General features: G+C 43.0%; 1 protein-coding gene across 1 annotated transcript; it reads left to right on the plus strand.

Moving 5' to 3' along the window:
- Positions 1-16,213: 16,213 nt before the first annotated feature.
- Positions 16,214-58,121, plus strand: Pkd2 (polycystin 2, transient receptor potential cation channel). The gene is made up of 15 exons (XM_021162290.2): positions 16,214-16,873; positions 23,804-23,917; positions 30,654-30,787; positions 32,333-32,583; positions 33,672-33,896; positions 36,536-36,764; positions 40,281-40,448; positions 42,846-43,027; positions 44,257-44,377; positions 48,451-48,549; positions 51,951-52,072; positions 52,269-52,386; positions 52,679-52,842; positions 56,008-56,155; positions 57,148-58,121. The coding sequence occupies exons 1-15, from the start codon at positions 16,285-16,287 to the stop codon at positions 57,382-57,384; spliced, it is 2,901 nt and encodes a 966-aa protein (XP_021017949.1). The 5' UTR covers positions 16,214-16,284; the 3' UTR covers positions 57,385-58,121.
- The last annotated feature ends 3,780 nt before the right edge of the window (positions 58,122-61,901 follow it).

Genomic DNA, 61,901 nt, shown 5'->3' on the forward strand with positions numbered 1-61,901 from the left:
GGCAAGAACTGACAGACAGAGACACGAGAGAGTGTGCTGGATATGAATGTATTCTGTCCAAACGAACACCAGACTTTTAATACAGAAGAAAAACAAGAAATTTAGGCGAACACATCCGCCAAGTTACACTGACACAAAACAAAAAGAATGCATACCCCAAAAGATGATGGGAGCCAGGCCGCATTTACCACTTAATTAAAAAGATCATCTAAACACTGGAGCCAGGTGAATGCTCTGATGCAATGCTAGTCTATTCTTAAACCCACCACCAGGGGTTCTTTAGTAAATACCTGATTATGCTATTTCTCTGGGCCTAGTGAAGAAACCTGAACCAGGGAAATTCCCTTCCACTAACTCTTTCAAGCAACAGCCCACCTATTTCCTAGGCCATAGTGTATATCTGTGTTTGGGTGTGACTCAGCTATTGTCCCAAGTAATTACTATGTAGACTAGCCCTGAGCTTTTCTAGCTCTGTTCGAGTAAATAGTAATGCCTAATTAGTTTCACTGTCTCTACTAGAGGTAAATTTGAATGTTACTGAATAGAAAACATTCTTACTGAATTCCAAGCTCAGAGTTGGCTTCAAGGATTTTCTAGGAACCATTGGAACACTGGTGGAGGCTTAGCTATGTGAAAATCAATCCTTAAAGGCACTTATAATAAAACAATACTGAAAGAGAGCACACGGATCCAAACACCAGACTAACACGGGGACAGGTTTTGAGTATATGGGCTATGAGAATGCCAAGTTTCCAGGAGGCTGTTTCCATGAAACCCTTTGCATCATGACTGTTTTCAGGCTTTAGGCCTACCAAGTAGACTGCACTGGAGTAGTCGTAGCAGCCTGTGAACTAAAATAACAACCAGCGTGGCACAGTATCACTAAGGGTGAACTAGTGGTGAGCATATGTTGACAGTAACAAATAGCTCTCTACTTAGACCGAAGGCCTACTCACACAGAAGTAAATCCTGCTCGATACTAGAAACTTAACCAGTTAAACAGGACTAGTGAAGTCATGGATCTTGAGGGGTAACCTACACCTGCTACTTTACTAAACCAACACAATCCCTAAGAACATTCTAACTATGTGTTCTTAAACCCACAGATAATTACAAATCTAACTTTCTATCAAAGAAACATCTTCCTGGGTATAGATGAAGACCACTATAGAAAACCACAACTTACAAAAATGCAAAACAATGACTGTGTCTGTGTGGTACCCAGTCTCAGCTGATACATCTATAATGCAATTCTTGCACCTAAGGCTCAGGGATCATGGAGGAAGAGAGGAGAGAAAGATTGCAATAACTGGAGCACCAGGAAATCTGCTGTAAGAAGGTGTCTCCTAGAAACGTCAGGGAAGCTGTACCCATGAACTCTCATCAGCATGGCTGCCTAAACAAGCCCTGAACACTGGCAACACCCTCAGACAGACTCGCTAACATGGGAGGGGGAATCTCATGGCCCCTAAATGATAACCAAAGAACTGCATGTAACTAAGGAACACAGAAGGCAGGAGAGATCACCGTCCCCAGAGAAGAGCCCTGGGGTCAGTTATCCAATATTAGATTAGCCTCGAAACCATACATACAATTAACATTATAGCGACTGAGGAGGCTGTATTTATATGTTTAGGAATACAGAGAGAGAGATAACACTCATTTATAACAACAAGCCATGAGTTGGAGAAGGAGGAAGGGAGGGAGGGAGAGAGAGAGAGGCAGGGACAGAGAAAGAGACAGAGAGGTAGCATAGGGAAGGTTTAGGGGAAGGAAGGAAGGAAGGAAGGAAGGAAGGAAGGAAGGAAGGAAGGAAGGAAGGAAGGAAGGAAGGGAGGGAGGAAGGAAAGAAGGAAAAGAAAGAAGGGAAGAATGATAAAATGATATGATTGAACAGAGAGGTGGCATTTCTTTGTATGGGACTTATAAACCCCAAAATATGTTGATTTCCTCTGAGCAATATAAAATAGAATATTATTTCAATAAAAAACAAAACTAGGGACCTGGGTTCGGTTCCCAGAACCGAGACCACCGAGGCAGCTCACAACGTTTCATGACTCAACCTCTCTTGGCTTCTGAAAGCACTGAGCATACATGGTACACATAAACACATGCAAGCACACATACATAGACACACACAAAAAAATAAATCCTATAAATAAATAAAACTAAATGTTTCCCCTAGGACTATGAAGGCTAATTTTTGTTGATGTGGAAAATAACACATAAAAATATAATGAAAAATTCTAGAAGGAAGCAACAGAAGTAAGGAATAATTTGCCTTCCTTATCTCCTCCTCTAATGCACACAGACACACACACACATACATACACACTCTCTAAAAGCATTGTAGTACTGGTACCTAAACATCCATGAAACAAAATATTAAGGTCAGACATAGCCCAGACTCATGTGGAGATTACTGTATGGTAGAGATGGTGTGGAATACCACTTAGGGTATAAAACTACAACCCCTTATCACTGTGACATCCGTGGTTAACTGAAGCGACTCATGGCTTCTTGGTGTATTCACTTCTCTTGCCATCACAGCCAACCCCTAACAATCACAAGTTAATTGTGTCATCCCCACATACCATAGAATGCAAGCAGCCTGTTTCCTATCAGCACATGCTGAAATTCAAGGGCCTCATCAACTTAACCCCACAATCAGAACTTTGAATTCTGGTACAATTAAAGACCATTCTGTTTCCCCATTATACAGGGTTTATGCAGGGGGTAGAAATCACACAACCCATTTGTACAGGGAGACTGTTATACCAAAAATTAATTACCAGAAAGAAGGTGTTAATAGAATACAGAACTTAGTCTTAATGATAACCATAGGAATGGGAATACCCATATAAGGGACAATTTGCAAAGAAGTATCTCTTCCCTAAAAGTCCTCATTAGAAAGGTTGTAGCTGCAGTCCAGCAGATGAGCAGAAAAGTTTACTCGGGTTTTTTTCAGGGCTGGTTGGCAGCTGGTGGGCTGAAGCTAACAGTCTGCTGACAAAAGGGCTTCAGCACACTGAGGCTGGCGGGGCTTCTGGGGGCGGGTGCTCCAGTGCGCACTGCTGGATGCTGTGTCTAAGAGGCAACCAGCCTTGCTTTAAGAACAAGGACACCGGGGACAGACAGAGCTAGTTAGTTCTGCAGTGTCCCTCCAGTGCCCTCTACTGACAAAGTGTCATTGTGCCAGTTGGCAGAGCAAGTGTATTGCAGGATCCAGCTCCAGGATCACCGACCAAAGGGTGATGGATTTGGAAAAGGAATGCTAAGCTGATAGTTGGACAGAGTCACTGGGAAAAGGCTAATTTGTGTGTGTGTGTGTGTGTGTGTGTGTGTGTGTGTGTGAGAGAGAGAGAGAGAGAGCATTTTATTTTTAGAAGTTTTTTTTTTTTGATATTTTCTTTATTTACATTTCAAGTGTTTTCCCCTTTCCAGGTCTCCCCTTCAGAAACTCCCTATCCCNCCCCCCCCCCCCCCCCNCTATGAGATTGCTCCCCCACCCACCCACTCCTGTCTCTTTGCCCTCCTGTTCCCCTACATGGGGCATCAAACACTCTTAGGCCCAAGGGCCTCTCCTTCCACTGACATCCAACAAGGCCATCCTCTGCCACATATGTGGCCAGTGGCATGGGTCCCTCCCTGTGTACTCTGGTTGGTGGTCCAGTCCCCGGGAGTTCTGGGGGGGGGGGTCTGGCGTGTTGATAATGTTGCTCCCTCCATGGTACTGCAAACCCCTCATCTCCTTCAGTCCCTTCTCCAATTCCTCCACTGGGGAACCCACCCCCAACCCCCCACTCCCCTCCAACCCCCACTCAATTGTCGTACCTTTGAAAACCAGGGGCTTTCCATGGGCATGTTTTGTTGTGTGAAGCCCAGAGGGGAAGGGCTTCTTTCAAATATATTCATTTTCATACAGTTTTTATGGTTTTTTTGGGGGGGTTGGTTTTTGGGTTTTGCTTTTGTTTGTTTCTGTTCTGTTTTGCTTTTTCTGTTCTGTTTTTGTTTGTTTGTTTGTCTGTCTGTCTACCCTTTTGCCACAATACTAAAACACACTGAGAATAAAAGAAGATAAACACTTCCTAACAGGTAAACTCAACTAACAAAATGTGAAGAAAGAACGACACAGTTAGAAAGCCACTTCAGAGCTGGAGAGGTGGCTCAGTGGTTAAGAGCACTGGCTGCTCTTCCAAAGGTCCTTAGTTCAAATCCCAGCAGCCACATGGTGGCTCACAACCATCTGCAATGGGATCTCATGCCTCTTCTATGTGTCAAAGACAGCTACAGTGTACTGACATACATAAAATAAAATATTTTGAAAAAAAAAAAAAAGAAAGAAAGAAAGCCATTTCCTAAATCACAACAGAAAAATGGACTCCGGGAATGACCACTGCTGAGTGTTAGGCTCACTGCGTGAGAGGTGGTTCGTGTCAACATCGCACAACAGTGCTGAGAGAAAGAGGTTGCTCCTAACTGAAAATTATGATGGTCTTCATTTTCACCTAGCGTTCAAATTAAATTCACTAGCACATCCTTCCTACTGTGATAAAATACAGTGTTCAAAGCTTTATCTTACCCAGATATGCAAGATCCTAGGTTTACTCTTCGGATCTACCCTCCACACAAACACACATTCATGTAGAGATAGGACCTTATGCCTGCCACACAAACACACATGCACATAGACATAGGGCATTACACCCTCCACACATACACACATTCATGTAGAGATTAGACCTTATGCCCTCCACACAGACACATTCAAGTAGAGATAAGACCTTACAGGTAAATTGATTTTAAATGCTGAGATGGCAGAATCTCACCTGTCGCAATGAAAGATGAATAAGCTAGGTGCCACAAAAACAAAGAATGTGGAGCAGAACTAAAGGCACACACCTAAGGGTAAGATCCTAATGGAGTTATGTGAGACCCCGACTTAAAGTGTTTCTCCCTGAAAGGTAAAGCCCCTAAACGGTCCCCCAAGCTTGTTTTCCCTGATCTCTAAAAATACAGCCAGAAAGAAGCTCTTTGTTCTCTATAGCCAGCAAAAGCCTTTTTGTTTCTATACCTTACAACCAGAGATGCGATAATTGTAAAAAAGACCTAGCCAGGCGCTTGCCTGGCTCCCTGTGCCAAGGACACGGAGATAAACTCCACAAAGAAGAGCTACAACCCACTCCCCACTCCTCATGCCTTGTAATTTTACCAAGGACACCCGCCAGAGAAGAGCTGTACCCAAACTCCTCCCAACTCCGTCCAACTCTCTTCCCAACTCCTCCCAATTCCTCACTTTTTCCTTTAAAAGTCCCCTACTGTAACTGCTCGGGGTCAAACTCCCCTGCTCTGCGAGGTGAAAAGAGTTTGTCCTCAGCTAGCTGATAATAAAGCCTCTTGCAGTTTTGCATCAGGTATGGTTTTCTCTTGAGTTATTGGGGTGCCGGCCAGCTCATCCCGGGACTTGAGCAGAGGTCTCCCCAGTTTCGGGGGTCTTACAGTTACAGTACCAAAACCACCTATGTTGAGGTCTACTTTGGGATTATTATCCGGATACTGTTAAGTAAATCTCCCCAAGCTTTGCATGGAAATGATACATCTACACTCTGAAAGGTGAGGATAAACAGGAACGGAGGCCTTATTCCAAATCCAAACTCAGACACTTCCCTTTCACCCTGCATCACTTTCAGACTCAGACAGAGGTGGAGATAGAGTAATGATGTCACACAGAGTGCGGCCAGCTGTAGCCGTGCAAAGATAAAGTAGTGATGTCATAAGGAATGCAGCCAGATGCAGAAGCGCACTGTCTCCCTCCATTAAGGGTCAAACAGTGATCTGAGTCCCTACTCCAAGAAGCTAGAAGCAAACCCACTGCAGGGAGAAGAAACACCAAAGATAAGAGTGTGGCCGATGAAAATGGAAATAGGTGATCAACAGGACACAATAAACAGTGAATAAACAGTGTTCTTTCTTCTGGACAAATACCTGGGGCTATAGCTCAGTGATAGACTGCTTGTCATATATACACAGGCCTCTTGGTAACAACCCCAGCTATACCAAGTATATTACTTAAAAATGCTCTAGAAAGACAAGCACGGGCAAAAACTGAGACGACACATTGTTGCCGTCAGGAAACAAACAGGAGTGATCACACCCGCCCTTCTGCTTCTTAAAGGGAACAAGGAAAAGTCCCTGTGGTGAAATGAAGCGTCCACCAAGATATATGCGTTGGGTTCAATATCCAATATCTCAAGGTGCAAAGTCACTGCACATATAATTCGTTTAATTAAAACGAGGCCACAGGGAAGTAGAGTATGGCTGTAACCTTATAAGAAAACCTTATATGCGAGGATGGAGCCATCACATAGTGATATCCCAGAAGCCAGAGAGGAGGAGAAGATTCCCCTCTGCTGATTTCCATGGAAACATACCCCCCCACTGACACTATGCAATTTTGTGAGACCCCGATTTAGAGCGTTTTTCCCTGAAAGGTAAAGCCCCTAAAACATTCCCCCAAGCTTGTTTTCCCTGATTTCTAAAAATACAGCCAGAAAGAAGCTCTTTGTTCTCTATAGCCAGCAAAAAGCCTTTTTGTTTCTATACCTTACAACCAGAGATGCAATAATTGTAAAAAGACCTAGCCAGGCGCTTGCTTGGCTCCCTGTGCCAAGGACACAGAGATAGATGCTGGAGAGGAGCTACAGCTCACCCCCCCCTGCCGACCCCCAAAGGAGCTGTGGCCAACTCTCCTCCCAATTCCTCACTTTTCCTTAAAAAGCCCCCTACTATTACCGCTGGGGGTCGAACTCCCCTGCCCTGCAGGGCAGAAGGAGTTTGTCCTCAGCTAGCTGATAATAAAACCTCTTGCAGTTTGCATCAGGTGTGGTTTTCTCTCATTGGGGTGCCTGCCAGCTCATCCTGGGACTTGAGTGGAGGCCCAGCTTCGGGGGTCTTACAGTTTCAGACTCCTGGCATCCAGAAGACAAGACAAAATATTTCTATAGTTTTACATCATTGTGTTTGTGGGACTTTGTTACACCGCCTGAAAGACAAATATAAGCCGGGCAGTGGTGGTCCACGCCTTTAATCCAGTACTTGGGAGGTGGGTGGATCTACAAGTTTGAGGCCAGCCTGGTCTACAAAGTGACTTCTAGGACCCCCAGGTGCTTCACAAAAAAAAAAAAAAAAAAAAAAAAAAAAACTTGTCTTAAAGAAAACAAAAAACAAGCAAACAACAAAAAAAAATTCAATATGAACAACTTTGTGCTCCTGTGTTAATAGAGAAGAAACCAAACAGCTTCCCAAAGGCTTTTGACTCTGAGTTTTGACAACAAAACTCGGTTGTGTTGTCAGCGGGGGCAGCCTGATAATCACTGAACCTGTAACTCAAAATTCCAGAAAAAGAAACTCCTGATCCAGACAACTGTACTGGAAAATGGTACCAAACATTCAAAGAACTAGCACACATTTTCCTCCTTTGCTTACAGAAAGCGGAAGAGGAGGAAATTCTGATCAGCTGATTGTATAAGACAAGTTTTACTCTCACATCAAATCCAGACAAAGACATAGACAACACACGTGGGCACACACACACAGCTGTGTACATTCACGGCACACTCACACACATGCACAAAATGATACTGAAAACCCATAACTCTTATAAACCTGGGCACAAAGATCTTAGGCAGAATGGTAGAAAACAAAATGCAACAATGTATGAAAATGTACACTTTAACTCTACACCTTAACCAGGTAGGATCCAATATAGGTGTACTGGCTGGTTTTGTGTGTCAACTTGACACAGCTGGAGTTATCACAGAGAAAGGGGCTTCAGTTGAGGAAATGCCTCCATGAGATCCAGCTGTAAGGCATTTTCTCAATTAGTGATCAAGGGTGGGAGGGTCCATTGTGGGTAGTGCCATTCCTGGGCTGGAGTCTTGGGTTCTATAAGAAGCAAGCTGAGCAAGCCAAGGGAAGCAAGCCAGTAAAGAGCATCCCTCCATGGCCTCTGCATCAGCTCCTGCTTCCTGGCCTGCTTGAGTTCCATTCCTGACTTCCTTGGTGATAAACAGCAGTATGGAATTGTAAGTTGAATAAACCCTTTTCTCCCCAACTTGCTTCTTCGTCATAATGTTTGTGCAGGAATAGAAACCCTGACTAAGACAACAGGTATGCACGGCTTGTTCAGTGTTTGAAAACTAAACAATGTGTTCCATTATAAAAATAAACTAAAGAAGAAAAATCACATGATGGCATCAGTGACATAAAGAATTTAATACAATCCACAGTTTAAAAAAAATCTAGGAAAAAAAAAAAGAGCACATAGGGAACTTGGAAAAGCATCTGGTGTATAAACTGCAGGACCTGTGTTGCATCTCTATTACCCACTTTTAAAAAGCCTGGCATGGATGGACTTATTTGTAACCCTAGCTCAAGCCAAATGAAGGTTCTCAAAATTCACTGGGAAACTAGTCAATTGATCAGTAGGTTCAGTGAAAGACAAGTTGGGAAGCAACTGTGGAAGGTGCCCTGTACCAACCTATAAACTATATCATATATATATACATACATACATGCATATACCATATAAAACACAAACTATATCATACATACATACACACATATATACACACTTGCATACACCACACACACACACACACACACACACACCCCTTAGAGACCCCCAGGCCAGCCACTGTCTGCCTTATTCAGCTTACTCAGGCCAAATGTGCTCATAGTCTTACATGCATGTGATTAGTGTGATTCTTACCAGTCTGCAAGATCCACTTCTATTCAAATCTACTTATTCGTTCTAATTTCCTTTGCAAGTGTCAGAGACCCTAACCTAAATAAGACGGTCAAAAAGAAAAGTTATAGCTCCAATACGTACTGACTCTGGGGCTCAAGTGTCATGTCATCAAAATACGTCTCCTCAGGGCTCGCTCTGTGCTGTCTTAACATGCGTGCTTCTATGACCCTCCTAAGACAGAGTGGATCGGAGATCCCCAGAGTTAGACTCTAGGATCTGTGTTTTAGAACAAAACAATGTCATAGCAGTGTGTCATAAAGATTAAATGTTGGTTACAGGCTTTACTTGTGTGACAACTTAATAACAAATTTGCTGCCAGCAGAGATGGTCCTTCTGACTCATTCATAGCCACGATCTTACAAAATGGACATGAAGCAAGTGCCGTGTGAAGTCTGGGAGGAACTGGGGATGCTGAGACCCTGGTTTCATGTTGGGGTCAAGAGGTATTTGAGAAATGATCTGATCCACTATGGGAAAGTCTGGGTTGGAGGAAGTATATAGTTCAAAGTCTTGTAGCAACCATGTCCAAATAGTGATAATGAATAAATTAAAGTTAATTAAGATGCAAGTTTATATGGTAGTCCAAATAATTCTGTTTTCAGTCGCTCCTTGAGTGAAGGTGCAGAGGATAAATGTGTATGCACTTGACCAAATGAGAATATAGCACAGGAAAATATCTGTTTCAAGGCTGGAGATGATGCTTTTTTGAAAGAGTGCTGAAACTAAGGGCATGGTGGCACACACCTGTAATCTCACCTTTTAGGAGGTGGGGACAGGTGGATCAGAAGGTCAAGGTCATCCTCTGCTACACACTGAGTTTGAGGTCAGTGTGGATTACATGAAACAAGACATGTGTGTGTGTGTGTGTGTGTGTGTGTGTGCGTGCGTGTGCTTGTGTGTGTGTGTGCTTGCTCGCGCTGATAATGCCGCAACCCAATCATTAATTTGATTTTGGTTTGCTTCTGGCCCTCACATTCTGCGTGAAGCAGTTTTTGCATATGTGTTCTTGGTTCCACTCTTCCTGTTTGAGTCAAGTTTGGCTGCCAGCTTGTCTGGACTCAGAACTCTACAACACAAACTAGCAGACAAGAGAAGGTTTTCCCTTTTAACACTTGGTGAAAAACTAACCCACATTCTGGCTTGAGTAACATTGATCACACTTGGCCATGGCTCTCCTTCTCTATTACAACCACAGGGGCTGAGGGGGCCAAATACTCTGATTGGCCATGTTTGACTGCCTGACTCACTTCTTGGGAGCTAAAGGGTGCCAGCCACCTCTGAATCACACTCAGACTCAGACTCAGAACAGGGGAGAACCACTGCTGCCCAGAATGTCTGACTACCACTGTCACTCAAAAGGAGACAGGCTGCTGAGCCACAGACGCCAGTGAAGAAACCAGCACCACCCATACCCTGGGAGTGCATCTCACTCAGGAAGGTGACTGACAGAAGGTACAAAGAACACAGACCTTTACATGGTGGGCCAGTAAGTAAACAGAGACCAGGGTTGTAGATGAGGAAGATGGCAGGAGACGTTGACAAATGAGAGTCTGAGTCTAGAAAGATCTTAAGTTTCTGTGAACCGTAAAAAGAGGGAGTGAGAGAGATTTGAAGACACTTCCGGGTCGTCTGTTTATACAATTTGCTTCCCTTGAAAACAGAAATTATGCCTCATTTTTGTTTCCCTGGAATCCACCATGACACCTGATGTCTGTGAACGTTCACGAAAGGCTCGGTGAATTTGGTAATATTTCCTCATTAGCATTCCATCTGAATTCTACCGGGGATCTGAAAATGAATATTTAGCTTCATTACTCTGAACAGGAAACTAGGACAGAGGGGCTCGGACTCTATCACCACAGTGCCAGCTAAGGCTGATGCCAACAGAACAGACACAGGCAGGTCAATCTAAATGCAAGCCAGCTATGGAATGCCACATTGCTGAGCCTCACTTTATTAGCAATAAAATGAGACTAAAGGGAAGCTTTAAAACCGGCTAACATTGCTTCTTACAGTGGCACAAACGTCAGATTTTCTGCTAATTATTTCAGATGTTGAGTGGTGAAAGGCTATTTTACAATGTTGTTAAATAAATACATACTTAGGGGAAATGAGGGAAAGTAGTTTGTTTGGTGAGTTGCTAAGTAACACCACACATGCCAGGAACTCTTTGGAGTTCCTATTGAAGGTGGAGACGTCCGAACCAACAGGAACTCAGTTTGTGTCTGTCTCACTCGTTTTCACTGGAAAATTAATAAATAAACATTCAAATTAACAGTGGAGCATTGAACATATGCTGGATGTATTTGTGCCAAATCTAAGTAGACTCTCCTCAAGGTTGCTGTTCACAAGTTTCTCTGATGTCTACTGAGTACCCAGACTATGTGTGTGATTTGGGCAGTGTGTCCCCAGAAAAGCCCACAACAGAGATGAAATGAAACCAAACAACATCCATGGTATACACAACATGCCTCACAGTATCCGATTCCTGAAATATGCGATACAAAGAACTGTGGTAGCCAGGCGAAGAAAACCACGATGTGTTATATCTTACTTTATGTAAGGAAAACTCTGTGAGAAGTAGTGTGTTTTCAATGACGATTTAAAGGAAGTAACCCTGTTCGCCGGGAGACCATCTGACGGCCCGGGCCTTGCTTAGTTAGATGCTCTGCAAAGGATAAACACAGTAAAGCAAAAGTAAAAACAGAGCGGGCGGCATTAGCAAACCAGAAAGAACGAAGAGTTGGACAGCTGGGCTCATGACTAAAGTTAAGCCAGATTCAGCATAAAGGAACCCGGTGCTTTTTGAATTACAGGGCATTAAGATTGCAGATTTTCTTAAAATCGCTTTTCTTTCTTTTTTTAAAAAATTTATTCATGTTATATATATGTGTGTGTGTGTGTGTGTGTGTGTGTGTGTGTATGAATGCTTTATTTACATTCATATCTGCACAGCAGAAGATGGTTATAGACATTATAGACAGCTGCGAGCCGCCATGTGGTTGCTGGGAATTGAACTCAGGAGCCCTGGAAGAGGAGTAAGTGTTCTTAACCATTGAGCCATCTCTCCAGCCCCCAAATTACTTTTCTTTTCTTTTTTTTTCAAAATTACTTTTCTTGCAAGTGAAAACGAGGCAAATACACATCCAACTCCAAGATATTTGTTTAGATACATTTGTAACCAACTTAAATTACTTACTTGTTTACATACATTTTAACCATCTGAATTACTTTTGGGGGCGGTGAGGGTGATATCTTAGGAAGAATGTTTCATATTTGTTTTAAGTAATTAACACTGTAAAAAAAAAGTACTACTATCGCTACTAACTTTGTGATTTGTTTATCAGCATCAACTTCTGAGCTTTCTATGATGTGGTCTTACTGCTTTTCTTAACCACTTCAACCTAGGGATTCCCTCTTTGCTGGAACCTTCCATATTAGCTAGATGCTGCATGATAACTCATGCTATTATTTATATTCAGGGGGACCATCTCTCCAACAAGAACACAACTCCATAAAGAATCTGCCTAAATTGAATTGATTTTTTCTCCAACCCATCCAAACAAGAATCACATTTTTTTTAAAGATTTTTTTTTAAGATTTATTTATTTATTATATGTGAGTACACTGTAGCTGTCTTAAGACACACCAGAAGAGGGCGTCAGATCTCATTACGGATGGTTGTGAGCCACCATGTGGTTGCTCGGATTTGAACTCCGGACCTTTGGAAGAACAGTCGGATGCTCTTACCCACTGAGCCATCTCACCAGCCCCAAGAATCACATTTTATTGTGTAAGTAAAAACACAGAATTGGACATTCAAGGTAAATATAAAGTAATTGAGTGAATTCGATTGCTCTGTTTCTTCCTAGGCTGAGTCACTTTTTTCCCCCACTGATGCAGCACTGTTTAAAGCAAAGACTTCACACATACTAGGAAGACAGGCCAAGGACAAATAAAAAAGGAACATATTCTTCAGTGACCAGTTGTTTTCTAGTTGGAAAAAATAACCCAAAAGGCAAGCAAACAATTCTCACCCCCATTCCAAAGATCCAGGAAAGGTCGAGCTCTATGACAAAAGATTCTTGAGCTTCAGTAGTTGCTTAACATACAAGGACTAGATTTTGCCCATTTCAGAGATCGTGTCTTGCTCCTAGATATGTGTCACATGCACACTGGATTCTCAAGAAGTATTTTCTCTACAATTTTGAGTTTGCTATGGCCCCCCTGTTCTCAACAAACACATCGTCAAGCTAAGGCAGAGATGAACAAGGAATAGTTATGATGGATCAAAAAATAATTGATATCTTTCATTAATTCAATTAATCATATTAATATGATTAACATAATTAATATGATTGAAACATAAGCATGAATGTAGCATTAATAGCACATGGCACTTACCATGTGATGTTTTCCAAATTCATACACCAAAGTCCCTGTCTGTCACAGGATAATAAAAGGAGGTGGGCTCTTTAGAGGGAGATTAGTCATAGCGATGGATGTCTTATACAGCCAAAGGGGGGTTGTGCGGGTTAATTTTCCAGTGCTGTGACACAATGCCCGAGGTAAGTCAAAAGGGTGAAAAGGTTATTTTGGATCACCGTCACAGAATGTTCAGTCTGTGGTTTACTTGCTCTATGCATTCAGACTTGTGAGTGTGAACATCACTGGAGCTTACACAGGTGGTGGAACAAGGCTACCCATGGTGAACACAAGGTGGGTGGGAGGGAAGAGGAGCAAAGGAGATGGGAGGAATGACCTGGATCCCAATATTCTCTTCCCGAAGAGGTATGTCTCTAATGATCTACCTCTACTTGGCTCCCACCTCACAAAGGGTTCACTGCTTTAGAACAGGATCACCGGCTGGGACTGATCCTTCAACACACAACCATCTCCCACCCAAATCCCAATGCAGCTTTTTGTTCCTTCACCACATGAAGATAAATCTAAGCGGTGTCACATGGCTCAGAAAAGACTTGTAACACACACACCAACTCTGCTGGCACCGTGCCCTTGAAACGTCTGCTTCCAGAGCTGTGAGAAACCGACGTTTATAAGCCACCTGGCCATGGCATTTTTGTTGCAGCAGCCTGAAGGGTTGGTCTTAGACATCTGTATCAATTCAACGTATCTTCAAAGCCTATGAGTCAAGCGTTCATCATTTTCGTTTCCACAGGCAAAAAATGAAGTAACTTGCCCTAGGTCATGCAGTTGTCTGCTTCTATGGTTCTGATAATGAATTATGTAAACACAGCCTGGAGCACCACTGACAATTCTTCTAGGTCTGGAATTCTGGATGATGTCATCACTGCAATTATATAACCCAGGCTACAAGATGCATTTTATGAAAACTCTTTTATCTGAAACATAACTGTTGCTTCTCAAACTTTGGGTGCCCAGAAGACTACAAGGAGACTCGGAATTCCAGAGCAAAATTCCTAGAATTTCTGAGTCCGTAAGAGTGATGTCGAGGACCCAGCGAGTCAATGCATAAAACCTATTTTCTGACCCTGAGTCCGTGCTCCCTCTTCATACCCCCCTCCTCTGGAATATGCCTGCTAAGCAATTTTTCTGTTAGTGCAGCACAGGTGGCTCAGCTCAGAATACTGCTTCTCTAGACACCTCTTACTAGACAGACATCTCACCCTTTCTAGTGGGAAACTTCATCCTCTTTCTTTTCTTGAGGTCTGGGTCTTTTCTTGAGGCCAGGATCCTTACTACTCTGCTTAACTTGCTCAATTATTAATTTTACACACAGGAAACGTATAAGAGATTAATGAATAATGATAAGGAGAGTGATAGATGAGTGATAGGGAGATCATTCTAGAAAAGCATTGTAGTGCCCACAAAGACTAAATGAGTCATGTACCCCTCAGATTCATATGTTGAATTCCCAAGCCCTGGTATCTCAGCATATGACTGTATGTGGTCAGAAGTCTTTCTAAAAGTAATTAAATTTAAATCATACTATTAAGGTTGTCTATAACCACCACGATGACAATGATGGCGATGACGACAATGACAGTGACCACGAGGATGAGGAGGAAGAGGAGGATGAAACATCTAAGGGAGGACAATGGGGAGACACAGACAAAATGTGCCATATGCAAGCCAAGACAGGCCTCAGAAAAGGTCAACCAACTTTTTTTTTTGAGAAAATATATTTGCATTATTGAACACAGTGTGTGGTAAGTTATTATTATAACACGCCTGGCAAACTAATATAGGATCGGATCATGCACATTTGCCAAACTGCAGAAATAAAATATTACCACTTAAGCTAGAATTCCATAGATTCTTTAATGTACCAACATGGCTGACCCCTTATTGGAAACAGTGGGGACATGGAGAATATGGGTGGGTGGGTAGGAAGGAAATGGGGGAGGGATATCATCCATAGGCTCCCAATCCAGTCCTATCCCCAAGGCTAAACAGAGAGGCCAGTTTAGTACTAGAATGGCAGAAGAGATATAGAAGTGACAGAAATCGTTTGCTCTGGTGTGGAATGACAATGTTTGCAGTTAGAGTAAAAAGCATTAGAGAACCCCTTGAGGACAGAAGTGACAAGAAGACCCCCGCGGGATTTGGCGAGGAGGTGGATGAGGACATCCTATGAGAAGGGTCAGAAGTGAGGGCAGAGATGCACAGATCTTGGCCAGGAATTTAACTTTTAAAAGAGATGGGGAAACCATGGAAAATCGAATTTGTAGTAGGCTTTGCCTGACCCAACTGCAGTCTTAAGTTGGCTGTGCCAGCTGGGGCGTAGTGAGGATGGAGATCTAGACCTAACGCCTGAGGCAGGATTCTGTTATTCAAGGGCTGGCCAGGAGCGGAAATGAGGTAATGGTGGAGGCATCAGAAAGTCCCAAAATCCAACCCTTGGATGCCTCTAGATGTCTGGAGAGTGGAGACAGGATATCATCCAGTAAACACAGAATCAAGGAGCTGAGGGTCACCAAATGCAAGCCTTGGTGGGGCCGCCTTGGTGATTTCATTCTGGTTTTTAAATGAAGGGTGGATTTCTTTCCCTTCCCTGAGAATTCAGTTCAAGCTGGATTTCACTAGTTCTTTCTATCCCACCAAAGGGTCTCCATCTTTACCCTCCTCCTTGCACCTTTGCAAACCCAGGGGGAGTATGGACAGAGTCTAAGCACTATCTTAAGGTCATGCAGGCATGGACACACCCAGGAGCCCCTTTCCCGATGAGCTGGCTGACCAAGCATTCCCTCCTTTCGCAAGCTACCCCGTAGGAATGTGGGCACCGTTGGGGACCCTGGCTCTACTTGGATCCCTGGCCGCTGGGGCCTTTTCGACGCGCCTAAGTCCAGTCCAGGCGAGGCCAGGGCCCGGGAGGCGGGCCGAGGGGGCGGGCGGAGGCGGGGAGCAGCAGGCCGACCCCGGGAAGAAAAGAACATGGCTCCTGCGGCAGAGGGCGGCGGCGCTCCCGGGCGCGCTGGGCGCCAGTGAGCGCCATGGTTAACTCCAGACGCGTGCAGCCGCAGCCGCCCGGGGACGCGGGGCGCTCGCCCGCGCCGCGAGCGTCCGGACCCGGGCGCCTGGTGGCGGGTGGCGCCGGCCTAGCCGTCCCCGGCGGCCTCGGGGAGCAGCGGGGCCTGGAGATCGAGATGGAGCGCATCCGGCAGGCGGCCGCTCGGGATCCCCCGGCCGGAGCCTCGGCCTCGCCGTCTCCTCCGCTTTCGTCCTGCTCCAGGCAAGCGTGGAGCCGCGACAACCCGGGCTTTGAGGCAGAAGAGGATGACGACGACGAGGAGGTGGAAGGAGAAGAAGGAGGGATGGTGGTAGAGATGGATGTGGAGTGGCGCCCGGGCAGTCGGAGGTCGGCCTCCTCCTCCGCCGTGAGCTCGGTGGGCGCCCGCGGCCGAGGGCTCGGGAGCTACCGCGGCGCGGCTCACCTGAGCGGGAGGCGGCGCCGGCTAGAGGACCAGGGCGCGCAGTGTCCCAGCCCCGTGGGCGGCGGGGACCCGCTGCATCGCCACCTCCCGCTGGAAGGCCAGCCGCCCCGAGTGGCCTGGGCAGAGAGGCTGGTGCGAGGGCTGCGAGGTAAGATCCGGACTCTTGGCGTCCCGTGCACGCTTGACAACTACCTGGGCGCGGGCTCGAACCCCTGTCCTACAAGGGTGGCTGTCTGCTGCGGCTCCACCTCGCATCCTCTGCGTTCCCGCCTCCTTCCAGAGCGCCTTCCCTAACTCCTCTAATTCGGCCCGATTTCCGGTACCCATCACCGAATTTTACTGAGTCCTTGTTGGTGCAAATTCGTTGGACGCCTCCCTCCCTCCCTCCCTTCCTCTCTCCTTTAGATGCTAGCACATTTTGGAAAACAAAAGCAAGCCGTTAATACCTGGGCTTGTGGAGGATGAAAAGTGAATATTCTAGTACAACTGATAATAGTTGGAACTTTATGCTTGCTAAATGTCACAAATGAGGAACAAGTTTATTCCAGAGCCCAAGCTTTTCCTTTGGTGGCGATGTGCCATGTCCCTTCAGCCATTCTAGTAGGGACCTACAATGTTATCCAAGTTTTGAGACAAATGCCTTTAAACAGGTCATTGTCTGAAGGTTTGGTTGAGAGAGGGGTTGTTGACAGAAATGTGTAGAAACACATTTTTGATCATTTCCAATTCTAGACATTTCTTAAACAGTTGCAAACAAAATTATTAAACCTCGCCCGTTCCCCATGTGTGTGTGTGTGTGTGTGTGTGTGTGTGTGTGTGTGTGTGTGTGTGTGTTTAAAGACTGGAAGCAAGGTCCTTTGCCATTCCAACAAGATGATTGCTTTTCCAGATGGTTAATGTGTCGGCGTTCCGAGCACGCAACTCTCCACACCGCAAGAAAGGACACGGATTTTCCAATAGCTAGTTAATCTCGTGTTCTCAAAGGTTTGCAGCCGGAGGAATCCAAGTAGAAGAGTTTCACTAACTCTCCCCCACCTAGTTATCTTAACCTCTAACTTTAAGAGTTCCAGCCCAGGATTTGTTGCTATTTTCCCCTGCAACAGAGACTATCCAGGCAGTGTGGGTTAGGCAGGTCAGGCCTCCATCCAAATCCTGGTCCTACTACTGTTTGACCTTGAGGTTATTATTTAACGGCTCTGATCTTTTAATTTTTAGTTTTTTGTTTTAGTTTTGTTTTGTTTAGAAAAGAAATAACTAGTACATAGCCCTCGATGTGTTGAACGAATTAAATGAGAGACATCTAAAACGGGCAGCAAATCTTTGCTGTGCTATGCTTTGAGAGTATCACAAATGATGAAAGAATATTTTGACGCTGCTTTTACACGTGCAGACTAGTTAATGTGACTCAGGACATTGTGGAAAACCAAAACATCCTTTTGAGGTGACTGTAATCAATAGACTAGGAAAGCACTAAGTTTTTTTTTTTTTTGATGTCTAGAGCAGCATAAAACAGATTGTTATTTTAAACTACGTAGGAGGTGCTTTTAAAAGTATTCACTGAAGTGACTGAAGTGACATACAGGTTTCTTATAAGCTAATAGATATGGAAAGTTACATGATCAGCTGGAACATTTGGTTATATAGTTAACTTTGAACTCAATACTGGGAGACAATGAGATAAAATGTATACTTTTATATTGGGAACTATATGTATGTATATGTGTGTGTTTATTTCTTTTAAAGAAGAATTGTGTAAACTCACAATAAGACAGACTTTACCAGTGGGTGCTCTGTAGAGGTTCTGGGAGAGTAGGGTGCAGGAGAGGCATGGAAGCTATAATTCCCTTCTCAAGGTCTTGACCTCTGCATCTCTGCATATATAACCTAAGTAATATCTAATAAACTCTTGTGTGTAATAATAATAATATGATGGCATACATGTCACAGATGTATTTCACAAGGAAGCAGACTTGGGGAGTTATTAATTATAAAAAAAATTTAACCATTTAATTTCTGTTACAAAAATGTAGTTGGCATTCTTGTGGCTTATTAAATAAGTATTAAATGTTTAGCACACGCTATGAAGATAGTATACTGCTAGGAGCTCTAAAGCAAAATAAGCTACGGTGGCGTATCACTATTTTACAAAGGACAGAGGCCAGAAATGTAAAATCACTAATAATAAATGACATATGAATTTTTTTTCCTGGCTTGTGGGATAGATCCTGTGATCAAGGATCTATCACCAAGGATCAGAACAGAAAGTGACTTTTGCGATATCCACAGGTAGCGGGGACTGTCACTCATTCAGGCTCTTGGAACCTCAGCTTCTCAATTATAAAATGAAAGCATTGGATTAGTCTCTGATGCCCTTTTCGCCCCCCCGCCCCCCAGCAGGCAGACAGCAAAGGATGTTCCCCGTTCTATAAACTTTCCCTTTCAGCAGTGAGTAGTCAGGGTTGAGGAACTGCTTCTGGGATACACAGTATCTAACTGGGGAATTAAAATGTATCTCTACTTATTAAGAAGCAGTTGAAGGCTTCTCCACTGCAGCAGAGCATTCTAAAAGACCTGGACTCAGCAACTTGGTGTCTAGGATACTTTTCAGAGGTAAATATGGAGGCAGGCAGGTATGGTGTGTAGCCACCAGTGAATTGGTACTGAAAGCCTGGGCCAGAGGAATCAAAGGGCTACTGAATGATTTGATGACAGTGCCCCAGACATCATCTTGGAAGTTACACTCACCACTTGGACTCCTGCTGCATTGGCAAATTGTTAATACACATAACAAATATGATATAAATACACATAACAAACGATACAATGTATCCATAGGTCCACAGTTAGCAATCTCTGTCACATACTGCTAGGGCTCAAATGAATAAGAGGCCTACTCTTTATTTTTCCCCAAATGATCAGAGCTTGGCACTGCATGTACGGTTTGATAAGTGGCCATCATTATTTTCTCTCATATATAACTTGCATTTCTCCTGCTTTTCCTTTTGATGTCTACAGAGGAGTGTATTCAGTTATTACAAAGGTTATCGAGGATGATAAAAGTCTGAACTTGGCCATTCCAAACAGTACCACACCAGAGTGCTACTCCCGACCCTCCATTCTTACTTGCAGCTCATAAGCATCCGTGTGCAGGGACTGATTAATTGGGCCTATTTTGAATCTTTGGACCCATTCTTACTCCATCACCAGTATAGTGTTATCCTAAATGTGAGGTTTTTCAAGAGGGAATAGAGAAACTTTTGCCCCTTAAGGGGTATGTAGAAGTATCTGAATGTATGAATGTGTTTTTATAATCCCAGGAGGGAGTAGGGTTACACCTGCCAAATACCAGCTAGAAGGGAAGAATTGTACTAATTTCCTAAAGTGCCTGGGGCAGCCTCGTCCTCCATTACAGCAGGTCATCCCAGCCAGTGTGTCAGCAATATAGAGTTTGAGAAACCTTGCCCTAATCTCTTAGGTGACAAGGAATTGCTCACTGTGCTCAGCACTCTGGAAGCCTTTTTATGGTCATAGTTTGTTTTATTCTTAGGGTGCCCACTATATTAGAAGCTATCCTCTCTCTCTCTCTCTCTCTCTCTCTCTCTCTCTCTCTCTCTCTCTCTCTCTCTCTCTTTCCTTCTTTCTTTCTTTCTCTGGCCTTTTCTCACCTCACATTTGGCTACTGGAACTTTCATTTGGGCTAGAGAGATAGCAAGGTCCTAAGTTTGGTCCTCACAACCCATATTTAAAGAGCTGACTGTGTGGTGACCTGTGCTTGCAGCCCCAACACCAGGGAGGCCAAGACAGAGCTCAATGTCTACCTCACTTGGCAAGTTCCAGGCCAGTGAGAGGGACTCTGAAAACCAAGGTGTACAGTAACTGTGGAAGCTCCCGAGGTTGTTGTTCTCTTGCTTCTGTGTGTGTCTGTGCAGAATGTCCCTGTAGCTTTCTTTAATCCACGCTTCCTTCCCTAACCTCTTTCTTTTTCTTTTGGCACTTCCCTGCCTTTGCTCTCTAGACCATGTGAGTTGTGATAAATTTGCTCTAGTAACACAACTCATACAGCCAATAAACCTGTTTGGCATCACCTCTATGACAAGTCCTGGGAATGGCCAGATGGGTAATACAATGTCCCGCATTTCAGGCTGCTCACCTTCTAACAGGTGAAATAGCTGTACAAAAGTAATTACAGTGAGGGTCTTAGGTGTGGGAGGAACTCAGGGAAGAGGTAAGCTATCTTTTCCTGAGGAGGTCAGTGAGCTCCGTTTCAAAGAGGGAGGGGATTCTGGCAAAGAGCAAGGAGTGGTGACAGGCTAAGCAGACTCTGAGTGCTGCATTGGGGAGCTGGCACACTTTCCTGCAGGTATTTGGAGTATAGAGACTCCAGACTAGGCTGGTACAATTGCATGCCAGACTGAGGAATGTAGAGGATTCAGAGAGTTGGGGTCAGGAGGGAGCTGACAGAGAAAGGGTGACCACAATTGCAACTCAGCATATAGGCTGTGATGCTGTGGGCCCAGATCAAAGACAGAAATCATTAGTGTTACAGAACCAGGCTTGGTGTGGTGGTATCTGACTGTATTCCCAGCACTCAGGAGGCAGAGGCAGGAGAATCATTCAAAGTTCAAGGTCAGACTGAGCTACACAGTAAGATCCTGTCTCAAAACATGAAACACAATAATTACAGAATCAACTCCATGGGAAGAAGGATAAGCGCGGGGCCAGCTTTGAGACAGACATCAAACTGTTTGCTCAAATAGGAAGAACTTTCTAGAGAAAGAAAAAGAAAAGCCTTCACCTGGGGCATGTGAATCAGAGCACATGCAATGGTGCACCTTAAATCACTCCTGCCTGTCAACTCATGAACACTGAAAGTAGTCTACAACAGGATCATGATGCAGAGGGGCCAGTCCCTGTCTCCTAAGATAGACCTCTACATACACCCAGTGGGGGAGGATTAAAGATTGTGAATATTTAATTTTTAGGAGGTAGGTAGGGTAATTTAGAAAAAGTAAATCATAAGAGTTTATAGAACTACGAAGAAGAGGGTGTTTCTCATTTCCTCTTAGGGACTTGAATTAAATTGCCATAATTTATTACAAATTTGGCTTGGAAAAAAAATCTGACATCGTTTTTGTCTGTTTCTATTTAAAGGTCTGAGAATACCTTTTGTATGAAATTATGTCTATTCCTTAGTGCACTGCTGTCTGTAAACCACTGGAAAGAATAAAATCACTGACCACGGAGCAGGAAAGATGCTAAAGAGATTAGCAGTCTCCACATGTACACTGTAGGCTGGCCTCCAGAAGAGCATTATCCTATTTTCCCAAAGATAATGTGGGCTTGTTCCTGAGGCTGCTACTGAGCCTGATCCGCGGCTGCTGCTCCTCCGTTATCCCACGTCGTAATTTTCCATGTCATCTAAATTTATTAAAATTCCTTAGTATGACAGTTCCAATGAGTAAACATCCCGAATGCTGCATTTCTGCCACGTGAGTAATTCCCTGACAAGTACCACACCTTGGCAGTGGCCAGCTGACCGAAAACTGTGTTCAGCTTTCAGAGTGGTGAAACCCGTGATGTGTAACACCTTGGTGTCCTTGAATTTAGATGCTGACTTAAAAAAACAAAACAAAACAAAACACCAAGGAAAATGTGATATCTAAATTTAATAGAGTGGAGCTCTTATATTGTTATAAGGCCCCAAAAGCATATCAACATTACCGAAGAGCTCATTTCCTCGATGGGAAAGACCTTATGCTGTTCCATTTCTCTCCCTGTGGCTTGTTCATGGCTCAAGTGTGGTCTGCATTAGGTTAGCAAAGGGGGTAAATGAACGCCAGAGGTAACATGTGGGAGCCAGATTCCTGTCTGTTAATAGCGAACCTACTCGAACTGGAAGGACTGAGAGGCGGGTGTTTTGCGGAAGATATTAAGGTCCTCCCAGGGAGCCAGCAATGTGACTTTACCACACCGCTCCCTACCCCGGGTTTGGACAGCCGCCATGTTGCCTGCTGGCCGAGTCTCTCCAGCAAGCTCTCTGAGGGTTACATCATCTATACTTCACCAGCCCAACACGTTCCATCTGCTAAAACAGAAAGCATGGCGGCTGATCCCGGTTTTCCCCCAAAATAAAAACAGAGAAGCTGCAGGAGCTGTTCCTGTTAATTTTAAAACGTATTAATTGCTTTGAAAAGCCTATTGAGCTTAAGCAGGCTAAGCGTAGTCAGTTGCCATGGTGTTTCTTCTACGACAGAGACGAGCCAGAGCAGAGCAGCCTTTGCCGCTGTGTTAGAAGCTCAATAGATGTTTCCACATTGGAAGGATGCAACAACTCGGGGTGTGCACCGTGGCTACCTCAGAGGTGGTTGCCCAGGAGTCACACCACCTACTTAGCTAGGCTTAGTGGGAGGTGCCAGGTGTGTCCTTTACCAAGCAAGAATTATGTGAGGCGCACAATTGCTAAATCTTTTCAATTGCCTTCCTTTCCCACCCTCCCAAGTGTTTAAAGATATTTGCTAGTGGTCCTGGGAGTTAGGAAAATGATGGCGCACAACGTATAGTAAATAAAAGATGCTCCTGCTAAGTCACGCCTGAGTCACACACAGTTTGCGTACATACATATTCTTATGTGCCCATATTACACTCGAGAACGAAGATATTTGCTAGTGGTCCTGGGAGTTAGGAAAATGATGGCGCACAACGTATAGTAAATAAAAGATGCTCCTGCTAAGTCACGCCTGAGTCACACACAGTTTGCGTACATACATATTCTTATGTGCCCATATTACACTCGAGAACGCGTTTACTGTCAAAATCACTTTCCTTTTGCCACTTGTGAGATTTCTTTTCTTTTTACTCTTTTCTTTTCTTCTTTTTTTTTTTTTCAGAGACAGGGTTTCTCTGTATAGCCCTGGCTGTCCTGGAACTCACTTTGTAGACCAGGCTGGCCTTGAACTCAGAAATCCACCTGCCTCTGCCTCCCAAGTGCTGGGATTAAAGGCGTGTGCCACCAAGCCCGGCTCACTTGTGAAATTTCTTAGGAGAGATGACCTTGTTTTGTTTTTCCGTTATGTTCAAGGTCTCTGGGGAACAAGACTCATGGAAGAGAGCAACGCCAACCGAGAGAAGTACCTGAAAAGTGTGTTACGGGAGCTGGTCACTTACCTCTTTTTCCTCATAGTCTTGTGCATCTGTGAGTACATGCTCTGCCCCTCTAGTGGCAATGTCAGTCACGGGTGAAGAGAAGGTTGTGAGCACCAGGAGGGACCAGGCAGCAGTTTTCCTCTCAGTGTGGGGACAGTCTCGGCTCACTGGTTCATTATTGGCTGTGATCTACCCTACCGAGCAGCCTGCCATACACACAGATCCCAGCCAAGGGGTTTGGAGGCTAGATCTTGTAACAGCAAATATTCCGCTTCCATCCGTGTGTAACCACTCACACTGCTTGTGTCAGCTTCTGTCTTGCAAAGGCCCCTTTTGGATGCTGACAGTTAATATCATTCAGTGTGTGATTTGGAAGAAACTAGGCTTTAAGGGAAAGCTGTCTGATCTGAGTTTTCTTCCATCTCGCTTACTTTGGTGTGTTAGTGCATTCTCTGCTGAGTGAGGGGACGGAAGCCGTAGCACAGAACCAGTCTCTGGAAGCTTTTGCAAGTCCAGAAAAGTCACAGGCAAATCATCTATCCTGAGCCAAAGCATGCTGAAGCAAGGGTTTTAAAAATATTTTTTTAGTGTGTGTGCGTGTGTGTGTGTGTGTGTGTGTGTGTGTGTGTGTGTGTGTGTGTGTGCATGTGCGTGCTCGTGCATATGAGCAACCATGCCCCTGTGGAGGGCAGCTTTGTAAAGTCATTTCTCTTTCTGCATTTACACGGGTTCCAATTTGAACTCAAGTGGTCAGGCTTGCTTGGTAAAGGCCTTCTTCCTGGCCCTGAAGCACAGATTTTTTGTTGTGTCTTCTCTGAGGCCTCTTATAGAGACATGGAAGCCAGTTTGGTCACCTCCACGGCCAGGCTCTTCCTAACCTCTCCTAAGGTTACACTGAGAGAGGCTTAACAATTGATCCCTATATAGAAAGAGTCCATCCTTTTTGAGAGAATCAGAACTTAATCAGTAGTTTAATAATGTTTTTCAGCCAGGCGTGGTGGCGCACACCTTTAATCCCAGCACTCGGGAGGCAGAGGCAGACAGATTTTTGAGTTCGAGGCCAGCCTGGTCTACAAAGTGAGTTCCAGGTCAGCCAGGGCTACACAGAGAAACCCTGTCTTGATAAACAAAAAAAAAAAAAAAAATTTTTTTTTCAGTGGGAGAGTAGAGAGCTGCCTTGGCAGTTAAGAGTCCTGGCTGCTCTTCCAGAGGATCTGGGTTTGATTCTCACACCCACAGAGTCACTCACAACCAAGTGCAACTCTAGTTCCAGGGATCCAACACCCTTTCCTGGTCTCAGTGTGCACCCGACACACACATGAGGCACAGGTGTACGTGCAGGCAAATGTGTACACATACATTTAAAAAAAACAAAAACAAAAACTGCTGTTATTTCTGTAACTGGTCATCTTGGATTTATAAGGGCTGAAAGCTTTTTTGCAGAAATTTAAATTTTTTATTGAATTATTAAAAATAAAATAAATGTTGAATGCAAAAAGCTAAGAAACCATTTAAATTTCTTAATGTGTAGTTGTTAGGAGTTAAGATCTCAGAGGCCACATACCCTTTGTATATTGTTATTATTCATGTGTGCACACATGGGTGAAGGTGTGTGCACCTGTGTATGTAGGTCTGGGCATGTGTGTGTAGGAGCTTGTGCACCTATGTGTGCAGGTGTGTGCACTTATGTGTAGGTTTGTACACATGAGTGTATAGGCACTTGTGCACCTGTATGTGTGGGTGTGTCAATGTGTGTATAAGTGCAAGTGCACCTATGTGTAGGTATGCGTGTGCACAAGTATGGAGCTGTGTGTGCACATGAGTGTGTAGGTGCATATCTTCCTCAGTTACATCCCACTTAGTTTTTAAGACAGGACCTCTAACTGAATATACAGCTTGCCAGCTACCTTGGCTGGCCAGCAAGCCCCTCAGATATGAACTCAAGTCCCTTTCAGCCCTCTGTTTACATCCTTTGAGACTTTGCCTGTTAACTAGAAATTTAAATACAAAATGAAGGATTTTTTTTGTAAGCTAAAATATTATGTGAAAAAAGTCATTGTTTTGGTTTTTTTCTTACCAATTTTCTGTCACTTGTATAGGGCCTTCCCTTGTGTGTATCTTCATCTGTTTTCCTTATTTATATGCCCTATAATAAGCAGGTAGATTAATAAAAAAAGTAAAAATGAAAATATTCTCAAGTGTAATTCACATGAGAGAAGTCCCAAATGAGATTCACATTATTACTTTCTGTTTTAAGAACCTATCATTTATTTATGATGCTTGGGAAATGTGCCAAATTATTAAATACTTAATTAAATACCTACTATGAAGATAGTAGCCTTACTGCAGCTATAAGACATAATAATCTCAGGTAACAAAGCATAACATTCAAACAAGCGATCTAGAAATTTAAAATAAGTAACCACAAACAAGCTTAAAAATGGCATTTATTTGTTTTTCTTTTTCCTTTGAAAAAAGAAAGCTTTATTCAGGAAACAACTTTTATGAGACATAACTTAGGATCCATCTGCATGGGCATCTGTTTCATGTGTGTCTTAGGGTTTTACTGCTGTGAGCAGATACCATGATCAAGGCAACTTCTTTTTTAATTAGGTATTTTCTTCATTTACATTTCCAATGCTATCCCAAAAGTCCCCCATGCCCTCCCCCACCCAGTCCCCTACCCATCCACTCCCACTTCTTGGCCCTGGCGTTCCCCTGTACTGAGGCATATAAAGTTTGCAAGACCAAGGGGTCACTCTTCCCAATGATGGCCGACTAGGCCATCTTCTGCTACATATGCAGCTAGAGACACCAGCTCCTGGGGTACTGGGTAGTTCATATTGTTCCCCCTATAGGGTTCCAGACCCCTTTAGCTCCTTGGTTACTTTCTCTAGCTCCTCCATTGGGGGCCCTGTGTTCCATCCAATATCTGACTGTGAGCATCCACTTCTGTGTTTGCCAGGCACCAGATAGCCTCACAAGAGACAGCTATATCAGGGTCCTTTCAGCAAAATCTTGCTGGTTTATGCAATGCTGTCAGCATTTGGAGGCTGATTATGGGATGGATCCCAGGGTATGGCAGTCTCTAGATGGTCCATCCTTTCGTCTCAGCTCCAAACTTTGTCTCTGTAACTCCTTCCATGGGTGTTTTGTTCCCAATTCTAAGAAGGGGCAAAGGGTCCACACTTTGGTCTTCATTCTTCTTGAGTTTCATGTGTTTTGCAAATTGTATCTTGTAACTTGGGTATTCTAAGTTTCTGGGCTAATCTCTACTTATCAGTGAGTACATATCATGTGAGTTCTTTTGTGACTGAGTTACCTCACTCAGGATGATACCCTCCAGGTTCATCCATTTGCCTAGGAATTTCATAAATTCATTCTTTTTAATAGCTGAGTAGTACTCCATTGTGTAAATGTACCACATTTTCTGTATCCATTCCTTTGTTGAGGGATATCTGGGTTCTTTCCAGCTTCTGGCTATTATAAATAAGGCTGCTATGAACATAGTGGAGCATGTGTCCTTCTTACCAGTTGGAACATCTTCTGGATATATTCAAGGAAACTCTTATAAGAACAACATTTAATTGGGGCTGGCTTACAGGTTCAAAGGTTCAGTCCATTGTCATCAAGGTGGGAGCATGGCAGCATCCAGGCAGGCATGGTGCAGGAGGAGCTGAGAGTTCTACATCTTCATCTGAAGGCTGCTAGCAATACTGGCTTCCAGGCAGCTGGGATGACAGTCTTAAAATGGCATTAAAGCCCATGCCCACAGTGGCACACCTACTCCAACAAAGCCATACTTCCTAATAGTGCCACTCCCCGGTACAAGCATATACAGAGCATCACAATTTGTTTTCTAACATACAGAGTTCTAACAGTTAATCCAGCTTGAGCACATTTCTGTCATCTCAGGATTTGTTTCTCTTTCTGGCTGCAGCTGGCCTTTGTCCTTGATCCCCTCCCTTCCCTTTGGTTCTCAGCTCTTCCATCGCTGCATTCTGCTGTCTTGGCGCTTTGCTGTGCCTTTTGACTAATACCTGCCTCTCTCCCCAGCCCTTGGCAGCCCACCATTCTACTACTGTGAGCTCAGCATATTACATTCCTTCCCTATGCGATATGCCATTTTAAAAGACATGCTTTCTAACACAGAAACGCTAAGGTGTACTATGCATATTGCATTGAAGTTCAGGCAGCAAGAGGTGAGATATTTCAGGCTTTCTTGTTCTGAGCTGTTGGAGCACGGAACACTGAGGTTGGCTTTGTTCCTAGCACAGGAGTGGCGCTTAAATATCAAACCACACTGGTTTTAACATTAACATGTCCATTAGCATATGTCAGCATTTTCAAACACCACATATGCAAACATGCTTCTAATGCAAAGGAAGCCCAGAGTTTGACAGATTATCCAGACTAAGCATCAGAATTGCCAAGAGAATTTAACAAAAAAAAAAAAAAAAAAAAAAGTTGATAGTTTTTCCAGATCATCTGAGTCAGAGCTTCTTCCATCTGAAGAAAAACAAGTTTTCAGGTGGACTTTATGGGAATGAGGCCAAAGAACTAAACTGGCTACCAAGAGCTTCTGAAACCTAACTGAACACTTGCATTTTCTTGTTTTAGAAAGTCTGTAGGTTTTTTTTTTTCTTTCTTATCTTTCACTATAACCATGAGACTTTTTTTTCTATCAATAGGTACAATTTTTTGTTTGTCTTTGTTTTTCATTTTTTTGTTTGTTTTTTTTCAAGACAGGGTTTCTCTGTATAGCCCTGGCTGTCCTGGAGCTCACTTTGTAGACCAGGCTGGCCTTGAACTCAGAAATCCACCTGCCTCTGCCTCCTAAGTGCTGGGATTAAAGGCGTGCGCCACCACGCCCGGCTAATAGGTATAATTTTTACATTGAGTTAGGTTATATTTTTTTGAGGAAACACTGAGAGGACCTTGGCTGCAGACATGGCGGTCCCTGAACAAGTCAGAGGGAGCACACCAGTGAGCTGCGTCCCCTATAGTCTCGGCTTCACTTCATGTCTTCAAGCTCCTGCCCTAGGTTCCCTCTGTGATGGAGTGAAAACTGAAACATGAAATACGTCCTTTCCCCAGGTTGCTTTGTCGTCATGGAAACACGGCAATAGAAAGCGACTGAAAGGAGTGTAACTCTTATGTTTCCACTCCAGTTCACACTGCGCAAATATCTTCCTTCACACACATCTCTCGACATTGGTTCCAGAGAAAGCTTGCAGCATTGTTGAGCTCATTTTCAAAGGTCAAGCTCAGGAGGGTCACTAGCTGTTCAAGATCCCCGGGCACCTGCACCCTCTGTTGTGAGCCCAGAGGCAGCTGGTCCGAGTGGAGCTAGCTGAGCTGCTCGCCCAGGCTGTCTGAGGTTGAGCTGCCGCTGACATATCCTCACACCGTTGCTGCTGTGGGCATATGTAGAAATGTCACTCCCAAATAACGGGCTCAGTTTTATCCTGACACAGTTCAGAAACAGCTCATGGTGGCCCATCATTGTCAGCACTAGAAGTATCATTTTCTGGTGTCCAGTAGGGGGCGCAGCACAGTAGCATTTCAGTCACCGTAAGTGAAGCCGAGAAAGCTAATACTGATCTTGAGAATTTTAACAAAAGCCAGGTCTGAAGAACAATAAGAAGACAAGGAGGGACCCTGGTGTCTATGCCGTGCTTAAGAGTCTCTACTTTTAACCTATCAACAAATAATTTCCAAGAGCAACCACCTTATAGGTAAAACACGAGAAAATGTTCTATATTAACCAGTAACCCCCAAGTACGATTCTAGTTTCGCAGTAATTGAAAATAACCAACCGAGTCATTTATTCGACTAGAAGGATTCTTCCATCCTCACTGTGTGTCACCTCTGTCCCCTGTATTGACGGGATTCCCAGGCATCGATGCTCAGGGCATTACAACTGCAGCCTTCCCTCTGTGGGGGTGGGGGTGGGGTGGGGGAGGTGTCCAGGCAGAACACTGGCTGAGGACCTGCAAGTTCCTCGTTTGGAGGGAAAGGTCACTTCTTTACACTCATGTCCTGGAATTATTTAGTGTACTCTCTCTGCATGGCTGCACAAATTGTGAATTTATGTAAAATGTCTTGCTTAACGTGATTGCTTAAGATGAACGCTCAAACACATGTTGGGTCACCGCTGCCCATGTTCCTTCTTTAACAATCTTAGTTTGATGTTGCTTGAAAACAGAAGAGTAAGAGAGACAAACTGACCAATGGTTTGAGCAGACCTAGCTTAAGACACAGTGTAATTACGGAATCAAGAAATCATCATCTGTGCTCATCACTGCAGACACAAGATGAAAAAGAAACAAATGCCTTCTCTTGAAGCTTCGTGTTTCAAGCAAATTCTATTCTGTGCAGCGTATTACATCAGAATTCCAGCAGAACATAGTATCTGCTAAATGCTGAAAGCTCTAATTCTCAAAGCTTATCATTACATATGACGTGTACACAGAAGCAGCCATGCCGTGGTGTAGATATGGAGGTCAAAGGGCAACCTTTGGGAATCAGTTTTCTCTTCTCTTCTCTACATGGGTTTCAGGAATCAGACTCAGGTTGCCAGGAGTAATAAGTGATATATACCTTTTCCATTGAGCCACCTTGCTACACATTTCTTACATAAACAGAGGTGGGATCACCTACAATATTGGTGGGAGAAGGGAGGGAGAGCCTACCAGGAAGGGTCCCTCCGTGGAGGCTGTGAGCTATGTAGCTATGTGAGCTCGTCCCCTCTTGATGCTCACTCGATACTTTGTGTCTTCCAGTGACCTACGGCATGATGAGCTCCAATGTGTACTACTACACTCGGACACTGTCACAGCTATTCATAGACACCCCAGTGTCGAAAACAGAGAAAACCAACTTTAAAACTCTTTCTTCCATGGAAGACTTCTGGAAGGTATTCACCCATGACTAGAAGTACACCCTTGTCTCTGTGAATTATTGATTTGGTATCGTAAATTCAACCCATAAGTATCTTCAGGAGATGTGAGTTATATGAAGTTATTTAGAGTTCTGTTCCCTTCAGTATTCATGGAGAACGCTGAAAGTGCTTTTCGCAGACTGAACGTTTTACACCTTTTATTTAATTCCTATAATGATCTTCTCTAGTGCATACTGATGCCGTGGACCCCTCTTTGTAAACAATGCAAGTGAGATTCGGGGTGTGTGTGGTCACATGGCTAGAAAAGACCTGGAGAAGAGAGAGAGAGAGAGAGAGAGAGAGAGAGAGAGAGAGATGGTAGCTGCTTCTTGGTAGCTTACTGTTCTCTCAATCTGAGAATTTCCTTATGATCCAAGTCCCAAGTAGAAGTTTGGGTGTCATACACTGCTCTATTTTTTTGTGATTTGTGTCTTTGTTGGCAGTGGCATACCCTTCCCCCCTTCCCAGCTCCACGAACTACCTAATAAGACATGGACACATTATTTCAAAGGTCTGCTACTGTAAAATTCAGCCCAGCCTCTTCTCCAATTCTAAGCTCTGACTTGCAGACTGTGGGCAGTGAATAGCATTGAGGCCGCGATAAGCCAGTGCTACAATGGTAGGTCATTTTCAGTTACTTTTAATAAAGCACCGTAAATCCTCTAGAGTAGCTAACTATCACACACAGACTCATCTGACCCCATGATGTGGTGGTGCTCAGAAGGCTGGAGAGGAAATGTAAGAGGAAGTTATTGTTTCTCCCAGAGAAATAATCTACAGCATTCTCACTAAAACCCCGAAGGCAGAGCCCTTGATTCTAGACAGGAAACGCTGAGCCACTGCAGCTTTTGATATGTGATGCTTGTCACTAGAACCCACAGTGGTTCAATCCTGACCTTCCCTTAGCTCTGTATGGCAGGTCCCTGGAGAGGTGGTTACGTCTGTTCTCCCTAGAGGAAGAGCCTTTTGTACAAACATGAAGCATGTCACATGTACCATTCCATGTTAGTAAATGCAGAGAGTGGGGCGGGGCCGGTGGGCTGACTCTACATGTAGCAAAATAATCCAGGTAGAAAAAAGATCCAGTACAAAAGGCAATTAATTGGCAGTCTTAGCTTTCCACTCTAGAGTTCTGGTTATGTGAGATGCTTGTTTCTAAGGGAAAGTGAGGTTAATGGGTGTGTGTGTGTGTGTGTGTATATATATATATATATATATATATATATATATATATATTTATTTATAAAACACACCCATCTCAGTTGATAGTCCCAGCACAGAAATCAGATTATATTGATACTGTGTCAGGTGCTAACCACACAAAGGATGAATTTTCCAAATGTGGAAACCAGCTTAAGGAACCCTACACAAGGCAAATAACTCAGCAAATAACAGTAAGATACAAACCCAACATTGTCTTTCTAACAACATAGCCTCCCTCAGTACTTCTGCTTGCTCTTATGATCCAGGTAGAAGCCAGCCAGCCTGAGTTTGGAAACTATCCAAAATCTTTCCTTGCAGTTCACCGAAGGCTCCTTCCTGGATGGGCTGTACTGGAAGGCACAGACCAGCAACCACACGCAAGCTGACAACCGAAGCTTTATCTTCTATGAGAACCTGCTGCTAGGAGTGCCGCGTCTACGCCAACTCCGAGTCAGAAACGGATCCTGCTCCATCCCTCAGGACCTGCGAGATGAAATTAAAGAGTGCTATGATGTCTACTCCGTCAGCAGTGAGGACAGAGCTCCATTTGGACCTCGGAATGGAACTGCGTGCGTATCTGTGACGTATGCCCAGTGCATGCATTTCACTTTTCATTCATCCGTTCTCAGACAACTGAATGGTAGGCTGTGTGACATATGCCCGGTGCGTATCTGTGACGTATGTGTGTGTATCTGTGATGAATGTGTGGGTGAGTATGTGTGACGTTTGCCCAGTGCCTGGAGTTCACTTTTCATTTATTCATTCTCAGACAACTTTACCAAAAAGATGCCTCCAGCAGACTTGGGTCAAGTTGATGTTTGTTCCTTGTTTTCTCTAAAGTATTTACCTTTTTGTTTCTGTTGCCTGTTTCAAAATGACTGAGTTGTTCACCATACAGCCCAAGAAAAAGCCTCTAGAAGTTTTATTATTTAGTATTATTTTTATAGGACAAATAAGATTCTTACAATATTCTTTCTTACAAATATTTTTTGTTTGGGGTGTAATTGTTTAAATTTCAGATTTAGGGGTGCTGAAGAGATGGTTCAGTTGGTTAAGAGCACTCGCTGTTCTCACAGAGGATACTGGCTTGGGTCCCAAAACCCTATCACGTGACTCACAACCACCTATAACTCCAGTGCCAGGGGATGATCGGATGCCCTCTTTGGCCCCTGTGGTACCCATATGCATGTGGCACACGTGAACTCTGACACACATGCACACCTTATTCATAAATACATCTCATTTCCCCTTCCCAAACACTTCTAAGTCAGGTGTCATCTCCTATCATAGGAAACAAGGGGAGACTGTGAGTAACTGAGTGGATAATCCCTCTTGGCTTACCGTTTTCATTGCAGCTTTTGTGGAATGTAGACATTGCATCAGTCACCAGACAGGGCTCGGTGGGGTGGGGTAGGTGGTAGCATAGGCTCTAGCGTGGGTTCCAGACTCAAGCTCAACCACACTGGGCACAAATCAAACTTACTAAGCCTCAGGGCCCTTGTTCTCAAACTGTGACCAATGACTGTGAGGATTCACTAAGAAAATCAGCTTGACGAACTATTCCAAGCACACTATCTTATCCTGGCAGGCACCACTCATCTTCCTGGTCCTGGCCAGCCTTTCATGACTTTTACCTGTTGTTTTTATTTTTAATTAGGTGGATCTACACAAGTGAGAAGGAGCTGAATGGGAGCAGTCACTGGGGAATCATTGCGTCGTACAGTGGAGCAGGTTACTACCTGGATCTGTCCAGAACCAGGGAGGAGACAGCCGCCCAGCTTGCTGGCCTCAGGAGGAACTTCTGGCTGGACCGGGGCACGAGGGCAGCTTTCATAGACTTCTCAGTGTATAACGCAAACATTAACCTGTTCTGTGTGGTCAGGTGTGTATTACGGGCTCTCCGCCCTCCTATCTCTGGGTGGTTATCTGCACATCTATTTCTGGAGGTGGGCTAGGAAAACTAGCCCATGCAGGTGACTGAAGGAGGGACCAAGAATCAAGGCTGAGACCAGGGAAGGGTGGGAACTGCAGGCCTGGGGAGGAAGAGATTTGGAGGAGGGATGTAAGAGCCTGTCACCTTAGGACTTGGAAAGAACCTTAGCTCTGGTCATGCTTGGCCGGTTCCTAGACCCTGTCAGGTGAAGGGAATGCAGGACATTTTCATCCTCGGTTTTCTTATTGTTAACCATTGTCTTGTTGACGAATGGTAGTCCTCTGTCACCAAGTTCTCTGGCTACCAAACCTTGGCTCTCTCACCCTGAGTGTCTCCGCTTCTGTGGGTAGGACTCGGAAAAGTTGCACCAGGTTTGCCCCATAGACTGTGATGTCGCTGCCAGGGCCAGTGTTGGAAACTGCGGGCAAAGATTCTGCTGTCGTGTCTCATGCATTCAGCACTGTGCTCTTGGACATATGGGCATCGTGACTCTTTCCGTCTGTTTGGTTATGTCGGAAATCTAAACAAAAGCACTTGAAAAACCTGCATTCAACAATGAAAAGCAAAAGAAATAAACCGTGTATGTTATAAACAGTTAGTACTGTTTAAAAGACGTGAGCAAGGTAAGAGTTAGTCAGTGTTCACCCTAGATACCACAACAGCCACACGCAAGACCACTCACACCGGGACTCTGCACATACATTCCCTCAGGCAGTAAGGACACATTAGTGTTTTGTGATAATTTTCATATTAAAACCAAGTGGGTCTCATTAGAAACTAGTGAGAGTTTATTGTAATTGCCACTAAGCTTTCCATAGTGATCCCAACGGCGATTAGAAGAGGATTCCAATGGGCAGGTGTCTTAGTCAGGGTCCATATTCCTGCACAAACATCATGGCCAAGAAGCAAGTTGGGGAGGAAAGGATTTATTCTACTTACACTTCCACTCTGCTGTTCATCACCAAAGGATGTCAGGACAGGAACGCACCCAGGGTAGGAACTTGGAGGCAGGAGCTGATACAGAGGCCACAGAGCGATGCTACATACTGGATTGCTTCCCCTGACTTGCTCAGCTTGCTTTCTTATAGAACCCAGGACCACCAACCCAGGGATGGCATCACCCACAATAGGCCCTCCCCCACTTGATCACTAATTGAGAAAATGCCTTACAGCTGGATCTCATGGAGGCATTTCCTCAAGGGAGGCTCCTTTCTCTGAGATAACTCTGACACACAAAACCAGCCAGTACTGCAGGCAACTCTGACAGTCTAGAAAATGTTTAATTGCGGGATGTCTCCAGTGTTTTGTTTGTTTGCTTGCTTTTCTATATTCTCCCTAGAATTCAAAGATGGCACTGTCAGGGCAATTGCTTCACTTCTTTCTAAGCTCCCAGTTGTGGTTAACAAGTGGAGAGCCTCAGTGGGTCAGAGATGCTCTGACACACAGGGGCCACTTGCTTATCGTGTTTCACGAAGGCTGAAAATGGGTCCAGTGCTTTTAGTATCGTTCTGGCTGCCACTGGTGCTTGCCACCAGATAGCAAATTGGTGAAGAGGATTCCCATCTTCCAGAGTCCTGGCTTTGATTCAGTCATTGCTGGATCCCGTATGTGTCTTAGAAGCTTGGGTTCTGGGTTTGACCACCATCCCACAATGAAGAACATCACGATACCACACACACAACTGACGGCTTTTGAAACTACAGGGTTATCGAGTCTCACTTTAGTTATATGGAAGGTTGTTTTCATTATTGAAACACTGGACTTTCTCAGTGTGACACCTGCACAGTGGAATTTGGCAAGAAAAGTCCCCAGTTAGGTTAGGAATGCAGTAAAAACCAGTGCTAAATGTGTGAATATAAATCACAGACAGTCCTGTTCCAGACAGTAGGTGAGTATGGTGTGTCTGAGAGACACACCCTTGGGAAGAGGAGGAACTAGCAAACTGAAGAACTAATTAGATGTCACTTGGTCATTGAATGAATGAGCTGATCTGGGGGCAGGGTTAGCTACTAAATGCATGCCCTGCTTTCATCTAGACCCTATGTGCTTCAGTGTGGCTTACTGTATCTCTAGTTTCTTCCCGTGTCTAGCAGAATGGCTTACATTTAATGGAGGGTCTACAAAGACTAGTTTGTTGATGAGCTATTTGTTAAATACACATACAGACATACAAACACACACATACATCCACACAGAGACAGAGACACACACAACACAGATACACAGACACAAATATAGACAGGCACACCAACACACATACACACGAACACACACAGACAGACACACACAGGCATACACAGCACATACACACAAACACACACACACACACACACACTTAGTTTAGCAGTTTGAAGACCAGGAGAGTCAAAGGAAGGGACGGTGGGTGGGAGGCGTCCTGCAGGATCGGAGGCCTAAAAGTCTGCCTCCTAAGCACACGTTCCTGTGAACACAGAACAAGGGTCAGGATTCCCCAGCTTGTGGTAACCCGAGACACTGGTTCTCACCTCATAGTGCAGGGACCGACCTGACACACTTCCTTTCTTGAGTCTGTCTTGCATGTTAACCTAATTGTTGTCTTTGCATTGTAGGTTATTGGCGGAGTTCCCAGCAACGGGTGGCGTAGTACCCTCTTGGCAGTTTCAGCCTGTAAAACTGATCCGCTATGTCACAGCCTTTGATTTCTTCTTGGCAGCCTGTGAGATCATCTTTTGTTTCTTTATCATTTACTATGTGGTGGAAGAGATATTGGAAATTCGGATTCACAGACTGAGCTATTTCAGGAGTTTCTGGAATTGTCTGGATGTTGTGATTGTCGTGGTAGGTTGGAGAAAAACGCCAACTTCCCTGCTTTCTCCCTCATTTCCTTTCTGTATTCTAAGAGCTTGCTAATTAGTAGTCTTCGATTTCAGTGTTGGAGATCTTGATAGTTCCAGTAGCAAACCTAACATTTTCTTTTATATTAACTTTTGTGTTATACTTTTCCCCCTCATTTTGTATGAACCTACTTGTTTATATTTCTGATATTTTTATTGAGCTCTGACTTAGTCACACAAATAAGTAATTTAATTTACTTTAAGTACTTTATTTTTGTTATTTGCTTACTTTATTCTCATCTTTGTTTTTGTAACAAGATAGTAGTTAAGTAACAAAAATACCAAAATTTCTATGTTTAGTATGGCATATAAGATTTGTAGGATGAGGGGCTGGTGAGATGGCTCAGCAGGTAAGAGCACCTGACTGCTCTTCCGAAGGTCCTGAGTTCAAATCCCAGCAACCACATAGTGGCTCACAACCATCCCTAATGAGATCTGACTCCCTCTTCTGGTGTGTCTGAAGACAGCTACTGGTGTGTCTGAAGACAGCTACAGTGTACTTACATATAATAAATAAATAAATAAATAAATCTTTTTTAAAAAAAAACAAACAAAGATTTGTAGGATGAAATGTGAAAGTTTCTTTTTTGTAATAATACTTTTCTGCCAGTGAAAATTATTTTATATTTTAAGTGTCAAATTGTGACAGGAATAAACAGCCTAAAATTTTTTGTATAATACAGGAAACCTCCTATAGTTTGGAACTCCTATATCACACAGTCCAAAGGGAACAAAATTTAAACCATATCCATAAGTCACATCCATTGCTTCTTTTCAGAGTCCTTAGTGTAAAAATTAATTTTATAAGCTTTTCCTTCTTCAGTAGCTCTTCTGTCCTCTTGCATCTTTAGGTTCCTGACACTGTGCCTGATTGTCGTGTGTTTAAGCATTCTTTCACATAGCTGGTGCCCCACGCCTTGCATGTCCGTGTGTCCCGCTGTCTCCAAATTCCGGGAGGTTCTCTGGACTCCTGAGAGAACTGCACTCACCAATGAGCTCTGTCTCCTCTCAGCTTCTTCCTGCTAGTATTCTTTTCCTTGTTCCAAATTCAAAAGTTACTTGGCATTTGTGAAGCATATATCAAATCTTTATCAAGTGTTACAGAACATGTTATTCAAGTGTAAGAGAACAAGTACTTAAGACGTGGGGAGGAACCATGAGAACATAGACCACAAGGCAGCACTGGTACTAGCAGCAGTGATAACAATGGTAGTAAAATGGCTTAAACAGTAGAGCCCAGGGTGTGTGTCACACCTCTCCAAGTGCTTCTCACAGAAGAGCGCGCGTTAAATCCTCATGCTGACTCTCATTGGCTCTGCCCCCGCCTGAGGCATGCATGCACATTTGCACTTCAGAAACGGCTCCCACTTGACCTAAAAGTCTCCTCAGAATGTGTTCAGTGTGCACCGGATGCTGGTGCCTCCCACCCTTCCTGTGTTCTTGTAACATCACACACTTCATACAAGTCAAGGTAACTGCTTGAACCACTCAGTACTAAAGTGTTATTAATACCAAGCAATGTTACAAAGACAATTAGTACTGAGGCAAACAAGAGAGACAACTGTGGAAGGTACAAAGCTACTTTTTGATATATATATATAGATAGATAGATAGATAGATAGATAGATAGATAGATGTATGCTAAATGGCAATTAATTACAGATGTAATTAATGTCCATGTTACCAAAACTAGTCAGCACTAAACATTTTAAATCTTGAATGCTGATCAGTGAATAAGTTAACTGTGTATCCTAATTTATTGAATGTATTCATCATTTGTGGTGCATGTGTAGGTATAATGGGTATAGCTATAAAAACAATGACCTGCATAGAATTAAAATGATACAAATTAGTAGAATTCTAGTTTTTAACATTTGAGTATATTTCTACTTACTACATAAAACTGTAAACATGTTACTACATGTTACACAAATACTTTTAAAGTCTATCTAGAAAAGTGTATATAGTATTATAATGCATGTTTATGTTTATATTTCATATCAGACACATTTGCTTATTGTCCATTCAAATATTAATATGCTTTCTAACCACTCAGACACACACAGATACACACACAAATACATACACACATAGAGACACATACACACACACACACACACAGAGTTAGATTTTCTCCTCATACACTGGTGAACTTTGTCCACTTTGAAGATCCTGGACTAGTGGTTGCTGGTATAGAGTTGAGGGTGGTCTTTTGATCCCATAGCCACAAGGGTTTGCCAGCCTCCCTTTGAAGACTTACTTTCTGCAGCTGATAACTTGAGATTAACCTTAGTGCTGCCATGACTCAGTCAATATCATCCCATGTCTCCTTTGAAGCATTTGCTGCCTAAAGAGAAGAAAGGCCATCCCCGCTGCACCTGCTCCCCTATGTCAGCAAACCTCTGAAAGAGTACAAAGAGGGCTTTTGTTTTATCCAGCTGAAATTTAAGTTCACCTAGAGCCCAGCATCTCAAAAATCCCTTTGCAGTTGTTCCGTGTGTTTTCCTGTCTTTTACTCTAGCAAATACACTGAAGACTCCTTCTTGTATCAGCAGCTAGCCATTTGTCCCAGCCAGTTAAATTTTAGAACGACTGAAAGAAATACTTTAAAAGTCTAAATTTAAATAATGTTTATGGCTTAGCTTCCCTGGTGAAAATAAGTCATTTATTCAACAAATCTACCCTATCAGGCGCCTGGCTGTGCTCAAGGCCTTAGAGACACGGGGACACACAGGACAGCCCAACCGTCTGCCCTCCTAAAGGTTGTGTTCTGGTTTGGGGATGAAGGTCTTTTATAGATAGAAATGAGAATTACAAAGAAAAATTCGGAGTGATTTAACAACACACACGTCCTCAAAAACTCTCCTCTCCTTCTCATTCCCTATTTTGGAAGAAGACAAGGAAAGTCAGCGTGATACTGATTTTTGTTGGTGGTGTTTGGGGTTTTTTGTTTGTTTTTGTACTTAAAACATCTTGACTAAATAATAAATTATCTGGGATTTGGATAAACGATTATCGTTGGATTTGCTGACTGACTCACCCCTTTTCAACCGAGTCTCATACAAGATAATTTAGAGCCTCCAAGAGAGAAAGGAGAATTTGAGCTACAGCAGGAGGGTGTTCAGGAAGCATACCTGCATGAAAAACAAGAGGGTCTGGCTCTTCAGCTGTGATTGGCAGCTGGGCAGAAGGCCTTCCATTCTGAATGTGAGCTTGGCTTTGTGTAATCTCCTCTGTGTAGTCTGTGTATACAGCTGCACACGTGTACTCGGTTGATTTCTGTTCCTAAGGAAATGTTGGCTGCCTGTCGTTTGCACATTTAGAGCTGATGGCTGATGGCTGCTGCTGTTGGCTCAGTAATATGGTCAGTCCTCTAATCAGTAGATTAAAAATAGGCATTTTAAGGTAGATTGTCTATTTCTAAAGTGATGTAATAAGTATAACTCTTTTTGTCTTCCAGTTATCGGTAGTAGCCATGGTGATTAACATTTACCGAATGTCAAATGCAGAGGGGCTGCTACAGTTTCTCGAAGATCAAAATTCTTTCCCCAACTTTGAGCATGTGGCATACTGGCAAATACAGTTCAACAATATAGCTGCTGTCATGGTATTTTTGGTCTGGATTAAGGTAATTTATGTCACATTCTTCATATATAGATGCATATATGATGATGATGGTGATGATGATTCACACAGATCATTGGAAAACATAGATTTGCCTTTTTTGGCTGATTGAAATGGCTAGATGAGGTTGCTGCATAGTTTGCAGTCATGTAGATGGCAGCTTCTGTGAACCTCCCTGTTACTATGGATGGAACAACTTGCCTTCCAAATTCTTGTCAGATCTGATCCTGTGCATTTTGTTTAAAACATAGTAAAGTGTCATGTCCCATGGATCTGGGGCCCCAGGCTACTCTAGAGGTCAGCATTTAACAAGATGTGGGTTAGGGAAAGGAACTCAGAAAAACATTGGGCTGCAAAAGAGGAGAGAGGGGGAGAGTGGGAGAGCAGGGGGGAGGAGAGAAAAGCAGGAAGCACTTAATAAAAGGACCGCTTCTTCCTGGGAGGGCAGAGGAAGCCCCGCCCCACCATGGCAGCATCAGAAGCTCATCTGAGTGGATTCTTTCCCACTCATTCCCTGCATAGACCCCGGAGCATTTCAGGACGGTGATCCCAAATTCTGGAACTACAGAAAAGCTCAGTCTTTGTGATGCAGCTGGCAACTCAGGTTCAGTGGTTGTGCTGTGCAAACATAGCCAGCTCCTGGTTCCGTGTACAGTGTACATTTAAATGAGGTTTAACATAACTAAAACTTCACTTCCTCCACCCCAACAGTCATGTTCTATCTCTGTGTTGCTAATGGCGACCATATTAGGACCATCACAGCAAGCTCTCAAAAGCAGCTTTCAGAGAAGGCTCTTACCCAGCGGCTTATGTGTGGCCCCCGAAAGCATGGACCCACATTATGCTCTTTACATTCTCAGTCATTTATTGCTTGTTCAAGAGAGTCCATCACCAACACCAAACTTTATCATAAAATAAGTAGGAGTTGGAGTTAGTGGAGTCGCTCAGTGGCAGAGGCCTTGTCTGGTTGGTATCTGTGAGGCAATGGGTTCTGCCCCAGATCTAAAGAATGAATGAGTAAATTAAATATAGGAGTTCCAGGCTGGAGAGATGGTTCACCAGTTAAGAGCACTGACTGCTCTTCCAGAGGTCCTGAGTTCAATTTCCAGCAACCACATGGTGGCTCACAATCATCTGTAATGGAATCTGATGCCCTCTTCTCGTGTATCTGAAGACAGTGACAGGGTACTCATATACATAAATTAATAAATCCTAAAAAATAGGGGTTTCATTAGTAAGTAATACTGATCATAACAATATAGAAATTAAACAGTTTGTAAAAGACCACTAAGTAAGAGTCTAGAGAGTTCTCTCTTAATGTGTAGCATAAGTATTGTTGTTTATTTATTGCTTTGCCTCCCAAAACATGACCTTTAGCTTCTTCCAGGCAGGAGCTATGCCTGATCCTCCCGTGTGCTCTGCACACAGCCTTCTACCTTAGTCTGCATACATTATACTGGCACCTAAGCTGTCAGCTAGAGTCTTAGCTGCTGGACTTAGATCCTTGTCCACCTGCTCAGTGGGCTTCACAGGCAGGCTCAGCTGGCTCCCAGTCTGGCTGGTGTCTGGAGGCAAAAATACCAGGATTAAAGTCACTGAAGATTCAAGGCAGTTTCCTGTAGTGACCCCTTCATCAGTACATGATGAAGATGCACAGAAACTATTTTCTGACTTTATTTTTTGCTAGTGTTCTTCCCCAATCCCATTTTAGTTTGGTCCTCTTGGGGGACATTATTACTTATTTATCAGTCACATTTAAACATGTTTTTACCATATTGTAACTGTGATACAAGATGTGAGCAAAATGGAGGCAGAAGCTTTGCTTAGCTCACTATTGAGGAGGGTCCCTAGTGTTAGGTTAGAACTCAACAAATACTTTACATATTGCACTCCCAGCGCTGGGGACAGTAACTACCTAGCGTGATCTACGTACTCAACAAATACTTTTGGAATGACAAGGTAGATATTCCTAGACTTGAAAGAGGCACGAAGTATAAGTAAATCATTTCTCTCTTACTCTTCTTTACTGTGATGAGTTACACAGATCCACTTTCACTGGTTCACATGCACATTTCAGAAGCACGAAGCACCCGGCACAGTATAGTATCTGTCACTGCTGTGCCTTGCCAAACATTTTTTGTAATCCCAACGGGAAAGGCTGTATTCTGACTCATCAACTTTCCATTGTATTCCCTTCCCTGTCCTGGTGAATTTGACTCTTCAGGGTGCCTCAAACAAATGGAGTCATACAAAGCTCAAGGCTTTGCATCTGGCTTCTTTCACTTGGCTTTCAAAGTCCTCGTCATTCAATCTCATTCCCTCTTATGGTAGAAGAATTCCATTGTCTATGTGGACCACATTGTGTCATCCACTCATCGACTGTCCTTGTCCCCTCTTGCAGCTCTTCAAATTCATCAATTTTAATAGGACCATGAGCCAGCTTTCCACAACCATGTCTCGATGTGCCAAAGACCTCTTCGGCTTCACCATAATGTTCTCCATCATCTTCTTGGCATACGCACAGCTGGCATACCTTGTCTTCGGCACCCAGGTCGATGACTTCAGCACTTTCCAAGAATGTATGTAAGTATCTGTGCAGTGAGGAAGAAAAGGTTTTTCTGCACATGTATGAAATTGTCCAGTAGTAAATTTTCAAAAAATCGTCTTAAAAATAGGTTTAATCTGAGATGCCATCGCGTTCTTTACAGCAAGATAGTCTTGTCACTGTTTGACGAACAAATGTTAAAAATGCAGATTCAGTTACTTCATCCACAAACATTTTCCTACAAAAGAAAACAAGCTGTGTTGAGATGTTGGTCCTTTTAGGGAAGCAGTGTTTAAGTAGTGAAATAGAGTGGAACAGCCATGGGGAGAACACTAGTCCAAAGATCAAGATCTTTGCCACATCCAGCTCGGGTGGGTTTTAAATGTCCAGTTGCAGGAGGAAGTACACATGAGCAGATGCTTAGCCCTGGGTTCTACCCCCCAGACTCTGTCCTCCCTACCCCTGGCCCTCACCCCCGACAAAAGGAAGCAATTTCCCTGCATTTCATTCCTGTTGAATATTGTTGCCTGTATCTTAGGTTTCCACTTCTAGGAGACAAAACATATTTCTAATATTATAGAAGAAACTAAAATCAGTTCACCAATCTTAATTTTTCTCCAGTGTTCTCAAATATACCAAAAACAAAACCAAGCTACTATACCCTGAATTACAGTTCTGTGCCATTCACAAAGAAGTGACCGGATGACTGGGGAAAGAGAAGATCATGATAGTGAAAGTCAATGCAGCTTTGTGGACAGGGGTCCCCAGTTACTCCTCCTTATTGATGAAAGCCAGGAAAGGAAGTGATGTCACTGCCAACGTCTAGCCACTGTGACCTCATGTTACGTGACTGAGGGTGCTGGCCCTTTGAACCCTACTATTTTGGCCATCTTTCAATGTACCTTTTTGTCATCATTGCTATTATTTAAAGATGTTTTAACTTCAGACCAAGTGTGACTGTTACGAAGATTCTGCGTTGCTAGTTTTTACCCAGATCATGTCTTCTTGCTATACAAATCATCCAGGAATAAGATGTACTATTAAGCAGAAATGGTATATATAATATGAAGCCGTGTTATCATTCTAGAAAGCATCATCAATTGACAGTACAAGTAATAAGACTTCCCCAAAGAGGTCAGCGGTTTTAACTCTTGGGTGGCTCTCTTAGACTTCCCCGTCTATGCCAGCATATGAATCATCTTTGGTAAGCGCGTGTCCACCACGGACACTGTTTGCCTTTGGACTGTGTTCTGTTTTCTTTCCCTAGCTTCACCCAGTTCCGCATCATTTTGGGTGATATCAACTTCGCAGAGATCGAGGAAGCTAACCGAGTTTTGGGGCCACTTTATTTTACTACATTTGTGTTCTTTATGTTCTTCATTCTTTTGGTATGTATAATTTTTTTTTTTACAGTGAGGTGATTTAAACTTTATTCTCCTGAGTCACCACCACCTTCTCTCTTCTCTCATGCTTGATCACCCATCACTTCAAATTAACCTATGAAAAGCAGAAAAAAATGTTAATTCTAGAAAACTGTTTTTCCATTGGTTTACAGTTTTAAGATAGTTTATTTTTCCCGTAGTCTTTCCATTATCTATATACATGTATCTAATGACTGTAAAAATAGTTATAAAATGTACAAATTTATCAAGTTCCCAACATGGCAGTTTTGCCTCAGTGGTAACTGCCACCTCCTTCCACAGCATGGTGGTACTTTTTGCCTTCTCAGTGTCTTGCTGGTATGACTACGCATTTCTTTCTTTTTGTTGATAAAATATGAACTAACAAAGCAACTTAGAAATAGGACGTCAAGAGTTGTGGTTGGTGAATTATCAGGGGTCAAGATTAAGATACTATTTCAACTTTTTCATGGTCCTCAGGCCTGAGCACTACCTACAAAAACCCAGCATGTACTAAACTTAAAAGTAAATCTAACAGTCATTAGGAATTGCTCTCCAAATATGTTTGAAAATACCTTCGAGTCTCTTGATTTGGAACAACTGTTACCATTAGCTTTAAATTAGTAAGATTTGTTTGAGTCGTTCTTTTCGTGACATCTTTATGTTCTACTTGTCCACTGAGCATGTGTGCAGCAAAGTTAGCTTAACTAGGGAGAAGGCATATTTCATCCAAATCCTCTCAGATTTTCCCTTCTGAAAGTTTGAGCAGCTATTCCAGTCACTCAGGGTCACATTTCCAAGGTCCAGCCATGTGTCCCTGTTTTTGGCAGATGATACTCCCAAAGTATCTGGTAGCCACTGCTGGGATGCAAGGGGCAGTGTGACTCTGCAAGTCCATTCATTCACACCCTGCCTTTTTGGCCAGTACAGTGGCTAGGTGTTAACTTCCATCATTAACTGATCCCTTTCTGTCATGGATTAAGGGAAAGGAGGGGTTGTCAAGGCTTTGATGCTCTCTGACTGTGGGTTCTGCGGCACCTGGCTGTCTGCCAAGATTTCTGAAGCATGAAGTTCGTCCCGCAGCAGACTCTTCAGTTGACCTCCACCACCTGTGAGGACACACGGTGATGGTTTGAAAAGCTCAAATAGGACAGGATCACTGTGCTGCACTAGCTAAAGCCATCTAGCACCGAGGTTATATAGAGTCCTCTCGTTAAGTCAGACACAAGAGCAGGAGAGAATTCTCCGTTTGTGTGTTTAAGACTGCCTTTAAAAAGTTATATCTGCCACTGTCTATGTCTACTTGGAAATCTCATAGAATCCACACTTTAATTCATGTGTGGTGGAGCACAGGCCCAAGGATTTATGTATACAGGAGTGCACACCTGAGCGTTTTTTTTTTTTTTTATGTGTAATGGAGTACACTCCCAAGTGTTTACGTGTAGTGGAGCACACACCTGAGGATTTATATGTAGTTTATGTTGTTTTAATTTGTGATATCCAATCTTAAACAATAGTCTTCCTTAATTTATAGAGATTTATAATTCAGCAGTAAAATGAGAGTCTTAATTTTCATTCATGAGTTACTCGTTAAATATTACCAAAGCCTATATTCTTATACAGATATTTTACATAACATATAGTATAGATTATACTGTTTATGCATTTGGTGATGTGTTACACAGTAGAGGGAGCCATGAAATGAGGGATAGGGCTTGGACTTTCTCAGGTTTCATGGATTCATGGGGATAGCAGGCATAGTTGAAGATACCTCTGTTAGCTCACCACTGTTATCAGATACAGACAGCACACAGAAAGCTGATCTGATATACTAACTGCAGTGCTCTGAGAAGGTGTCGCAAACAGATGGAAATATCCATTGCCACTGGGGAAGGGAATGTTAGGCATTTGTAAACGACAGCAGCTGTGATGATGAGCAATTAGAACCTGTCATATATTAGGACCTTACTGAGCACAGCATCGACTTTCCCATTAAGGAAGGTCCTGTCATTTCCCATTTTATAATTTATAAATGCAAACCGAGAGGTTACAGAGCTGGTTTGCTGGGTAAAGCGCTTGCTGTTCAAGTCTGGGAGCTCAAGTGTGCATTCTCAGACTCCATGTAAATGTGGCTCAGTCAAGGCAGCCAGCCTATAATCCCAGGGCTCAGGAAATAGAGGCAGGCAGAATCCTTTGAACAAACAGCCTAGCTAAACTAGCCAAGTGAGGGATCTCTGGGTTGGAGTGAAAGACCCTGTATTGATACATAAGGTGGAGGTAGAAGTGAGTGGGGAAGGCATTCTGTGGTTGCCAGGATGAGTGACACACACACAGATCTTCAGGGTTGAGCACCACACATACATATCTGCAGGGGTGAGCACCACACATACATATCTGCAGGGGTGAGCTCCACATATACACATCTTCAGGGATGAGCACTACACATACCTAAAGGGATGAGCACCACACATATCTGCAAAGGTGAGCACCACACATACAGATCTGCAGGGGTGAGTGCCACCCATACCTTCAGGAGTGAGCTCCAAACATACCTTCAGGGGTGAGCGCCACACATACCCGCAGGGGTGAGCATCTCACACACACATACATGCAGGGGTGAGTGCCACACATAACTGAAGGGGTGAGCACACCAGAGGCCCCCTACACACACACACACACACACACACAAAGAAAATAAATGCAAAACAAATTTTGAAACCAAGTGGGTCAGACAATCCCAGCACTTTTGAGGCTGTGCCAGGTAGGTTTGTGTGAGTTTGAGACCAACCTGAGACACATATAGGGAAAGCACTGTTTAAAAAGAAAAAGAAAAAGAAAGAAAGAAAGATACTTGTATTATACTATAATCTCAAAAAATAGAGATAATTATATTTTTTAAAAGTCAAATGAGGTCTTGGGAGATGGCTTACTGGGGAAGAATGATCGCTCTGTACGTGTGAGCACCTGAGTTTGACTCTCCAGCAGTCAAATAAAATGACAAGAATGGTGGTTGGCTGTGTCTGTATAACACCCGGCACCTGCCCGCCCTGAGACAGGGGTGCGGGCAAGTGGATTACTGGATCTTGTTGGTTAGCCAACTTAGCCAATGAATGAGCTTCAGGTTTAGTGAGCGAGCCTGTCTCAAGGCAATAAGAGGGAGACAATAGAAAAATCATGCACACAGGCACACATGTGCACTCACCACAACACATACACACAGGACAGACAGCATTGTGGGCAGGACCGTGTTTGCTGGAGGAGCCTCAGGACAGAAGCAGACAGAAGGCTGCCTGTTGTCTCTATCAAGAAAGAGTTACAAGGCAGGGCAAGTAAGGAACTGTGCTTGCGGAAGCCTATCACAAAGGGTGAGAACTCCCAGGAGAGTCCCACATTTTAGGCTTTTGTTACTGGGTTTTCTATAATTCTGGAAGTTGTGCTTCAAGGTGACATAGGTATGAGCGAGGTTCAGCTGACTTGACAAGCGATCTTTCATTTTCTTGTGGTGTGAGGGTTTGGGTTGGAAGATCTGATGTGACAACTGCAGTTGAAGTTGCTTTAACATGTTGGACGCTGTTGAGCCCAGCTCCGTATTACAAACAGTAGACAGGCTGTGCAGTTCCGTTGGTTTTCTTCTTTCCTTCCTGGGTTTTGTTTGCTTGCTCTTTCCTTCAATCAACCCAGGACCATGCGCCCAAGGGAGGTACCGCCCACAGTGGGCTGGACCCTCTCCAACCAATCATCAATCAAGAAAGTGCCCCCACAGAGTTGCTACAGGCTAATCTGATAGAGCCAGTTTGTCATTTGAGGTTCGCTCTTTCCAAGTGACTCTAGTTTCTGTTGAGCTGACTAAACTAAGATGCACGAGATGCCTGCCTCTCTAAGTGAAACTTCCTTCCGTATGACATAGTGGTGAAAACATAGCTTCCGAGAATATGAGCTCAAAACTTAATTAGTGGCTTCCTAATTATTCAGATTGGATAAAAAGGTGAACAAAAAAGGATGTCTCGATTATTATATTGCTTTCAAATATATTTGAATTTTATCCTTTGATTTATAAACAGAATATGTTCCTGGCGATCATCAATGATTCGTACTCTGAAGTGAAATCCGATCTGGCCCAGCAGAAAGCAGAAATGGAACTCTCAGACCTTATCAGAAAGGTAGGCTATCCCCTAATTCCCATAGTTTTATGTGCGTGTGCACACACAGTGTGTGTGTCTGTCTGTATATAATTTTTAATATATTTTAATCAGTTCACCAAATCAACGTTGATTCATTGAAGTTATTTGAAGTAATGGGTAGGTTGCTTTATTTCAGAAATAGTTGAAATGCTTTCTTTGGTGGGAAGCTTAATACCTAGGCTAGGCCTTAAATTCTGAGGGTCCTTTTATGGTCTGAATTCGATTCTAGAATAAGCTTTTTGGTTCTTACTTACTCAGTGAACTGGAGCCCTGTGTTCACAACACACTGTAAGGGTCTCACATCTATTACCAGGTCTTCTGTCTCAGTCATCTGAGGCAGAAGGAAAAGAGTCACCCCCCACTTACCCCAAGCCTTCTGTGACAGCTGTAGAGCCCCAAGAAAGAGCTTCTGGATCAAGGCCACAGCTTGGGGGCCTAAGAATGTCGTCCGCACCTCCTCCACAAGCGTGTAATCACTGCTGTGAGCTGGAAGGGCAGGGTAGGGAAGTGCTTTGCTCTTCTCACTGTGGCTTCATTTAGCTTAAAGGCCGAAACTGACATAGAAATAGATAAGCAGGGCAAGGACACAAGCTGTCCCCCTCATTGTGTCAGGTGGGAGAGTTGCTCCTCTATGTCTTCCCCACTCAAGCCCAAGCCACCTTGTCTGTGATTTTGTTTTAGTCCCTTGGTAGAACCTTGGATTCCTGTCATCTCGGATTCGGCACCACAATTGGTAGTGTTTTACTACTTTGTATTGTGTATATAAGCATTTCCCATAGCAGAGTTTTGATATTTATAAAATTCAGCTATTACGCTATTTTATATAACATCAGGTCTTCAACAATGGGGTTAAAATTTGTTTTGTCATAAAATATTGTGGGCAACAGCACCAAGTACAAACTCCACTGTTAGCTATGTAGCCTGCAGATTACCACTTAAGTAACATGTATATCGTACTCAATGGCCAGGCTCTGTTGAGTTCGTCTACCACCAAGCACATACTGTTGCTCTCTTGTCTCCCCTGATAATCCATGTAATTTGTGCTTTAATGAATAGGGGAGCTGGAGAGGTGGCTCAGTGGTTATGAGCACTCGCTGCTTTTCCAGAGCATTTGGGTTTGGTTCCCAGACCTTCACGGATGCTCAGAACTGACTGTAATTCCAGCTTGGGGATTTTGAGACCCTCTTGTACCCTCTATGGGCACCCACATGCATGTGTGCTTGCACATGCATACATACACATAAATAAAAATAATACTTTAAGGTAGAAGAGTGAAAAGCTTTAAATAAAAATAATATATATAGATTTTCAAGACAGGGTTTCTCTGTGTAGCCCTGGATGTCCTGGAACTTACTCTGTAGACCAGGCTGGCCTCGAACTCAGAAATCCGCCTGCCTCTGCCTCCCAAGTGCTGGGATTAAAGGCATGCGCCACCACTGCTCAGCTCAATAATATTTTTTAAGGTAGAAGAGTAAAAAGCTTGGCTGAGATAAAGAGAATGGGCCAGTAGAGATAAACACAGAGCAGAGAAACAAGGGCATAAAGGAAATGGATTGGTAGAAGGAACACCTCATTGTGGGAAGGGAGTCACAGCCTCTGTTTGACAGATTCAGGTAAACAGCTAAAACAACTTAGTGAAGATCAGTGTATCACAAAATAAATAATGCACATTATGATGAAAACATGTTGGAGAGAGAATTATGTTTGCAAATAAATATCATGTTAACTCCAGAGGGGTTTCTCAGTTACTGTTCCATTGCTGTGGAGAGACAGCGTGACCAAGGAAACTTAGCAGAAAAGCATTTCATTGGGGCTTGCTTATGGTTTCCTAGAGTGAGTCCATGACCATCATTGTGGGAAGTGTGGCAGCAGGCAGAAAGCAGATGGCAGCCATGGCACTGGAGCTGAGAGTTTATATCTTATCAGCAAGTAGAGGAGAGACTGAGAACTGTGTGAGCTTTTGTAGGTCTATCTACCCCTAGAGACACGCCAACAAGGCCATACCTAATAGTGAGTGTACTGGCTAGTTTTGTATCAACTTGACACAGCTGGAGTTATCACAGAGAAAGGAGCTTCAGTTGAGGAAATGCCTCCATGAGATCCAACTTGTTTCTTGGTCATGATGTTTTTGCAGGAGTAGAAACCCTAACTAAGACAGTGAGGTAATAGTCCTCACCGACTGTGGACCAAGTGTTTAAATATATGATACAATGGAGACCATTCCCATTCAAACAGAGGAAATACTTTTCAATAAGAAATGAGAAAAAGAAAACAATGTCAGGAGCTCATCTTCCTGTAGGGAGGGTATGATAATTCACCAACATATAGCAAGTATGTTCAGCTCTCGTTTAGGCGAGGTGACAGCATCATAGAAGACAAGCCGTGTTCAGAATTCTGGTTATGTTACAAAGAAGTTCAACATTTTCCTCTTCAGAGCTCTTAGTGGTTTAAGTTTCTGCATACTCAGTAAATATTGGGCTTGGTTTTCTGTTTCTGTAAATGTACAATTCATACCAGGGGCATGTTTAAATGCTTTAATGAGGGAATTCAAAGCCATGGAACAATTAATTTACCCTGTGATTATTCTGTTCACTCTGCACAATTTCAGCCTGATGGCCCTGCTGATCATTGTCTCTGCTGTGCTCCTTCGGCTAAGCATGAGGCCTGCACTCACAGTGACTGGCAGGTACTCTACCACTGACGAATTGCCTTAGGCTTGCCTCTAATTTCTTGAAAGTGCTCAGCCTTATTTCACTGTCTTTAAGAAATGTTTTTACCGCCGGGCAGTGGTAGCACACGCCTTTAATCCCAGCACTTGGGAGGCAGAGGCACTCAGAGGATTTCTGAGTTTGAGGCCAGCCTGGTCTACAGAGTGAGTTCCAGGACAGCCAGGGCTATACAGAGAAACCCTGTCTCGAAAAAAAAAAAAAAAAAAAAAAAGAAAAGAAAAGAAAAGAAAAGTTTTTACCTATAACAAAAGGCCTTACTATTATAAAAAAAAAATAAACAAGCCATTGCTGCTGCCCTTTCCTCTGTGTTCTGGGGAGCACACAGCTATGGAGTGCATAGTGGGTTACATATGGAGTACAGAGTGGGCTACAAAGATATATACTTATCTCTTTATATTTCAAATGTAAACATATACATATGTAAATATATGGAAGAGATTCTTAGTTCCTGATTTATTGAACATTTTCTTCAGGTTTTATAAAAGACTGAGATTACACTCCTTGCTTTCACCAACACATTTTTCTTGAATAGCCATCATCCGCTAAGCATCGAACTTTCAATAGTTCCACAGTAACTGAAAGACAAAATTCAAAAGGGGAATAAACAAAACCATGTCGTTTGTTTTTCTTTTCTTTCTCTTTTTTCAATAGGGCTGCCAAAAAGCACTGGTCAAACTAAAACTGAAAAGAAACACCGTAGATGCCATTTCAGAGAGTCTCCGGCAAGGTGGTGGCAAACTAAACTTTGATGAGCTTCGGCAAGACCTGAAAGGGTGAGGGCCATGTGCTAATTCTTGGTGATGAGAGGATGTTTCAGCCCCAAGTACTGGTAAAAAAATGTTTTTCATTCGGGGAAGCAGGTATTTTCCTGGAACATGCTATATGTCTCCCTCCTGCATTCTGATGTTTCAGTGTTAGGACTGGACCATGTGCCGAATAAACTCACTTCGGTTTTCTCAATACTTTCAGGAAGGGCCATACAGATGCAGAGATTGAGGCCATATTCACTAAATATGACCAGGACGGCGACCAGGAACTGACTGAGCGTGAGCATCAACAGATGAGAGATGACTTGGAGAAAGAGAGGGTGAGCAGTTTAGGGGATGACAGGACTCAGCATCTCTATATATTAATTAGTCCTTTCTCCTCTTCTCTCCCCGACACCCTCAGTGCACACATTAGTAGCCTATTTATTTACCTGGCTTACTCATACAAGTTATAATGTTGTCAATTAATACAAAATGTTGTCAAGTTATGAAATAAAAAATGTACCGACCTGATGTCAAGCACCCCATTTTCTGCTTGCCCAAGACCTTGGTAAACATTTTTTCGAGGTCTTGGTCTATCTGTCCCTCACTGGAAGACCCTATATTCTTCAGGAGGGCCTGGACTTGGAACACAGCTCTTTACCACGTCCGATGAGCAGCAGAAGTTTCCCCAGAAGCCTGGATGACTCTGAGGAGGAGGATGACGAAGACAGTGGCCATAGCTCCAGGAGGAGGGGAAGCATCTCCAGTGGGGTTTCCTATGAAGAGTTCCAAGTGTAAGTACTAAAGTTTTCCTCAGGTTTGTGCTGACTGGGATCAGAAGGAGATGATACATCTTCTCTTGACGTTAGACATTTAGACATTTACTTCTTGTCATGACTAATGTCATTTCTTTCAAATAAGTTCTCTAGTATCTTTCCTTTTGAAAGTGATCTCCATGATCAGAAGTTAGGGAAGCAGAGAGAATGTTACCATTCTCCACGTTCCCTCCAGCCAGAATCGTCTTAACAGATCTCAGAGCCCTTGTAACCGTTTACGGGTGTGTTGGTGTGTTTTCATGTCTTACAGCCTAACACAGGCTCTGTCATTGAGGAGAATGCTCATCCTGCTGCTGCTCACTGTTCTGTAGGTGCCTGTCAGTTTCTCATCTCCTCTTTCTGTGTTGATTTTATGCCTGTTTACTTCTATCTGCTTTTGAAAGTAAGGTAACCATATCTAATATTAAGTTATTCATTTGTGCCGTTAATTCAAGAAAGTTCTGCTTAGTGTGATTTGAAGCTGTCAGTTGCATATATGTTTGTAATGAGTAAGTCTTTAATAGATTAGGCCTCCTGTCAATATGAGATTTTTTTTTTAAAGATTTATTTATTTATTATATGTAAGTACACTGTAGCTATCTTCAGACACTCCAGAAGAGGGCGCCAGATCTCGTTACAGATGGTTGTTAGCCACCATGTGGTTGCTGGGATTTGAACTCTGGACCTTTGGAAGAGCAGTCGGGTGCTCTTACCCACTGAGCCATCTCACCAGCCCGAGATTTTTTTTTTTTAAATACGTTTTTGTCTAATATAACTGGAGTCACTCTGTTCCTTACCATTGCAGTTTGCATGATATTAACACCATGGCCCTTTATTTTCAACATCTTGCATCTTTGATTGTAAGATATGTGTCATGTAGGTGAGGTGGCTCAGTGATCAGAGACGCTGAAGACCTGAGTGTAAGCCTGAGGGCTCCCATGGTGGAAGGAGAGAGCCCACTGGCCATAGATTGTCCTTTGATCTCCACACTCGCTCCACAGCATGTGCACACACACAGTAAATAACTGTAATTAAAGACTAAGCCATGTGGGCATCATAGAGTTGGATCTCCTTTGGAGATTGCTGAGTTTTGATTAGATTGTTTCACTCTTCACACTTTGTCATTATTGATGCCTTTGCACTTGTATCTGCTTTCTGGGGTCATTGGTACTTAATCTTGTGAGATAAAGAAATATTAATCCTGATTATGTTTTCTCTCTTCCTTTTGTACTTTCTGTTGATATATATGTATATATATGTATTGTATATGTTATTCTGTTTTAACCATCATTGTCTTCAAATTTGTCTTCTGGATTCAGGTTACCATTCAATATAATTTCCTTCCCCCAATAAAACTTAGCTCTCACCCACCTCCTTTACTGAGGAGTTGTCAAATATATTACATTTTTGTTACAGGTCCAACAATCTTATTACGTACAAGTCTTACACAGTTGCTTCTTAACTGTGAAGGAAGAAATAAGTCGTTTATGTTTAGTTTGTACTCACATGGTTACCTTTATTGGTGTTCATTTTTAAAAGTCATCATTCTGATGAATGTAATTATGCTTTTAGTCTGAAGTTTTCCTTAAGGACTTCCTATAAAGGATGTCTCCAGCAGGGAATTCTCTCCAGTTTTCTTTACTCGACCATATTTTATTTCCTTCTCATTTCCTTTGTTGTATCTGATGAGAATGTAGCTCAATGTGATTCTTTGAACATTGTAGATCAGTGTTTTCTTGGTGCTTTCATTTTTTTTCTTTTCTCTTTGTACACCTTCACTGTGTATCCAGATGTGCCTCTCTGAGTTTTATGAGTATCTTGAATTTGTAGTATTTCTTAGCAAACCTGTTAAAAACATTACTTGAAGAAATAGTTGAGCATTTTTAAATGCCACAAGTTCTTACTTTTCTTTGCTGGCCTTTCTAATAAATGATTTTTATCTGTCATGTGATCGTAAGAAAATTTCTATACCTTTAAAAGGATTGAGGTTTTAAGAGTAGTTTTGAGGGGGCTGGAGAGATGGCTCAGCCATTAAGAGCACTGACTGCTCTTCCCGAGGTCCTGAGTTCAATTTCCAGCAACCACATGGTAGCTCACAACCATCTGTAATGGGATCCGATACCCTCTTCTGGTGTGTCTGAAGACAGCTACAATGTTGTACTCACATACATGAAATAAATAAATAAATCTTTTTAAAAAAATCCTAAAATTGTGCGGTCCATAATGAAAAAGAGGCAGAGAAGGCAGTTTAAAAAATAATACAAAAGTAGTTTTGAACAGCTATCCTTATACTGTCAATTGAGAACTGAGCATTGTCTCCAGGGCATGCAGCCAGTGGCTGAATACTGGTCCAGCATATTCAGCAGCTCCCTTCAACCACTAGGATCACGGAGAGAGGAGCCTGGAAGGGAGAACTCAAATCATTGCCATTTGACATATTTAAGGCAGTTAAATATTTGTATTCAAAATGGTGAGATGATAAAACAGCACACGACTAACAGTTTTATTTATTTATGATTCCATTTCATGAAAGATTGTGACACAGTACAATGTGTGTTGTAGAGATGAGCTATAATTTATTTACATGAGTTCCCTCTGGGTGTTTAGCGTAGCTACTGTCCTGTGTTGCAGTATTAAAAAGCAACTCGGTGTATGTGACTGTGTTTGTAGCACATGGAATTTCCTCTAGAACTTTTCCTAAAAAACGGTACTTGTGACTAAAGGTTGGACATAGATTTTTTTTTAAAAGCCTTTGACACAATTTTATTGGCAAGAAGAATGGAGGTCATTGCTCCGGCCTATTACAGTTTATCAATAAATCTTGTGACCACGTAGAGAGTGTTTTGGGTTAGCCTATTGGTTAAGATGGAACTATGGTCAGATGTGGTGGCACACGCCTTTACTCCCAGCACTCGGGAGACAGAGGCAGGCGGATTTCTGAGTTCAAGGTCAGCCTGGTCTACAGAGTGAGTTCCAGGACAGCTAGGGCTACACAGAGAAACCCTGTTTCGAAAAACCAAAAAAAAAAAAAAAAAAAAAAGAAGAAGAAGAAGAAGGAGCTATGGTGGCATCCCCATTGGAAAAACCGGGTGGGCTGAGGAGACAGAGACTGTGACAGGCTCTGCCCACTGTTGTCCCCTGCAGACTGGTGAGGCGCGTGGACCGCATGGAGCACTCCATTGGCAGCATCGTTTCCAAGATTGACGCTGTGATTGTCAAGCTGGAGATCATGGAGCGGGCCAAGCTGAAGAGACGAGAGGTGTTAGGACGGCTGCTGGATGGTGTGGCTGAGGTAAACAGTCATGAGCTTAAGCTGACAGGTGGACACCAAGGATGCAAAATGTTCACCCATGACAATTTTTAGCTGGAAGTATTGAAGAAGAGTAAAAGCTATTTAAGGCTACATAGAGTTACAAATTATATTTATTAACAATATAATATTAATGTACTAAAAGTTATGAACATTGCTATTGCTCCCGTTTATTTTCAGAAATTTTTTTTTCCTCCTGTGAGCAGAAACATTCTTTAGTTCAGTAGACCCCATTAAAGGTTGTCATCACTGACCAAGCCAGGTCTGTCAGTCAACAGCGTCTCAAAGGAGGGAGGGAGGGAGGATTGAAAATGAAGAAAAACAATTAGACAAAATTAGAGCCTGACTCCAGCCAGTACTGAGGCTGAAGCAGCTTTATTCTTTCCCAGTCTGCTTTTATATCATCTAGGTACATCCAAAAAAACATGGTCAGTTCTTAGATCAAAGACAAAGTAATCAAGCAAAGTAGTAAACAAGGAGATCACACAAGACAGTAATCTAGCAGAGTAGTAAGCAAAAGGATCACACAAGGGAATAATTAAGACAAGTAGTAAGCAGAGAGATCACACAAGGTGCAAAGCCCCATGACCATGGTTTTTAATATTCTTATCTGAGCCTACTTCCTTGTTCGAGCCCAGTGACAAATGCCAAATTCCTAGAAGCGACACCAAAAGCTCTCAACACATCACATTTTGTAACTCTTAATCCCGTGCTTTTCTTCCTCCATATATAGCCTTAGATCAAATAGTAATCAGAAGGCAAGAGGTTCCCCTTCCTCTGAGAGCGCTGCCATCGGGGTAGAAGATACAGTCATCCCACTGGCTCAGAATTGTTGTCGTTTACTGTTCCCATCTGCAGTCTTAAGTTACTATAGCTCATTTCACCTAAAATTTCTAACCCCTTCTCCGTGTAGAATATATAACGTACTACACACACTGCCCTGGTTTCCATTGTTTCTCTAAATCCCTTGTCAGGATGCGCGACTGGGTCGGGACAGTGAGATCCACAGAGAGCAGATGGAGCGCCTGGTGCGGGAAGAGCTGGAGCGCTGGGAATCGGATGATGCAGCTTCGCAAACAGGTCATGGTGTAAGCACACAAGTGGGACTCGGTGGCCAGCCGCACCCCAGAAACTCGCGCCCTCCTTCCTCCCAGTCTGCAGAGGGCCTGGAAGGTGGAGGTGGAAATGGAAGTGCCAACGTCCATGCCTAATAATCCACACGTGTTTGTGTGTTCCTGAGACACTGAGAGGTGGCTGTCCAGTACGACAAGGATAAGTTCGGTATTTATATACCCCGGCTGCATTATGATGCTGGTCTTTGTGACCAATTGTTATAATTTTCTGCACTTTAATTTATTTTCCGTAAACTTAACCCGTGGTTCAAGGAAGGTTGTCTTACTTTTCTCATGTGAGAAATCTAGATGTAAATATTGAGTTCAGAAAGAAGAAAACTTTGAAAGTACGCTGAGTTGTGCCCTGCCCGTGTCTTCAGGTGACAGTGTTTGGAAGTTAGAGGAGAGCCTTCACTAGTCTCTGAGTTTGTGTGGAGCCACCACTTTCTGCTGCATTAGTCCAGTGCGAGATGCTAAGGAAAAACGTGACATTTCATTCCACTGAGGTGTAACTCGGAGCTTACTGCATATCTTTCTTCTAAGGAAGGAGTCGTATTTCAGCAACCTTTCTGGGGTGCAGAGAAAGGGTATGTATGTAGCCACTGTGCTAAAATGTGCGTGAACAGTTGAGATAGATGCTAAGCGCCATACCAGTTTGTGGCACTAAGCATATCATTTAATTTTTGTGTTATTTAGCTTTTGTTTCAGATTTGGCAAGGAAAGCTCAAAAGATAAATTGTAAGATAAAGTGTAGGATTGGAGCCCGGCGGTGGTGGTGCACGCCTTTAATCCCAACACTTGGGAGGCAGAGGCAGATGGATTTCTGAGTTCGAGGCCAGCCTGATCTACAGAGTGAGTTCCAGGACAGCCAGGGCTACACAGAGAAACCCTGTCTTGAAAAACCAAAAAAAAAAAAAAAAGGTAGGATTGGAAGGGGCCTTCAATTCTTACTACATTTGACTTTTCAATTATTTGTTAGCATAGAAATTTCTCTATTTTTCTTTCCTATGTGTCTCATTTATAACCAAATTTAATATTAAAAAAACTAATAAGACAAACACTGAATATTTTCACTGTGTAGTGAAAGTTTTAACTCAAGCAAATATGTACATGGGAAGCAGTATTTTAAGAAAGTTTTGAGGTGCATAAAAGCTCTGTAAAAGTAGAGGTCTGGTTTACGTTGTATCTAGAATATTCTTAATATTTAGAATATTCTTAGTCATATATCAGAATGGAATCATATAATGCAAATTTAGTTCATTTTTATGTGAGGGGCCTTGGGTATTGTAGGTTTATATATTTGCAGAAGAGATCCACTAAAAGTTGACTATCAGCAGTAGTTTTCATTAAGAGAGGGTCTCACAAAATTTATAGGAGACATCTATATCTCAATATCATTTTGGTTTTTGTGTCTGTCAAAGACAGGTTTTCACTATATAATCCTGGCCGACCTGGAACTAACTGTGTAAACTAGGCTGCCCTCAGACTCCCAGAGATCCACTGGCTCTCAGCCTCTTGAGTGCTGGGATTAAGGGCGCCCGTGTGACCACACCAGTTGTTGAATAACTTGGCCCTTTGAGAGCTAGGGGATCAGAAGAAACAAAGCCAAGCTGGTAGAGAAGCCAGAGGTAGAGAACAAGTAGAAGAGAATCCTGGGCTTAGTACCGTATTTGAAATTCACGGGGCTGGTGAGATGGCTCAGTGGGTAAGAGCACCCGACTGCTCTTCCGAAGGTCCAGAGTTCAAATCCCAGCAACCACATGGTGGCTCACAACCATCTGTAAGGAGATCTGACTCCCTCTTCTGGAGTGTCTGAAGACAGCTATAGTGTACTTACATATAATAAAAATAAATAAATCTAAAAAAAAAAAAAAGAAATTCACAAGAATTCATTGACTTCCTAGAATATACCAAACCTCCAACAGACTGCTGAGTAGACAGGCCTTTTCTCGGTCAGCTTCCACAGAAGCAAGGCACGCCATGTTTCCTTGATTCTGATGGCTCCACATCAAGCATTTTCTTTTGAATATGCTACACTAATTTTTTTCCTTCCTAGGTATTGGATTGCAGGGGTATTATTGTGTGTATGTATTTATGTATGCGTACTGTACTGTTATAAAGTGAACAAACTTCAACTTGAAGTGCATTCATTATGTGGTATCCATGTGTATCGACCATGTGCCGTATGCCTATTATGGTCACTAGAATATCTTTTATGATGCTTATTATTACAGTGTTTCTCATTTAACTTGTAAACTTTTGAAGAATTCTCTTTTTTTTTCCCTTTAGATATAAATTCATATATTTTTCTACTTTAGTCCTGTGAAGTTTATCCCTAGTCACTTTCCTAGTAGTCTCCCCTCTGTTAAGGGTATAGTTAAGATTTCACATATACAAGGTTCTTTGGACATCAACAATTTCTTAACTGTAATAATGTGTACATTACTTAATAAAGACTTGACATAGTACCGTGGTGTTAAAAACACGTTTGTTTCCATAAAAAAGGGGGGGTGTTGCCTTTTATCATAGCATAAACCCTGGGAAAGCACCTTATTTTCTGTGTCATGGAATGATACAAGTAACACATTTATACATTTTTACACTAAATGTAAACTTTTAGACTCCCAGTCTACCTGTCATGCATGGTGGGTATTCCCCCCCCCCCCCACTCACAGAACTATAACCTGGGACAAAGACTCCAGGACAGCGTGAATCAATTGCCTGTATAGTGGAGCACCAAATAGCCTTTATCTTAGTTACAATTGCTGTTCTAGCATAAACAGGACCCAGGCAACTTATAGAGAAAGAGTTTATTGTTCCTTACAGTGGGTGAGCCTGAAAGATCCTGACAGAATGTAAAAGGTCACAGAAGCCCTGAAATTGGCAAGAGAGATTTCATTGTTAGCAGAACTAGCTTCACTGATTTAGAAAAATAGAGGTGCACAATGCTCTGGCCACTCCTTGAACCCATGTGTCTGCCAATGTTTTGACCATTTCTTGAACCCAGGTGTGTGCCCACTGCTGCACCTCACTGCCAGGTGTTTGTGATATTGGTTGCTGAGAAAGAGTCGGAAAATCTCCCCAGCAACCACAGCCGGGCCAATCCTGAGTTGCTACACCTGCACCAGACTCTTTCCTTGTACCCCTCCCATACCCATTTCTTGAGAATAGACATTGTTTAGATCTGGAAACCCCCTACTCCTCCCTTCTCCTTTCCCCTGCCCCCCAGGGCCTTAAAAACTGGGACCCCTTTCCCTTCAAAGTTGACTCCTCTACCCCTGCGTGGGATATGAGTCGTCCCTAGAGCTCTGGCTTTCCCCGAATAAAGCCTCATGTGGTTTACATCAAGCTTGGTCTCTCGTGAGTTCTTGGGGGTCTGCTATTATCCTGAGGCCTGAGCGAGGGGCTCCTCACGGAGTCTTTCAAACCCACGACCATCATGGTGAGGTGTATGACATCAAGCAGGTAGACATGGTGGTGAGGCAGTAGCCCAGAGCTTACATCTAGTTGATAAACATGATGCAGAGAGCTAACTGGTAGTGGTGTATGCTTTTCACACCTCAGAGATCACCCCGTGACATATCTTATCCAATAAGGTAACAACTCCTAATCCTTCCCAAATAGTTCTACCAGCTGGGGACCATATATAAGAAACCATGTGTGCTCAATATTGCTCAAAAAGCTAAAAGTAAATCTACCATGACTCAGATCCACTCCTCTGCATATGCCCAAAGGACATCCTCCTACAGATGCTTGCTTAGCAGTGTCCATTGCTGCTCTGTTCACCATAGCTAGCGAGGGGGAACAACCTAAATGCCCTTCAAGTGATGGACGGGCAATGCAAACGTGGCACAGATACACCACGGGATAAAGGAAAATGACATCATGATGTTTGCAGGTAAGTGCAGCTCTTGCCAAGATGCAGGCACTAAATAGTTGCTGGGGAAAGAAAAATGAACAATCTCCCACCCACATTCATTATTTTCATATTGGGCAAAGACATCTAAATAGAAATAATTGCTTGGAAAGTGACCAAGCCACTTATACAGTATCTACTGTTATATGCAAGGCAACGTAGTGGATCCTGATCATGGTAAGATTTTTTTTTTAAATGTGCGTCTCATCTGTCTACAGCTTACTATTGAGACAAAAAAAAAACCTTATTAAGTCATGTGTTTGAGATACATATATGTATATTTGCACATCTCATTTGATTTTATGTACTTCTGGTGCTTTGTGACATAATGGTCAGATATATACTCCTGAACAATTTATTGATTTTATACATACACGACATAATAACCAGATAACAACAGAAATGACAATTTTCAGAGATGGTGTCAAAATATGAGTTCAATTCTTAATGTATTTAAAACCTGATGCCTTTTTAAATTAAAAAGAATTTTAATCTAAAAATAAAGAAGTTTAACTTTCACCCCTCATCAAAGCTTCTTTTCATAGTGGATAGAGAGCATGACAGACACCCACAAGTAGCAATGTCCCAGTTCTCCCAGTACAATGTGCAATAACTATAAAATATTTCCAAGTTTCTGTATAATGCATACATACATCCTTCTGATAAAAAGTTTTATAAATAGCTTTAAGGGTTTGGTTGG

The sequence above is a fragment of the Mus caroli genome, chromosome 5 (genome assembly GCF_900094665.2).
Source record: "Mus caroli chromosome 5, CAROLI_EIJ_v1.1, whole genome shotgun sequence".
In the NCBI taxonomy this organism is placed as follows: Eukaryota; Metazoa; Chordata; class Mammalia; order Rodentia; family Muridae; genus Mus; species Mus caroli.

Excerpts from the sequence above, each read along its gene's own strand:
- Pkd2 (XM_021162290.2), top strand. The coding sequence starts at position 16,285 with ATGGTTAACTCCAGACGCGTGCAGCCGCAGCCGCCCGGGGACGCGGGG. Across the intron at positions 43,028-44,256 it reads AGCACTTTCCAAGAATGTAT|CTTCACCCAGTTCCGCATCA; the intron begins GTAAGTATCTGT and ends TTCTTTCCCTAG. Across the intron at positions 56,156-57,147 it reads TGCTGGATGGTGTGGCTGAG|GATGCGCGACTGGGTCGGGA; the intron begins GTAAACAGTCAT and ends ATCCCTTGTCAG.